Source organism: Alosa pseudoharengus, unplaced genomic scaffold (genome assembly GCF_046254945.1).
Source record: "Alosa pseudoharengus isolate Yale_2024_CS ecotype anadromous, Long Island Sound unplaced genomic scaffold, YU_APseudo_1.1 YU_APseudo_1.1_scf_10, whole genome shotgun sequence".
NCBI lineage: Eukaryota > Metazoa > Chordata > Actinopteri > Clupeiformes > Clupeidae > Alosa > Alosa pseudoharengus.
The window spans coordinates 35,194,292-35,263,629 of NW_027468565.1; the positions used below are offsets into that span (position 1 = coordinate 35,194,292).

The window sequence follows — 69,338 nt, forward strand, 5'->3', positions numbered from 1 at the left end:
TTTAAATTAACTAATTCTGCAGATCTACACATCATGCAATATAAAAAGCCTGCACAAAAAGATTATTACCATAAGGGACCGTTCGTTATTTATAAACGGGGTCACCGGAGGAAAATAGGGGAGGGTCATGTCTTTTTATTCTTTGTTGAGGGGAGGGTCACCTAACTTTTTTTGTCTAGGAGGGGGGGTCACCCATCTTTTGTATTAATGAAAACAGCAAAAAATCAAAGTGGCTTGTTTGATTGTTGATTTCTGTCGCCATATAACGTTCTCTTTCGTTCCATAGATCTGTCAATATTAAACAATGAAAATAAGGGAGATTTCCCGGGTTTCTCACGCAAAATACGGAAAATGTCAACATCCGTCCCCATTAACGTTGGAAGGGTTGGAGCAACAAAGTAGCCTACTTTATTCACGCCTAACAGCCTATATCCATTTGGTCAACTTTATCCAGCCCTAAAAAAGCTAACTTTGGTTTACTTGTAGTTTACCGTGTAGCCTAGCCTAACTTTAAACAGTGTGCATGCTTATAAAGCATATGTGCTTCATTCATCCACACATCCAGCTTTTTGACAAGCATTTCTACCAATTGACCTTGTTCCTGCCCATCTCTAGCTTTGCTGTCTCCATCCTTTCTGTTTTTGTTGTTTGCAAAACAATATATAGTAGGCCCTATTTATTGGTAACCAGCAACAAGTGCAATTTGTTAATCGCTGTCATTCTCTCTCCTGCCAACAAAAATGTGTTACGTTCCAAGTAGCAGTGCGTAATTCTGCTTCATAAAGCAGAATACAGAATACAAATACATTGGTCATATAAATAGCCAGTTTATGGTCTAGTGTAGGCTAGAGTTGGTAAGATATGGTAGGCCAACTTGGAGTGAATATACAGGGGGATTTCTTTGGCTCTTAGCCTGGCAGGTGCGCACGTAGACATAGCCTACGGCCGAACACTGCAAGCGCCAATGAATCGTGCTCTCACAACAACCACGTTGTTAACTTAAATAGGCCTACTGTAGGTTAACATCACTCTGAGTTCGCATTCAAACAAGCAAAACGATGATTTGAATACATCTGTTTCTCTGGAAGGGCAAGGGGTAACAACAGGACAACACAGAGACAGGCCAGAATGCAGGACTAATGTTATGAGAGTATTACAGTAATATGGGATATTCTACGGGAAAATATTAAAACGGCAAGACAGCGGGGAAAAGTTAAAATGATAGGCCTAAACCCGGAAAAAGTTGGCTTGTTAGGTATTTTTCGGTCCCTGTGATTATTTGTGAAATTCTGTAAACGGTCTTTTCAAGTCATTTGAGAAGGAAGGAGTGTAGCAAGCTCCCAAATTGACGCTCGTCTGAGAAATTGAGTTTTGGATAGGCTAATGTTCAGCTTCGGCAGCTTTACAATGACGAGGAAGCCTAGAGACGAGTCCATAGCAACAAGTTCATGTGTTGAATTTGTTATTACCCAGTGTGCTTTGTTGAATGGTCTCAATGTTTTATTGTTTTAGGCTATTTCTTGTGAATACTTACTAGAGGAGTAAATTATTTCAAGTAGGCTAATGCAGTTGCAGGAAGTGTGCATTTAGTTTCCATGCTTATTGTGTTTCCACAACAATGTTAGTGAGTAAATCTACAGAAATGGCCACCATCTTGGTGAAGTGTGATGTGTAAGATCAGAAAGCAGAGGGTGAGTTTATAACGATAGTTTAAGTCGATGTGTTTTCATAGCGCTCCAGAGCGCTAGGTATCGACGATTGGGAGGGGAGGGTCATGTCATTTTTGAAAAGACTGCTGGAGGGTCGTTGAAAATTTTCTTGCAGGCAGGGGAGGGTCATGCTACTTTTGATCGAAGCACTCAAAATCCCTCCGGTGACCCCGTTTATAAATAACGAACGATCCCTAAACGCGCACCAACCCCTCTACTGCCCAGGTAAATACCCCACACACTACGTGATTATGTAGCAACAGTCATGAGAACAAAGAAAACATACTGCTCTCCCAGGAAACCAGCAGTCTTCCCTGTTAAGTCAGCCCCACTGCCGGATCCACCCTTTATTAGATAACGTGAGAATTAACAACTCTCTCACAATAGTTCAGTGACAGTAACAAAAAGCACTTGTCACACTAAAACCTGGCCTACCTCAAACGCCCGCTCACAGTAACAGCAGAAACGTCGTGCTTTCCCAACCTGGCACACCTTGCCTCCGGAACTGGTAGATTAGGACCGAACGGCCTCTTCCCACTCCCTTTAAATAACAGGATGCAATCAGGTAAACCCAAAATAAGCCCCGCCCCCTTCTACAGCGTAGCGGGCACACCAAGTCACTACTGGTTGTGCAGGGACACACTACCACATCTGGATCAAAGTTCCTGGTGCCCACTTTTGTGATATCTGGCCAGCGTAATAAACTCATCATTGGTACCAACGTCTTAAAGCCCCTCCTCAATCGACTGAAGTCTGAAAAGAAGTATTGGGACATTGTCACCTCTGCTAGTTCCAGCCCTTAGTGTGAGCGGGTTCTGGAGCTCCTTACTTGTGTTTCACGCTGGGCAGGTCTAGAGTCAGTGGGTCCAATTGGCACAGTTAAGCTGAGGCGAGCCATCAATCTTACCGAAACAAGAGTATCTGGTGTGGGGCAAGCTACCAAGCCATGTCACGTGTCACCTGGCAGCACAGTGATGGTGGAGCCCACCGCAGCTGGCTCTGGTCCTAGGAACATTCTAGTGGGGAGAGTTGTCACACCGATGTGGGGGGACCACTAGATTCCCATGACAGTTCTGAACCCAACTGATGGATGCCTGTGGCCTTGGAGATGTTGACATTGATGCGTGTGAGGTTTCGGATGAGTGGAAGTCCAGGCTGGCTGAGCTGCTTTCCAGGTTTCATGACGTCTTTTCCAAGGACAAGCTTGACTGTGGAGAGGCAAGAGATTTTGTACACCGCATCCACCTCCCTGACGATCGCCCATTCCGGCTTCCTTACCGCCGTATTCCCCCTGCTCACTATCTCAAGCTGAGAGAAGTCCTGAGTGACATGGAGGAGAAGAGAATAATCAGAAAGTCCATCAGTGAATATGCCTCACCTTTAGTGATGGTCTGGAAGAAGAATGGAGATCTCAGGTTATGCACAGACTTTCGCTGGTTTAATGCAAAAACTGTGAAGGATGCACATCCCTTGCCACACCAGTCTGACTGTCTCACTGCCCTCGGTGGAAATGCATGGATTTGAAATCTGGGTTTTATAACATTCCCCTCCATGAGTCTGACAAGAAGTATACAGCCTTCACAACCCCGCTTGGACTTTACAAGTATAATAGACTCCCCCAAGCTCTGTGTAACAGTCCAGCGTCATTCATGCCCATGATGTTGAGCATTTTTGGTGACCTCAACTTTTCCACTCTTTTATGCTATTTGGATGATCTTCTAGTCTTTGCTCCATCTGAGGCTGAAGCCCTGTGGGGTCTTGTGGTTATATTCACCAGGTTGAGGGCACACAACCTGAAGCTTTCCCAGAAGAAATGCCACTTTTTGCGCAAGTCTGTTAAGTTTTTAGGGCATGTTGTGAATGTGGCTGGTGTGTCTGTCGATCAGGAGAAGGTTGATGTCATCTCAAGCTTCACCACACAGGATCTAATGATGGCGGACGGGTGCACACATCAGAAGAGAGTTCGCTCCTTCCTGGGAATGGTGATGTATTACCAACATTTTATCCCTGGCTGTTCCTCCATCGCCAAGCCACTGTTTGCGCTGACCGCTGGACAGAAGCGTATGGGTAGGCATGACAGGAAGCTCCAGAGGCCTGGCACCTACCGTGAGCTGTCTCCGGGTGATTGGACTCCAGCCTGTGTTAAAGCTTTTGAGGACCTCAAGGGGGCACTGTGTAGTTCTAGCCCATCCCAACTTCAGCAAACCATTCATCCTGTGCACGGATGCTTCCCTTGATGGCTTGGGGGCCGTTTTGTCTCAGGTTCCTGAGGGTGAAGACAAAGCCAGGCCTATAGCATTCGCCAGTAAGTCTCTCAGTCGGAGCCAGGCCAATTATCCAGCACATCGGCTTGAGTTTTTGGCTCTTAAGTGGGCCGTGTGTGATAAGTTTAGTCACTGGCTCAAAAGTCACACCTTCACCGTCTGGACAGACAACAACCCTCACACGTACATTCTGACAAAGCCAAAGTTAGATGCATGTGAGCAGCAGTGGGTCTCAAAGCTGGCGCTGTACACTTTTGACATCAAACATGTTCCTGGGACGAAAAATGTGGTGGCTGATACTCTGAGTCGTGACCCCTTTGTGAAGCCTGTCAGCCAGTGGCTCTTGTCTGAGTCCTACTTAGATCTGTTGCAACAAGCCTCTGAAGTGGACAACAGTGGTGTTCAGGACATGTTCCGCCTTACTTGTAATCCTCAGACTATGACTAACTCTTTCCTCAGTGTTGAGCGACCCCTTTCTATGTCAGGTGATGACGTGTCGGCTGCCTTGGAAACGCAGGATGTTTGGGAACATGGGGCTCAACAGCGGGCCATTTCCCTCGGTGACCACTTGACGAACTTGGGGAATTGTGGTTCAGGACACACTGCACACATGGTCGACGGATGAGCTGAAAGCCCACCAGCTACAGGATACGTCCATTTACAGAGTGATTTTCTATGTTGACCGGAAACTAAGACCATCAAGGCGTGAATGTGCTCAAGAGAATCACCTGGCCTTGAAAATGCTGCGGCAATGGCAAAGGTTCCTGCTCAGAGATGGCATTCTCTACCGAGTTTCCAAAGACCCCCTCACCAACACCAAGAGGTTTCAGTATATTGTGCCTGACTCTCTAAAAGCTGAGGCATTGGCCGGCGTGTGCATGACTTTGCTGGTCACCAAGGTCAACCTCGCACACTCTCCCTTGGCCGTCAGAAGTTTTTCTGGTACATGGAGAAAGATGTTAGGAGTCATGTCAGAGACTGTGTGAGATGTGTCCTCAGCAAAACTGTGTGAGATGTGTCCTCAGCAAAACTGTGTGAGATGTGTCCTCAGCAAAACCCCTGAGCCAGCAGCCAGAGCTCCCCTGCAGAGTATCAAAACATCTGCCCCTCTGGAGCTCGTCTGCGTTGATTTCTGGTCTGCAGAGGACAGGAACAACAAGTCCGTGGACGTTTTGGTCATCACTGACCACTTCACTAAGCTGGCCCACGCGTTCCCCTGTCAAGACCAGACGGCTAAACGGGTAGCAAAGAAGCTCTGGGACAACTTTTTCTGTGTTTATGGCTTTCCCATCTGCCTGCACTCCAGGGAGCTTTGTTTGAGAGTGAGCTGGTCGCGGAGCTTATGGAGCTGAATGGCGTAGAGAAGTCTCACACCTCCCCATACCATCCGATGGGCAATGGTGGTACAGAGAGGTTTAACCGGATGCTGGGAAACATGCTGCGGTCCTTGCCTCCACAGTCCAAACAGAAGTGGCCCCAATTAATTCAAAGCATGACATTTGTGTATAATTGCACAGTCCATGAAACTGGGTTTGCGCCATTTTATTTGATGTTTGGCAGAGTCCCGAGGTTGCCTGTCGACCTGATGTTCATGAACGTGAGCTGTGATGAGAGGATTGCAGACTATGACTCTTATGTGAGGGCCCTGGCCAGCAATCTCCAGTCCGCCATGCAAGCTGCTCATAAGAACTCCAGGCTTGAACAGAGACACCAGGCTGAGCAGTACAATAGGAGGGCCAAAGGTTTGGCACTTTCCATCGGTGACCGTGTCGTTGCCAACAAAGGTTGCAGAGGGAAGCGCAAGCTCGCTGACAAGTGGGAACCGGATGTGTACGCTGTGATAGCCTCAAAGCCCAGTCTCCACATCTACAAAGTCGAGGGCAGTGATGGTAAATGGAGAGTGCTATACAGAAACCTCCTGCTCCCGTGAACTTTCTGCCACTCGGTGCAACTGCTGAAGTCACTTCGAGCGAGGCAGCTGAATGTGTCAGTTTGAGTGTGTCCCTGTCCGAAGCTCACCTGTCAGACCTCTCCTCTGATGATGCCCTGCCCCCTACTGCCCCTGACCTGTCAAGCCAAGATGGCTCCGTTGCAGGCCTTACCTCCTCTTGGATTCCTGTGCAGGATGACGTTCATGGATCTGATGTGGATGGCCTTGGTTCCCCATTTCCAGTAATGGATTGGTAATTGGGAATCTCATAGTTATCTATCCAGTTTATGCTTTAAGCAGGACTGAGACTTTATTGTGTGTGTGTGTGTGTGTGTGTGTGTGTGTGTGTGTGAGAGAGAGAGCGAGAGAGAGAGAACTCTCTCCTGCCTGGTAGCAGGGTGGGTCCTGTCCTGGTCATGTAAAGCTACTACAAATCAGTAGGCATCATTTAAGGTCATTTTGTGTTTTGTACTGGGGTCTTTTTAGGAAGGCCTGTGAAAAGTCCATTGCAATAATCAACCCTGCTGGCTTCTTGCCAATTTAATCCGCTGTTATGAGACTGGTGGCAAGTAAGTTGTTCTGGTGTCTGGTGGTTCTGGCATACAAGGATCTGTAGAGCCTGCCAGAGGTGAAAAGGTTTGTGACCATGCAGGGTGGGATGAATCATAAGTGATTTTCAATCAGAAATGGACAGCGGAGGAAGACCTGGCTAGACTATGAAGGACTGTACATGCAAAGATTCTAGAGCGGAGCGCTCTAGAATCTTTGGTACAGGGGTGTCCATGCCTGGTTCCCTGATAGTAGCCTCGGACAGAGCAGTATGGAGAAGACAGACAGATTAGACATTCATTGCTATTACTTCATGGTTAAATTTAGAAGTTAGACGCTTTTGGCTCGACTTCCTGTTTGGGCAAGGCAGGCAACACAAAGTTTCCTTGTTCTTGGGGCACTCTAGGAGCTGTCGCATAGGGCTATCTGGCCTTGGTACTGTGCCATGGGGAGCCAGCAATGTCATATGCAAATAAGTTTGTCACCAGTAGTTCACTGGAAGTTTGCCATTATTGGTGAAGTGTGGTGGCAAATCACTGGCAAACACATTTGCCACTATCAAACTTCTCATTGTTTGCTTTTAGCGGCCAGCATTGGCAAACTTCTGGCAATATTTTCCAGTGAACTCATTTGTTTCTCACAAATCACCCACAATTTTGCTGCAAATCTGCCGCAAACATTACATTTTTGTGAGGGAGTATAAACATGTGTCATTTAATGAAATAACTATACTGTCACTGTGTTATTATTTGGCTGGAAATACTCGGTACTCAGACCAAGTGGACCAATTAATGTATTTATTTATGTTATTAAGCAAAGCATTTTTAAAAGAAAGAAAAAAGGACAACAAATATATGTAATTTCCACTATTCCCTGCTTTCAATTGTTATTATGTGCTAATTTACTCTCAGAAACAAAAACATCTTGACCTTTGGATGGGAAAGGGAATTATGGAATATAGATGATACATCCAAGGATTGTGTGTGTGTTTGTGTGTGTGTGTTTTCTGGCCTGGACTTTGGCGGCTAATCTAATCCCTCTTTTAATCGTGCACACAAGCGCAGTGCGCGCGCGTCACCAGCACCGCGTCGTTCCTCCATACAAAGAGCCGGAGCACAACTCAGAGACCCTGGTGATGTGACGTCAGTGCTCGTCTGCTGTCGGGGAGGACAGCACGGGAATAACGGAACAGATGTGTCCACTCAATTTCGTTTCGTTCAGCTGTATTTCTGCACATAAATAATTTATTGGGGAGCTGTCTGGGTAGGACACATTCTGGAGAGCTAATGTGTGTGTGGGGGCGTAGGTTTACGGTAAAACGAATTTAAGTGTGCCTGGATGGATACAGAATCTCTGCAGAGCAGCTGCAAGTGATCCTCCTCACGATCGCATGTCTATGGCGCCTGAAAGAGTGTTGCAGAACTAGCTAACTGGTCTGTCTGGCTGCCTGTCTGTCACCAAATCAAATGACGGATATCTGCCCGGATCGTGAGTAGCCTACCCGTTATATGAGGATGACGCCTCTCAGGTGCACGCGAAAGTGCCTCTGGCTGGCGATAGTGCTGGTTGTACTCGCGCTGTGCTGGTTTTGGATTCAGAACCGGAGCATTGACTTGAGGAGTCTCATGAGGGAGATCCAGCAGCAGTCTCCGTGGAGGAAAAATGCCACGAACAACGAGGCATTCAGGTATGTAGCCTAACCACTGCTTCAATACAATGTATTGCGATGCCGTGATGAGGAATAAGATACCAGTCAGATAAAACAACCCCGCGTAACGTCCGCAGCCGCGCGCTCATTAAAGCACAGCTATGCACGAGTATATATTATCCTAAAACCTTATGTTGTATAACAGCAAAAACACAAGAAACAGACCGGTCGGGCTGTGGTAGCGTAAATGTGTTCGAAATGGACTATTCATTCATTAGGACAGGCTATTGAGGCCAGCCATTGTCCTTGGGGCTTCACGGAGAACAACCCCCATTTACAACGAGAGGTCGCGCAGCGCCCCTTCAACCACGGCACGTCAAACCAGCCATGCATCCATGTGAAATAATCTCCGTGTTCAGCCAGCGTCGCTTCTCGGACGTCTTGGGTGTCTGGCAGACAGGTGTACCGTGGTGTGGAATTAAGTTAATAGCTGACATTTACTGAATAATATGGTGAACGCAAACACATAAAAATATAAATGATTAACCTCCTAACTGTAGAAAACATAGATAGATACTTCCCCAAGGGGAAATTCAAGACATGAGACATGTCAGTGTGGCCACTGATGTGTACATAATATATGAGGACTTCTGTTCATAAATGGGATGGGCCCATAAGCCAATTTGATCAGTTTGTGTTTTCAAGGTGGATGCATGCAAGGTATTTTCCTCAAAACTAGGCCTATAGAACAGGGATGGACTGGGACTAAAAAAGACCCTGGACTTTCTTCCAAATAGGCCCACTACCATACACAGTACACACGCACAACTTGTCCCTTGCTGTCTTGCATATTTTGCCATTCAAAAATAGGTGGTCACGGTTAAAAACAAAAATGCTAATTATTTGCTGATGGAGAATTTGGGCCCCATAAATATTTTTGAAAAATAACCCCTTAAATGACTTCTGGTGAATTTTGTGGAAACTAATTGATAAATTGACTTAAAGGAACCATATGTATAAATGTATTTCAATTAATCATAAAATGGCCCTGATATGTCACTAGACATTAAGAAATCATGTTCATTTCAAATACTTATATCACTGACAACAGTAGTCCAGCCAGGATATTGTCATTGAAAAAAAGTTGCAGCCCTCAACTGATGTTGTGTTTTGTCATGTCATGTTGTGTTTTGGCCTAATGTGCCACCCTCTACCTACCTACTAATCACGAAGTCAGTAGTGTTTCGGCATCCGGGTTGGCAACCTCGAGTCAAGGGGGAGGGGGGATACATACACCATTCTACAGTAATTTGAAAGTAATTGCAGTACCAGTTTTGGCCACAATCTTATATGGTTCCTTTAAAATATATTACATGCATTGAAAGCCTCATACTGCCTTTAAAAACCTACACAGGTTGTTATATTCAACTAATGATCCCTTCTGATCAACAACGTTACACAGTGTGATATCAAGCTATCTGGGCATGCATTGACAATGTCAGAGACTAGTCTCCATTTTGTACCACCTGACAAGTTCAGTTGTGACTAATTGAGTGCATCTCTGACACAGTATTTAGGCTATGAGATGTAACAGGCAGGTCAGCATAACTGATCCGTTGACTGTTTGTAAATGGCATGTTTTGTAGGCAGAGGCAGAGTCTCAGAGGCAGAGTAGGCAGTGTCAGTGTAGCCTACTGATGAAGGAATAGATTAAATAGACAGATATGGAAACTTTGCACAGTGATTTCATGCTCCCTTAAAATAGTATTTGTAGTATTTTCAAAATACTAAAATACAGTATTTTATTTTGATGCATGGCATGGCTAACCTGACTCTCGCCAGATGAATTTCGTTCCGCCTAGCTCCACTCACATGAGTGGATGAGTGGAGCTAGGCAGAACAAAATTCATCTGGCGAGAGTCAGGTTATGGCATGGCTACTGTATTTTGTAGTTTATTTTTGGTACACTTAAAATTATGGTATTTGATAACAACACATTGCATAACTAGGCATCCAAAGCACTCTGGCCTCTGGCTGTCCACCAGGGCCGTAGTCACCATAGACATTGAGGGGGACGTGTCCCCCCCAATATTCAAATATGACCAAAATGTCCCCCCCAATATTCGGACATAGAAAAATAAAGAAAGAATAAAGCGCTATACTAGGCCTACAGGAAACCAACACGTATCTAAAATGTAATCAAACGTAAATAACGCACAAATTAGTGACCTATGGTTCCAGAGTAGCCTACACCCCTGAGTGGTTTGTCCTGGTGATTTTCCGTTTTTCGTTAGTGGCGTGCGCTATCAAAAGCTTCCATTTACTGCACCCTACTGCGGTAAGGTAGGGCTGTCAACAATATCGCAAAAGCTACCGGAACAATTTTCACAAAACTTCTTGGAAAGGTGTAGCACAGGCTAAGGAAATCCCATACATGTTTGGAGCCGATCAGACTGAAAGGGAACATTTTCCATATTGTAGCCTATTCTCGCAATGATAGCGAAAGTGAAACGTTTTATTTTAAATGATGAATTTGTGCAAGCCTGTGTCATTTCTTTCATGTCTTTCAGCATAAATAATGCATTCATATGCTAGTAGTAATGCCAGAAATTACCGTGTATAGGCCTCTTAGAAATTGTTGCATCTTGCATATTATTTAGATGCGCACTCAATCGCGCATCCATGCAGGCAAAACGTGATCAAATGTGGCGACGTTTACAATACGTAATACCCTAGTTAATGTGAATCGCGGACAATAACCAAAGAAAGGAATTTGCACCTCCATTCACCAATTAAAGGCTGTAGTAGGCCTAGTGTTTCTACATGTTGGCACAAAACGTCATGTCAGAAGCCAGTCTAATGCATACAGGGGTAACATCAGGTGAGTCAGACAGAAGAGGGAGTTTTAAAGTCCGCACATCCAAATGTCTGACCTGGGAGCAGGACAAACAAACGAATAGATAGAAAAGAGAAAAAGACCGCTTCAACCAGGGTTTTCTGCTCCCACTGCTCCCAACAAGTGGGAGCAGAAAACCCTGGTTGAAGCGGTCTTTTTCTCTTTTCTATCAGACAGAAGAGGGGCCTGCTTTAGGAGCCTATTACTGAATCCTGTCCCTTCAAACTACGTTAAAATTGTGTGATTAGCCACCAGCATCATAAAATCTAAATTTATTAGGCTCCAAACCTAAGCCTTAGTTTAAAAAAATCTTCAGGTGTAAGTAATAAGTCAAAGAACCACATTCTGTGTAATATAGAAGTCATCAAAAGATACTCTAGTTTGTAATTTCTTTTAAAGTATACATTTGGGGGGGGGGGGGGGGGGGGGGCTTCTGTTTGGGGGTCCACCTCACCACAGATTTGGTCCCCCCCAATGTTGACATCATGACTACGGCCTTGCTGTCCACTATTTCTTTTTCTATGTGCCGTCCTCCTAATATTTTTCAACTTAACATGCAGAGCTAAAAAAATACAATCTGTATTCTTCAATCACGAGCTGAGCTGCCCTCGCAAGTACCTTGGCCCTATCTAGCTATGTTAATCTCCTGTGGCTGGTCAAGGTGAGTGGCAGAGCACAGTAAAAGGCCCTGACAGCACAATACTGTCAGATCAAACAAAGAGTGTGGCTAAAACCCCATACATAGCAGTATAGCATAGTGGTGGAGCGTAGCTGGGCTAGCATGCAATAGCCAGAAAAGTTGTGGGTTCAATTCCAAGCTTCCACCATTGTGCCCTTGAACAAGGCACTTAACCCCTGAGTTGCTATGGGGGCAATATAACAATGCCCATGTAATATAACTGACTGTAAGTAGCTAAATTAATAAATGTAAATGTAATATGCTTCAATTTGCACTTGCTGAAAGCAGCACACATTTGTGTTATTATTCCTTTCAGCCCACTTTTTTGGCAGCTCCTGCCCCTAGGCCTTTTGAGATACTGTTCCAACTCTAAAACGTCCGTACCTGTGTAAGTTGCTAGGCTCAAGCTCAATAAGTAGGCTCATATCTCAGCAATATATATCATGTATAGAAACCGAACTTGGTACATGGACTCGGGACCCCATCGTGAGGACGCACAATTAATTTGGTGTCTTTTGACCACTAGGTGGGCACTATAATCACAGGAAGTATGCTCACATCTCAGCAACGCTTTCACGTATAGAAACCAAACTTGGTACATGGACTCGAGACCCCATCCTGAGGACGCACAATTAATTTGGTGTATTTTGATCACTAGGAGGCGCTATAATCACAGGAAGTTAATTCATATCTAAGTGACACTCTCATTTCTCAAAAAAGAAACTTGGTACAGGGACTTGGGACTCCATTGTGAAGGCGAACATATAATTTGGTGCCCTTTGACCTATAGGGCTAACCGCAACTAGCCACTTGGATCAAGTCTAGTTCAACGCACCATATTTCACTATCTGCTCCCGCACCTGAGCAATCACACTTCCGCAGTTCCTCGGATACATTCTAGTTGAATATGTACATGTATGATGGGTGTGGACCTGATTTGTGTATTTGTATATATGGCCTCCGGGAGTGATCTGTGGGCCTAGACTGAGCTCATGACTCATTGATGTGTGTCTGTCTGCACTCGTCCTAAAGAGGTGATACATTTAGTAGCCCAGAGAGGATGGTACCTACTGAAAGTTATGTAAGGGATAATGGACTCCACGGTGGTCTGTTCACAGAAGTTAATGCACAGTCGAGGTTTTAAAACGGCGCCGACGCGAAGCGGAGTGCAATAAATTCTGTGAACAGACCACCGTGGAGTCCATTATCCCGCTTATTCCACTGTTGCCACTTGCGTTGTGTTCATTTCCTGTTACAATTTAAACCTTTTAATCCCTAAAACTGTCTTGTTTGTAGAACTAATTTCTTCCGACACATATCAACAAATTTCTCAACTTGCAGGACAAACTGCCGTTACTAGTTCTAAATGGATGGTTGCTACGGCCAAAGGCCAGTCGTTAGTTCTATCTCTCCCGTTGTCAAGCGGGCGTATCCCAAGATTCTGATGAACTTTAGCTTTGAAACATCGCTATTTTACTTAGCCTGCTGTCATCCATCTAGCTAAAAGCCACCTCCGTCATATGCTACAATGTTGCAATGTTCTGAACGTCTGCATTTTACACCTCGGATGCAACGTGACAGTTCATTTAAACTTCACAACGAGTTCGGCCAATTAATATACAAGTGTGATACGGCCAAAAAAAATGGATCTACTTCATAGGTGTGCAAATAACATACGGTTAATGGTCGTTCTAAATTACGTAGGACAATGGGAAATTCAGCCAAGCAGTGGAATAAGTTTTATTATTATATTTTTATGTTATAATATTCTTAAATATTTTTAGGAGGACCACTTTTTTTAGTATGTTGGTCTCAAGGTCAACCCATCCCATAACCACTAATTTGGCACCTAGTTAAAAATGAAAAAAAAAAAAAAAAAATAGTTGTTGTAATCGCAGGTATCTCTGGCTGACAGGGTCAAAACTGCACAACATTGGAGGTGTAGGATCATTCTGACACCCTCTGAATGCATGCCAAGTTTTGTGGAATTCCGTTCATGGGGGCCCATACAATAAATTAATTTATGTGTAAATTTAGTGACTGATTTATTTTTGTGGAGAGAATGTGCAGGACTGAGCGGCAGTCATATTTTGTAGCATATTGTAGTTATTATAATAATAATAAAGGGCTCAGCCTAGGTCCACAGATCGCTCTCCGAGGACCACTTCAGATTCCCAGCAAATGTCTGGTGAACAGTGTGTGTGTGTGTGTGTGTGGGGGGGGGGTGTTTATAAGCTCAGGGGCTCATCATGAAGTGACTTCTCATGTCTCATGATGGGTCTCATGTAGGTGGAAACAGATGCTGATGTCAATTTTCTTCAAAAAGGAAATTAGTGTGTGTTTGTGTATGTGTGTGTTGCCATTCCTATCTGCCAACCTCTCAAAAGTCCCAGACACTTGGAAGACAATCTCTCCAAGCCAAGTACAATTTGGTGACCTGGTACTCATTGAGGCACGACCTTTACTCTCTGTACTATATGACGGTATACAGTACCTCATTCATCTCAGTAGGAGAAACAGTCAACTGCTCACATGCTAAACGGATGTAACTACCACAAAGGACTATGTGGCCAGACACAACCATTTCAGTAACAAGTATTTCAGTCTTGTTATGTCTGTGTGTCTCACACACATACACACACATGCATGAGGAACTAATGGCAATGCAGTTTACCAGTGTAATAAACAGACTGTATTTTGGTGTGTGTGTGTGTGTGTGTGCGTGTGTCTAACAGGAGCGAGGTGGAGAAGTGCTGCAAAGTGCAGAACCTATTCGCAGTCACCCAGCAGAACACCCCTCTTAGCACAGTGCTGTGGTACGACGCCGAGTTCCACCACTCACATACTGTTGACCCACATACCTATTCTCTGCTCATGAAGGTAAAACTCTCTCCTTCCCTCTTTCCTGCCCCCCCCTCTCTCTCTCACACACACACACACACACTTTTGACCATTTATGGTACATTTTTAGCATTTTTGAGCATTCCAGTCTGGAGAAATCAACCTTATATCAAGTGTGCGTCTGTTATTTATTCTGCTGCTGTTGGCCGGTTGCTACCTACGCTCATCAATACGTCAACGACACGCCTCTTTATGCAGACAGGACTCGATCCACAGATAACCTTTTGCCCTCTTACTTTGCTTAATTTTCTTGTTAGCTCTATACCTATATTCTTGTTACCCGTGAAGCTACGGTCGTGAAGCTACGGTAATTTTTTGCTGTCAATTAAACCTCTTATCAGTGCAGATCTACTTATGGGTATCCGCATTTATTGTGATGTCCAAGTTCCGTGATAGTGTTTGTTTCACGCATGCAGTGTGTGGTTTGGATGAGCTGCCAGAATTAAAAACAAAAATCGGGGGAGAAACCCCTGAACCACGAATACAATTCCTAGGCTATACTCGTCATGTCGAGATGTCATTTTAGCTAACGTGGTTAGCGGTTTCTCAGACACAATTGAGCAGAGTCCACACTTCATCAACCCACAAACATGAAATCTACTTCTGTAATTTCTTTTGAGAGCGAGACACTAAATTAAGTTTTGAGTGTAGTGCAATAAGCACAGGCATAATTTAGTGGCTTTACGCACAGAGCAAGCGCATTCTAATGCCTGGTACAATCTAATGCAGGCAAGGCTTACATATGGCACCAGTTTTTACCAGAACCTGTTACTGGATCAACAGGTAAGACAGGAGGTGAGAGGTGTGGTGAGGTGTTGCGATACTGGTAATTATACTGGCAATTTTGGACAGAAACTTTAAGCTGAAGACAGGCAAGCTGCCCGTCTGGCTCATCCAAACCACACACTGCATGTGTGAAACAAACACTATCATGGAACTTGGACATCACAATAAATGAGGATACCCATAAATAATCTGCAGATTCTGCACTGAGAAGAGGTTTAATTGACAGAAATAAATTTTGTATGTGTAGGCTATATCATCTAAAAACTACAGAGTCTTTGATGATTTTATTCCTCTTTTTAGTCAACTTTTGCAGAGGTGGCAATAATTCTGGAGGGTACTGTAGCTGTTCGCTTATTTCCACTGTACACAAAGTTATCGTAACTGAAAGTAATGATAAAAGGCACAACTCCAGAAGGATTTGTTGTCGCCATGGTCAATGTATTTATTTTATTTGTGAGTGGGCACACATATATCATGCACGTTGCACATTATGTCAAAGGGGACATGCAACTCATATGAATACATGAATAAATTTAGATCTGAAAAAGGCGATAATTGCATGGTATACAGGTTGTTCACGAGTCTTGAAGCTCGAGTCCGAGTCAAGTCTGTAGTCTTTTGAGTGGAGTCGCGACTTCAAGTCTGAAGTCACTGTTTTTGCGACTTAAGTCCGACTCGAATCCGAGTCTCAGACTCGAGTCCTCATCTCTAACACACACACACACACACACACATATCTGTTACCCCAGAAATAAAAGGGAGTGTGTTTGTTGTATGGGTGGATCGTTGTAGATATACAGTAACATTAGTCAGCATATTATGTTGAATATACATGGAATAAAGCTGTTGTGTGTCCTCTGAGAAAACCAAAGCTGACTGGGTTTTGCTATGTACCAAGGGAGGGGGACCGTCTCTGTGGGGATAATGATGATGAAATAAAATCTGAAATTCTCTTGAATGGACAAGCTGTGCGCGCACTGGTCGATACTGGTAGCTCTGTGACTCATCAACAAATCCCTGCTACCCGCTGATAATTTGAACTATGAAAAGAAAATGTTTGTGCAATGTGTACATGGTGATCAGAATGTTAAACGCCTAGTTGTACCAACCACATGTCGACCCCTAGTCCTTCACCTCGCACACACACTACCCTGGGCAGGTCATTTGGCCCTACAAAAAACCTACCTTAGGTTAAGCTCACGATTCTATTGGCCCTCAATGTATGCCGATGTACGTATGTATTGTGCAACATGTTCTGTGTGCCAGAAAATAGGTGCTGTGAGGAGAGCTGACAGAGTGCCTCTGCACCCATTACCCATGATCTTCACCCCCTTCCAACGCATCGCAATGGATATCGTAGGACCACTGGAGAAGAGCAGCTCTGGGTACAGATTTATCCTGGTGATCTGTGATTACGCAACACGTTATCCAGAGGCCTTCCCACTGCGGTCCATCACCACGCCCAAGGTTGTCAGCGCCCTGGTCCAGCTGTTCTCTCGGGTTGGATTCCCGAAGGAAATCCTCACCGACCAGGGGACGAACTTCACATCACGACTGATGCGCCAACTCCACCAGCAGCTGGGAATCAAAGCCCTCCGGACCAGTCCATACCATCCGCAGACGGACTCGTGGAGAGATTCAACCACACCCTCAAGAGCATGTTGAGGAAGTTCGTCTCAGACACTGGCAAAAATTGGGACAAATGGCTCCCCTTCCTCCTGTTTGCGTACAGGGAGGTGCCTCAAGCCTCGAAAGGGTTCTCCCCATTCGAGTTGGTGTACGGCTGGCAGGTCCAGGGTCCATTGGACTTACTGAAGACGACCTGTGAAAGACCAGCGGATGCCTCATCGGAGGTAGGAATTGTGCAGTACGTGCTGCGAATGAGGGACCGCCTGGACCAGTACCGAGAGGAGGCTGCAGAGAACTTGCGGAAGGCGCAGAAGGCACCGAAGCTCTGGTATGACCAGTATGCCAGGCACAGCGAGTACCAGCCAGGTCAGAAGGTCCTATTGCTGCTCCCCACCAGCACCAGCAAGCTCCTCGCTAAATGGCAAGGCCCTTACGTCATCACTAAGAAGAAGGGTCCAGTCACATGCGAGGTACACCACCCTGACAAGGGCAAGACCACGTGTACCACGTGAATCTGCTGAAGGAGTGGAAGGAAATGAAGACTGAAGAAACAAAGGTGAAGTTGGAGGACACAGAGACGAAGATGGAGGAAGGAAAGACTGACACGGCTGATACAAAGATGGAGATGGCAGAGCTGAAGAGAAAAGGTGCCAAGGTGATGATGGTGCGGAAAGTGGAAGCAGATGTTGAAGATGGAGATGATGTGCAGACCTGGAAACCACGGAAAGAGGCAGCAGTGACCCTTGACCACTTGAAGGAGGACTTGCAGAGAGATCTTCTGGAGGTTTTTGACCTCTTCCCAGTGCTGTTCCAGCCTAGACCGGGCCGCACTGGAGTGTTGGAGCACAAGATCCACCTGAAAGACCCCACTCCAATTCGTCAGAGGCCTTACAGGGTGCCAGAGACCCTGGTGTCTGGACTGAGGGAAGAGATCCAGACCATGCAAGAGTTGGGTGTCATTGAGGAGTCAACAAGCGAGTGGAGCAGTCCAATTGTGGTTGTGCCCAAGAAGGATGGATCCCTAAGGATATGCATGGACTTTAGGAAGCTCAATGCAGTCTCGCAGTTCGATGCCTACCCAATGCCCCGAATTGACGACTTGCTAGAGAAGATTGGTCGGGCCAAGTATATCACAACGCTAGACCTCTGTAAAGGTTACTGGCAAGTGCCTCTGGAGGAAAAGTCCAGGGCGTACACAGCATTCAGAACACCTCTCGGGCTCTCCCAATTCACTGTGATGCCGTTTGGTTTACATGGTGCCCCAGCCACGTTCCAACGGCTAATGGACAGAGTCCTACTGGGGTGTGATGATTGCTGTGCTGCTTACCTGGACAATGTTGTGATCTTCAGCCAGACCTGGACAGAGCACTGCCAACACCTTCAGAAGGTTCTCCAATGCATCCAAGAGGCAGGACTTACCTTGAATGTCCAAAAGTGTGAGTGGGCCAAGGATGAGACCAAGTACCTGGGGTACCTCGTTGGCAATGGAGAGGTCCGGCCGCAAGTCGACAAGGTGGAGGCCATCAAGAACAGCTCTCGACCTCGGACCAGAAAGCAGGTCAGGTCTTTTCTCGGTCTTGTTGGGTGGTACCGCCGTTTTATCTGACCTGACCAGCAAAGCCGCTAGGAATCCGGTGCAGTGGACGGACGAGTGTGAAAGAGCGTTCAATACCCTGAAGACATGCCTGTGCTCTTCTCCAGTACTGCAAAGTGCAGACTTCACGAAGCGATTTCTGGTGCAGGTTGATGCCTCATCTGTGGGGATTGGAGCAGTCCTGGCGCAAGGGAAGCCAGGGGAAGAAAGGCCAGTACTGTATCTGAGCCGTAAATTGCTACCCAGAGAACAAAGGTACTCCACAATTGAGAAGGAATGCCTTGCAATTAAGTGGGAACTGGAGAGTCTACGTTATTACTTGTTGGGCCGAGAGTTTGATCTGGATACAGATCATCGAGCTCTCACATGGATCCAGACGATGAAGGATAACAATGCGAGAGTGACCAGATGGTATCTCGCACTACAGCCCTACAGATTCCATATACGACACAAATCCGGAAAGCAGAATCTGCTGGCTGATTACCTGTCCAGATTGCCGATGCTCTGCAATCTAGGAGAAGGGGAAGGTAATGTGACAGAGGGCTCTGTCTAGCTCCTCCGTACAGCGCCTTGTTAATTGTCCCTAGTTACTATCGCGGGGGTGCTGACTTTAGTTGGCTAGTGGCAGATACCAACTTTTTGACTAGCGCCAGTACATGCGAGGAACTGTAAAAGCACATAACATTCACACAGAACGATAAACGCAGACACGGTAACAAACATTAGTATATGCAAACAAACAGCCACACGTGACCACACACAAACATCCATTCACGCGAACACAAACACTGAAACTCGCACCTGTTTTCCCCGACCGCGGCAATATTAACCCTGTAAACTAATAAACTTACACTCACCGGGTAGAGCAGGTTAAATCCTGGTTACTGTGTGCCCATTTTTCTTTGGTTTTTGTTGTGTCATCCGTTTCGCCCCACGTTTTAAGTCCAAGCAGCATTTATTTGGGGATAGTTGAATGGCGCGCGAGCCGCCATGATAGGCTAACCCGAGCAGTGGGGCTGAGGGCTAGTTCAAGCGCCTCAGGTCTGCGCAGTGCAGCATGGGTTCAGGGCAAACTATGTTTTACGGGCTTTTTCATGAAATACTGTAGTAATAAGGGTTACAAGGGGAAAAGTGATATGAATATGATACATATGGAGTGTATTCTTGAGGAACTCTTTACTGACTGTGGGGGTGATGTTTAAAAGTGTTTATTAGTGATTTTTGTTGTTAATTGTGGAGATAGTATGACCTGTGGGAAGGGTTGAGCATCTCAGATGTTGGGCTCTGAGCATTCTGTGGAAGAGAGAGTGAGGGAGAAGCAACAAGTACCAGCTCAGGTAAACAGTTGTTTTGCAGGTTGTGGCTGTAGTTGGATTACCTTTGAATATTCGTTTGCTTGTCTTGTTGGACTTAAACAGTTATTTTGGACTCTTTAAAATTAGTTTTTTTTTATTGAATTTTTATTTTTTTTTGTCATTGGCCAGTCTTGTTTACATGCCACAATTTTTCTTGGACACTATTGGACGTCGGGTGCTTTTTACAATAAACATCCTGCACTTAAGTGCTGCTGTGGCGGAGCCAATTAATTTCTCTCTAAAGAACCCAACCTGAGCTGTGCTACTCCGTGACAGACATCACACACAACATACACTTACAACATGAAGTGTGTGTCATGGTGGTAGTGCAAATAAGTCCAACAGTGCAGGGATAACGTTTTGAGACTAGCATTATGGACAATATGAGCGAAAAAAATGTAGACACAGTAATATAAGAACTATAACAGTGCCAGGATAGGTTGAAGTAATAGGGTTACAGCCACTGGTCAAGTATTAAGTTAGGCCACAGTCCAGACTGGTTGCATGGGGGGAGGGGTTGTGCATATGGGCTAATATAGCCAGTAAAGAGTGTAGACAGTGTAAACGGTAAACAGTGGGCCTGTGGACAGTAACGTTACACAAACATTGTTATAGGATAAACAGTGGGCTGGTGCACAGTCAGTACACAAACATAGGAGGTATGGAAGTGGAGGAGAGAGTCCACTTCCCTTTAGTGAAGCATTGAAGAGTTGTGACGTCCTCAGTCTGCCAGTTGTGCATAGCAGTGAGCACAGTCTCCAGCTGATCATGCTCTTCATTGTCCAAAATGTTGATCAGTTTGTTCAGGGTCCTTTTGTCTGATATTGAAGTGCTGCACTCCACTCAAGCTCCCACAACAGAGCCAGCTTTCCTTACCGGCCTGTCCAGTCGGCCCAGCAGCATCCCTCCTCTTAGTGCTTCCTCCCCAGCATACCACAGCATAATGCACAGCATACATAGTAAGTCCCTTCACCATACTTGCAGTACACTGCCCCCCACCTCTCCCCTACATACACAGCACATTATTTCATCAGGAAGCTTCTCCAACACACATCCCCAACATACAGCACACTGCCCCCCCCCAAATACACAGCACATTGTCTCATGAGGAAGCTTCTCCAACACACATATTGCACACTGCCCTCTCCCCACATACACAGCACACTATCCCATCTCCCCTGTCATCCCCCCAACACACACACCAAGACCCCTGGCAGTTGGGTTAGCCCCTTGAGCCGTGGATCTGCCCAAGGTTTCTTCCTTTGTTTTTCCTTGCCCCTGTTGCTCTTGGGTGCTCCTTGTTGGTGCCCCAATCCCAATCCTCCCCAATCTTTCTTATGCAGCCCTTGCCACTTAATCTACTAAACCCCTCTTCTACTGCACTTTTTACCCCCCCCCCCCCATAAATGCACAAATAGGCTGACACCAGACATAATTTCACTGCATTTCTTACTTCCAGTAACTATATGCATGTGACAATAAACTTCCATGTATCCTTGTATACTTCAAATTTACAAATACTGCATTGCACAGATATTTACATTATTGAGTTATAATGGCTTACCACATTGCACCTAAACAAAATATCAAACACACATTCTAACAACTTCCCATTCACACACATACGTATAGTATAAGTAAGTATATATACTCTTTTGATCCTGTGAGGGAAATTTGGTCTCTGCATTTATCCCAATCCGTGAATTAGTGAAACGCACACAGTGTACACACAGTAGGCCACGGCTGTAGCCTAGAAATCTAGATGCGCCAGGGCTAGTCTAGCAACTCTCCGTTGGCTTGTGAGCTCCAGAAATCGAAACTTACTCAGACCAATGAAATCGTGTATAGAGTCTTTAGGTGGACTTAACATAATGATTGATGGCAGAGTTGCAACGGTTTGGCTTGAATTCCCTGCTACTTGAAAACAAATAAGATGGATGTTGCTGCTGGCGAACAGTGTGACACGAGTTAAGCTTTTATTAAGTTGGCAAACGTTTGAACTAGCCAAATAGCTCCGCTGGTTGGAAACGCATGGGACTCATAGCGCTGCCGCTGTCCTATTGCGTGCAGAGGGAATTTGATAGACAACTGATTATCCTGCCCTCTCGGACTGAGCACTGCGAACGGTGAGTGCCCAGACCCTACATTTTAATGTGGCTTGTCAGGCTACCACGGCTGCCCACTACTAACAAGATTATAGGGCAGAGCAGGAACACACGTTGCCCACACGTCTGGGCTATAAATGGCACTAGACTTAAAGGGGAACTATGCAGTTTCTTTTAGCTTAATTTACTTTTACAGCTCGGAGTCATTGGAATGGTTGACTTTTTCTGGGTTGAATGATGGCTGTCTCGCTTCCCCCTAGCGTCTGAGCAGAAAAAACTGAGCAGAAAGTCAGAAAGTCTCGTCTCGCGATGTAAGGAATTGCTTTACGGCACTACACACATACGTGCCAGGCACCGGCTAGAACCATGTAGCAATGGAGTTTCCCAGACATTCATCATGGCAGAGCCGGCAAAAAGAAGCAGATTACGCTGATAGTAGCGCGAGATGACATGTCTTGCTCAGTTTTAAAGTGCATCTGTGCAAGACTAGCCTACTAGTTCAGAGCTGTGCTTCTGGAGCTGTTTGTGATGTTCGAAAGATATTTTTCTGTGATATCTGCCAGTTCAGTTTTATACATTCCAGAGTTGTTTGGTTTAGAATATAGGCTACAAACAGTTATTTCTTTATGAAGTTTTTTTGCAATGAAATGATTCTTGTTTTGCACCAAATAGAAAGAGTGGATAGTAGGCTACATTAATTCAATACGGAGCCCTAGAGGCGTCATTGCAAGAATTTATTTTGTGTATCGTGAGAATATGTGCTCATTTGACCAAATTGTGCACTCGTTTTACTCAATTATGATCTCATTACTATATTGTGCATAGAATGTAGTATATTATGCACTCATTTTAGTAAATAGTGCACTCATTTTAGTGCGTTCATTTGACACAATTTAGTTTTTATTTACACATACGGTAAGCCAGTGTACTGAAGTGTAACCCCCCCCCCCCTCCCAGGGGAGCCTCTCTCACACACACACACACACACACAACCCCCCCCCCCCCCTTATTTTCATATCAGAAAGTTGGCAACCCTACGGCAGACTGATCGAGCAAGGAGTGTCGCTAAATATGTACTCTGAAGCTGTAGGGGAGCTCTGTAGGGAAAAACTTAAGCTTAAACTGCATAGGGACCCTTTAAAAGTGTTTGTGTTTGTTTTCTGTGTGTGTGTAGGAGTCTCCGCTTCCAAATCGTCTGAGCTCCTGTGCAGTGGTTGGAAATGGGGGCATTCTGAAGAACAGTGGCTGTGGCCACAAGATTGACCGAGCCCAGTTCATTATCAGGTATACAAGACAACATACAATAACACATTTATGCACACAAGTAGGAACAATCTCTCACTGTCTTTCACGCACACACATACAGTATACACTTTAAAAACTCTCTCACACACACACACACACACATGCACTCACAAAAAAATGGACCAGGTTTACTACTAGTAAACCTACTACTAGGATGACACGGCGTTCGGTTCACAGAGAGAAATGCACGCTCGAGTTGGTAAAATGGCCCCGACACGCCAGCGGAGCCTCGTAAATGCATTTCTTTCTGTGAACTGAACGTCGTGGAGTCCATTATCCTGCTTATACCACTGTTGCCACTTGCGTTCATTTGCTGTTATAATTTAAATGTTTTAATTGCTAAAACTGTCTTGTTTGTAGAACTATTTCTTTCCGCCACATATCAACTCATTTCTCAACCTGCAGGACAAACTGCCGTTACTAGTTCTAAATTGATTGTTGCTATGGCCAAAGACCAGCCGTTAGTTCCATCTCTGATAAATCTTTACTTTGAAAAAGTGCTATTTTACTTTACCTACTGCCATGTAACTAGCTAAAAGCCACCTCCATCATATACTACAATGTTGGTATGTTCTGAACGTCGCTATTTTACAGCTTTGACGTGACTGTTCATTTAAACTTCACAACAAGTTTGGAGGATTAAAGAAATGGAGCTACTACATAGGTGTGCAAATAACCTATGGTTATTACATGTTCTAAAGAACGTATAACAATGGGAAATCCAAGCAAGCAGTGGTATAAAGTGAAAAGGGAAAGTATATTTCCCTTTTCAGATGAGCACACACATACAATCACGCACAAAAATACACTCTCTCTCTTTTACACACACACACACACACACACACACACACACACACACACACACACCTACTTGGATCCATGCAAATGATGATACAGATGGGGCCTTAATTTGAATAATGGTACTGTATATCACCATCTGATTTAACTCTTTGGTCATTATTTAACCGAGAGCCTCCTGAGTGTGTGTGTGTGTGTGCGTACGCTTGTGGTTTAGTGGGTCAAGGAAGTCAGTGTCAGGACCTAAAAAGTAGAGATTATGAACGCATACTGGTCTGAAGTTAATAATTGTTTTATTGGTAGCGAACAACGTGTTTCTCTGTTTGGCTTCCTCAGGTTCGCTCAGTATAAGGACCTGTTTGTACAAACCTGTCATGGTTCCCACTCTAAAATTCTATGACTTTTCCCTGATTTTCCCTGACAAAAAAAAAAAAACTGTATTCCTGTATGATGAATGGTAGGCCTAGACTGAAATTACTGTACTTCACCGACCAAAGCTTTCAGAGCAGCCATATAGCGTTCTAGAATAGTTTACTTTTTTGAGCTGGAAATAATATTCCCCGACTTTGCCCCTAAAATGATAAAAATCCCTGACTTTTCATGTCTGGTATAGACTTTCCAGCCCATCGGTGGTTTTCAAAGCTGCTGTACTGGGGCGCGTTTCCCAAAACCATAGTTGCTAATTAAGTTAGCAACTTTGTTGGTTGCAAAGCAATTTCCCATAACAGGTTAGCAACTATGATTTTGGGAAACGCACCCCTGGTTATGTTTTCGGGTAAAGGTTAGTCCATACCTGTCAACATTTAGCTTTCCAAAAACGGGAGATTTTTTTTCGGGGGGGGGGGGTCAGTGTTTATACCGGATCTGTGTTTGCATATTTAATACGTTTCATACACGTGTTTCAACACTGCATTTCGGTCGTTGCTTTTACCTTACCATTACCTTATGCATGCCACTTATGAATCCACCAGCTGCCTGCCTGCAGTCTACTTCCAAAATTCCAAAGCTGCTGTCAGATTTGGTTCCGAGGGCACAAGTTCAGTGTATCAACAACACTCAATAACAGTTTATGTGATGTGTTAATCAATTAAATTCCCAACAATTTCACAACAGCTAGTTCTGGAATAGGCCATTTAACTAGCCCGCTTGCTTACAACGAGACTCAGGCTGCGCAGTCGGCTCCCGCTTCCTTATTTCGGTTTTGGGTTGCCAGGTTTTAGCCTATGACAAAATGGTTGAAATTGAAACTAAGTGATCGTGTATGTGTAGGGTGTATTTCATACACAATCTGGCAACCTGAATGGATCAATGATTTTAAAATGAAGTTTGATGGCCATGCAAATTACGGGAGTTTTCCGGGAGAAATGACAAAACGGGAGGGTGCTGGGAGATGACCTTGAAATACGGGAGAAACCCGGGAAAAACGGGAGTGTTGACAGGTATGGGTTAGTCTAGGCGAGGCCGAGGTGAATGGCACTCCCATCCCGTCCCATCTTACCTGTTGATCCAGCATAGATTTATTCACCTTTAGCTTCACCTCTGCTTGAAAAGTGTCTCATATTCATAGCCTTATAAAATTGTAAGTTATACCAGACACTAACAAACACTAATGTGCTCGCTCTATGCTTAAAGCCACTTTAAATTATGCGTGTGCTTACTGCGCCCACACTCAAAACTTTATTTAGTGTCTCTAGTCCTCTCAAAAGTTTAGACAGAAGTAGCCTTGATTTCATGTTTGTGGGTTGTTGGAAGTGTGAAGTGTCAATTGAGTTTGAGAAACCGCTAACCATGTTAGCTAAAATGACATCTCGACATGACAAGTAGTCTGGATGTCATGTAATGTTCAATGCAGAGTGTGCTATGCCAGTGCTACCTCAACCCCGCAAAAACATCTGTCGGTTACGATGCTGGCATGCTGCAAGACAGACTATGGATGACACTACAACATTAGGCTATCCTGGAGATGTGATGTGTTCATAATAAAAATGCTCAGGCCATTACTCCTCATAACTTTTGGGAAGGATTCCCAAACCTACAGTAGGCCTACCCACCACCCGTGGCAGGAATATAATTGCTTAATATGATATAAACCCCACATAATTACCTAATAGAAAATAAAAACATGGTAAAAAGCAATACAATATTAACTATACAAATTCTTATTAAAAGTGCTCTAAGCGATGCTGGGTAACGTCACTTCTGTTCATTTTTAAACAAAACAGAGAGCTAGCTCGCTACTTCCTCCCCCTCCCTCCCATGCTGCTCCCGTGCAATTGAAACTCTTCAATTGATTTGCTCTCTTCTGTGATTTGCTGTAAAAGTTTGTTATGTTTTTATGGGCTAGGTTAGCCCAGGTTGTTTTTGTTGCCGTTTTTGGAGCCTGGGCTGTCACTGCCACTGACTCATGACTCCCTGCAGAAACATGCAACGTTGCTCAACACCCCAAGACACACATGACAGACAGAACTCACGACTTGCATTGCTATGAGTGCTTCCTTCCTTCTTCTCCCTGTTCACCCAGTGTCACCGAACTACCAGGGCTCAAATTATGACATCCTTCCTGTGCTGGTACGTTCCATCTTATAGCGTTTTTGGAGCCTGGGCTGTCCACAGAGAACACGTTTTTTTACAGTGTATTCAGGACACAGACAGCTAGCGATTGGTTAGGGGACCTTTGCAGTAAGTGACATAAAATGTTTTAGCCTAAAAAACGTGTGGCATCGCTTAGAACACCTTTAATAATTAAATACAGGGTGCTTGCACAAGTCTTGAAAGTCTTAATAAGTATGGAATTTTGAAACACTGTTTTCCAGACCTTGAAAAGTCTTGAATTTTGTGTGAAAGTCTTAATTAAGTATGGAAAACATTTATGGTAGAATCATACAGTATGCTCAAAGGCATTTTGAAATGAGAAATAGGAAGGTAGGCTAGGCTATAAAACTATAATTTTACTAACTGGTCACGTACTGTATTAGCCTAATGGAATGATATCCAATCAACGCTTGCTTAGCCTAGTCTGGCACCTTTTCGTCACTGCTGAGGTCTATTGACACATAGCTAGCCTAGTGGTCAACAGAAATGGGTCGTTGCGTGTTTTTGAATTTATGGCTGGATTTGAAGTTAAATGAAATTAAAAATTAGAGTATTTGCCATACTGTGTAGTTTATTTTTTGTTCTAACCAAGTGCACTAGGTCAAATGTATGCACTTTTGTGAGTGTTGTGATACAGCTTGTTCAGAAGGTAAAATGAGATAACATAAAGATAAGTTCAGTCATGTCAAGGACAGAAAAAATGAGATGTGAGTGAGACTGAATTCTACATACATTCATCCATCCATTCATGTTTTTTTATAGATAGTTTGGTAACACTTTGCTTGACGGGTGAGTTCTTAACACATTCATAGCAGCTGTCATAAACTTCACATAAAGCATTCATGACTGTTTCATGAGACATGACTCAACATTCATACCAAACCTTTCATGAATGTGGAAGACAGAACGACGACAACTCGTCAAAATAAAAGTCCATCAATCGCAAAGCAGCATTGCCGTTTTTGTTCCAAACCTCTTACCTGACCATGTCACATCTGAGTCAATGGGCTAGTCCAATGCCAAAAAGACAGAACATGGTCAAGCAAATAATTTTTGTTTCATAAAAATGTATTTGTTTTATGATGTAACCTTTGCAGATAATTTCTCATCTTTTGCTACTGGGAATGTCCAACCATTCCAGGTTACACAAATACAAGTCGAATGTAGGCTAGTTTGCCTCCCAGTGTTAAACTCAGTGATTACAAATACTTCACAACTTGTATAGTAAAGTGACATGCAATGTAGACTTCATAAGATATTCATGAAATATTTACAAAAACGGCAATGCTGCTTTGCGATTGATGGACTTTTATTTTGACAAGTTTTCGTCGTTCTGTCTTCCACATTCATGAAAGGTTTGGTATGAATGTTGAGTCATGTCTCATGAAACAGTCATGAATGCTTTATGTGCAGTTTATGACAGCTGCTATGAATGTGTTATGAACTCACCCGTCAAGTAAAGTGTTACCGATAGTTTTTGTTCACTGTTTGATGTGAAATTCATGTACTTGTGATTTTCATGTTTTGAAACATTTTCATCAGTAAAAGCATAATTTACTGTGAATAATGCATTTGTTCATTGAATTCTAGCCTATAAAAATTAAATTTCTAATAAACACAGTTGGTACAATCTCAACCAATGAAGTAGGAAGTAGGCACACAAGTATACAAGTACATAAAGTTAAGGTCTTGAGAAAAAAAAATCCAGTTTTAAAAAAGTCTGGAAAAAGTCTGGAATTTTAATTTGGAAAAAGAGCAAGCACCCTGAAATACTAAAAATTTGGTCTCAAATGCTCAATAAAGAAAAAGAAGTCTGTGTGTAGGCCAATATAGCCAGTAAAACATCATCAAGTGATTGGTATTGTACATGTGGCAACAAAAAGCATTCGAAAAAGTGCAAAAACTAAAAACACAAGAAAGCCAGTCTCAGTACTCAATTTGCTAATAGCTCCATTTTGTAAAGAGTGTCTTGTTTGCACTTGTTTGGTGTTATTAAATATAATGCATTTCCTCCTTGTGTGTCTGTGTCTACATGTATAGATGCAATCTTCCTCCTCTGACCAGAGAATATGCTGAGCATATCGGAAAGAGGACTCACTTAGTGACAGCAAACCCAAGCATCATAGAACACAGGTACACACACACACATGCACTCACTAAAAATGGACCAGGTTTACTACTAGTCAGTAGGTTATACTGTATTATTACACGGCTCTTCATAATGCTGAAGAATGCTCCATTCACTTGAATGGGTCTTCCCAACGTTCGGTGGTCTGCTAAGTAAGGGATAACGGCCGCCGAGGTGTCCTGTTATACGGAATTAATGGACGAGGGCGAGGGGCAAAAACTCCCCGACGCCCAGCGGAGGGGAGTTGCCTCCGCCCAAGTCCATTAATTCCGTATAACTGGACACACCTCGAAGGCCGTTATCCCGCTTATCACCCGGTTGCCACTGTAAACACTGGAAACACGCGGTTCTGTTTAAAAAGAAGCTCACTAGTTCAGCTTGTTGTACAACTTGGACAGTTAGCATGTTTACAGTTGATTCCATTGTTTGGAAGCCTGCAACCAAAAGATTCTAGAGCGCTGCAACCGTCGTCCTACTATGGTTGTTATAGTTACCATTCATAAGCATTGATATGGAATGGTGTCCTGTTATTCAGAATTAAAGGCCACCCGCCAGCCAATCAGAAAAGAGTATTTCTTCTCTCCGGGTGATAATTCTCAATAACAGACCGTTGCTAAGTATAACAGACTGCTGTCAAGGAAAATGGGCTTTGTGCTTCTTAGTCAATTCTTTCATATCACTACGCAAGGATTGGAACTTCATTCAAAAGTGAAAGCAGACGGTTGATCAGCTGTGTTCTAAAGAATGTTTGATTCAAGTTCAGAGTGTGTTGTTGCGAACTATTTGTTTCTCAGCAAAAGCCATGATGAAACGGTAACAAATAGGCTATAGCCTAGGCTATGTAGGCTAAAGAGTCATATCGTGGGGAGTTTATTGTGTCGTTTTGGTAAGTAGCCGTGTAATAAGCGGGATAATGTATAGAACACCGGTCATTATCGGGAAATAGGTCCCTTCAGGGCGGAACAAGACCCCTACGCTCCGCGTCAGGGTTCGGTTCGCCCTGTCGGGACCTTTCTCCCGATAATGACCGGCGTTCTATACATTATCCCTTACTTAAAGTATATTGCTCTTTTCAGATGCTGCAATGGCATCCATGCAGTGGCGGACATTACTTGAGTACAATTACTCAATTACTGTACTTAAGTCGCTTTTTCATGTATCTGTACTTTACTTGAGTATTTCAATTTTGTTAAACTTTTTACTTTTACTCCAGTACATTTCTAGGCCAAATATCTTACTTTACTACACTACATTTTATTGTTATATTCACTATTTACTGTACCTTGACAACTTTTTACAATATTGATGTTACCATAACTAGCCTCATGACGCCATCGAACAAATGATGATAGACAATGAAAGACAATGGCACATAATAGGCCTACAATAGGCCTACAATGATAGACAATCTGACACTATCTAACTATCTCCTTCAAATAACTATCGCACTAACACAAAAGGGAACGTCATGATTTGGTCTGAAAGTGTAAAGCCTTCAACCAAGCAAAAAGTGGTTACTTTGAAGTATCTTAGATAATATCACATAGGTTTGTTTTTAGTTCTTTCTACATACAACAATTCTCAGTTGATTTTGTCCTTGAATAAAGGAGGAAGGCTCAATGAATGCCTATGTCTGTGCCAAATTATTTCAACAATAGTAAATGCAACTGTCAAAACAAAACTAAATCAAAACCACAGTCCTTTCTCACAAATTGCAAACCACACACACACACATATTTGTACAGACCCTCATATCCTATATGAGTTTTCTTAGAAGAGTTTTTTTCACACTCTTTTAAAGATTCATAAAAATCGGTCTTTGTGTGTGTATGTGTGTGCGTGTGCTCTAAGATTTGGAGGTCTGGAGTGGTCCCGGCGGCCGTTCCTGGACAGCGTGCGCGTGTACGACCGGAGCTTCATCTACATGCCGGCCTTCTCTTCAAGTATTGGCACAGAGCCGTCCTTCAGGGCTGCCCACACCCTCGCTGATGCCTCAGCCAATCAGACACTCCTGTTCGCTCACCCAGAGTTCCTGCGGCGTGTCAGTGCCTTCTGGGCCACCCGGGGCGTTGGTGCTCAGCGTCTCTCCACTGGCATCTTCATGCTGACTCTAGCCGCCTCCCTCTGCGACCACGTGGACGTCTACGGCTTCTGGCCTTTTCCGCATGGCCTGGATGGCAAGCCACTCTCCCATCATTACTATGACAACGAACCCCCCAACAGTTACCATGCAATGCCGCAGGAGTTTCTGCAGCTGTGGCAGTTGCATAAGAACGGAGTCATACGCCTGCAGCTGGGGAGTTGTGTATAGCGCTGGACACTATCGCTACTCTATAGCGCCACCTGAAAGATCAACAATGATAATGTGATTGACCCTGGACCCGGACCGTATCCTCAGTGCTCCTGACAATGTGATAGCTCTGCCTTTCCTCAGCTCCCTCCCACTGCCCGGTGCACCAACACTATTTAGGTGTCAAATGGTGAAATGCCTGATGTATTGATTTATAAATGAACTTAGAAAAAATGCAGTTGAAGCCTGTAGATCGAGGCACACCTGCTCCCTGATCTTGGCTTCTAGCTCGTCCTGCTTTCAATCAAGACGCAACCACACGCAACACTGAAAAAAATGATCCTGTGCAAGAGCTGCCTGCCTGGGAACGGCGACTATACGCTACCTGTGCTCGTTTAGCTGGGACTGTGCTTTGTGTGCAGGTGCACCCGTTTTAGCTTCCTATTTACATGGCCAGGGTATGTAAATAACTGTATGGAAATACCAGATCTTTTTTTTTTTTAAATTGAAGACACAGTATAGACAGCTAGTGTGACAATCTGTGAGGATTTTATTTGCTACATGTGACAAAAAGTGTATTGGTGGTTTATAATTGTTAAATCCCATTCTATGCTCTGACCAGCACTGGGAGTGCCATTAATGGGGAAAATACCAGTGAGTGGTGACATGGATGCCTTGACTTGTGCTTGCTCAGGAATTTCTCAGCTGCCACTGACTCATGACTGATTCCCTGCAGAAACATGCAACGTTGCTCAACACCCCAAGACACACATGACAGACAGAACTCACGACTTGCATTGCTATGAGTGCTTCCTTGCTTCTTCTCCCTGTTCACCCAGTGTCACCGAACTACCAGGGCTCAAATTATCACATCCTTCCTGTGCTGGTACGTTCCATCTTATAATGCAGTATGCTCAGCAGAATTACCCACCCCAATAGCCGCCCGGATCTTTGTAATGACCATCCTTGTAATGTCTACATTTCTTTAAAGTGTAGCCAGTTGGACAACAACAACCCGCGTAGACATTTAACAGCTAAAGTGAGTCTAATTACTGGAAATTTACCCACAGACCGGTCTGCTGAAGTGCCTCTGATGTCTGATATTTGAAAAAACAACTAACAGCATTTACTGTACACATTTAAGGAAATTAAATGACTTTTTATGTTCAGTAAAACAAGAGCAGAGAGATTAAGAAGTTGGGCGCTCATGTAGAATGTAGAATGGGATGAAGAGTATGTTAGGGAGACATGCTGTGCTGTGGCTGGACTGGTCTGCTGGAACCTGGACCTCGTCAATACTAATCTGTTGGGAAGATGGAGTTAGAAGAATGATGAAGTGTTTGTGTGTTTGTTTTGCTTTGTCCACTAAATTGAAGAGATACTGTTCCAGAAAAAGGGGAAAAAACACAGGCAAACAGATGAATAATAGACTCATGGGAAACATAAGCTGACGAGCTGACTACAATCTATCTGTGTGGATCTCCAGAGAAACAGGAAACAGCTCTGCTGATGTATTAGTCATCAAAATTGGAGTCGGGGAGGCATGAAATAATAAAGGCGTCAATCAACTCATGGCCAAATCCATCTCAGTGTGGTCTCTGTGGAGATGAGCCCTTTTACTGTAACAAGCTTGAAGCATTTATTAAATTATCAAACCAAGATGATGATCAAACAGAGATGGTCATATCCACGCTGCCATTACCACACTGGAATAAATGAATCGATCTCCAGTTTCCCTAAATAATAATAATAATAATACAACTTTAATGAATAGTATTACATAATAGCATAGATAGATAGATAGATAGATAGATAGATAGATAGATACTTTATTGATCCCCAAGGGGAAATTCAAAAAGTATAATAATATAATAATCACGGATCAATCACGGATGCTGCAGAAAAAGCCACTAGGTGGCTCTGGATAAAGAGTGTGGCTTGTTGCTACTGGGATGCAAGCTGGGACCTGATCAACCTGATCAACCCCGGCTGAGTCACCTGGGCGAGGAGGTCTGGTGTTAAAAAAAAACAAAACCTCCGTTGACCCCAGGAACATCGCTGATGATGCAAACCAGTGCATCCACAAAGATGTATCTTACAACCATTATTATTATTGGGGGCCAAGCAGCGAAGCTGCGTAGGCACCCATTGTGTTTGTTAGTTTTTGGGGGCCTAGCAGCGTAGCTGCGAAGGCACCCATTGAGTTACTAGCTTTTCCTATTATTATTATTATACATCCGACATTGGAGTCTATGGCAGCCCATAGAACGCCTGGCTAAAAAGTGCTGAAATTTGGCAGAAAGTTTCGGGACACTCCACTGACCACTCATGCTCATTTACGGATCTCTAAACCCAGCCGTCTAGCGCCACCAAGGGTCAAAATTTGGCCGAAAATTGAACCGCTGGGTCTAAAGTTATGAAATTCGGATTCAGGACCGTCCAATGATCACTCTCACCAATTTATTCATTCAATTTATCTCACCAATTTGCATTCACGCATGTGACCATTGAACGGTGCGACCCCCTCAGGCATTTTTGAGACAAAGTTGGCAACCAGTCTTATTTTGGCAATTTGGGTGTGCTGAATTCAAATCTGCAATATGACAAGCTCTATCTGACCTCTGGTGACCTCTAGAGGTCATTGAACTTTGGGGTTGTAAGTGTTCCAGCTGAACCCAGTTTCTCAGCTTTATAAGCAATCAAAACGTACTAAATGATTAATTAAGTTAACAAATTACCTTGTTTGGTCAATATTGGGGTGCTGAATTCACTTTTTCATTTGCAAAACCACATATGACCTCTGACAACCTCAAGGTCATTAAACTTTGCCTATAGGCCTATGCATTTAACTTAATTGTTTTTATTATTTTATTATTATTTATTATCTTAATTATTTTTTATTTTATTGTCCCAAAGGGAATATGAACAGACAAAAAACAAATAGACAGGACCAAACAAGACGAAACAAAACATTAACTGCCAGTCCATGTGCATTTCACTTTTTTTTCCCCCAAAATGGCCACCATGAAAATGGCTAGGCTTGTGACATTAGTGTGCTTAGTGCTTCGTTTTGGCAAACATTAGATTAGGTCAGATTAGATTAGATTAGATTTAACTTAATTGTCACTTGTGACCACTATGGGGGCGCTAGAGTTAGAGAAATGAGCTCTTATATCAATAAGGCTTTCACGTATCAAAACCAAACTATGTAAGTGTATGGGGTATGTGTGTACTGTATGTGTGTATGAGTGTGTGTTTGTGTGTGTGTGTGTGTGTGGGGGGGGGGGTTATGGGGTGGGGGGGTTATCGGTGTGTGTGTGGTGGACATGCTATCAGAAGAAAGCTATGAATCTGTGGATACATAGACTTGCTTGCTCTTAACTGTCTGTAATTCAGCATGGCATTATGACATATTTCAAGCATCAGCCATCGTTTTAACGTTTGAGACTAATACTCCCTCTGTGGATCTGAAGTTGTTAGCTTTTTTATCCCAACTCTCGGCACAGTAGTTTTCTCATGCTCTGACTACTGTAATGTCCCTCCAAACCTTAAAAGGTCAAAATGCCTTATTTAAAATTGATACATTTAAAATTAAGGTTTATTGTTCATACAGGGTTTTTGTGATTCAATCTGACCCAATACCTGAACCTCAATACCTCAAAAGGACTTCAACAGAATGAGGGTAGGAGTTAACTTTTATCATACAGAATAGGCCTACTTCAGGAAATGACTTTGCCTAACAATAACGCTCCAACTTGATATTTCACACACAAGGACTTCATGGTTTTAAGGTATGAATTGTGATGAGGCTGCCAAAGACCAGGGGCCGTATTCACAAAGAATTTTAAGGCTAAAATAGCTCCTAAGTGGCGAATTTAGGAGCAACTCCTAAAAATAATGGGCGTGTCACTCCTAACTTTAGGACTCCTCATTTTTTTCACTAAAAGTGATTCACGAAGCATTTTAGACCTAAAAGTAGCACCTAAGTCTGGGACAGCTTAAAAGAAGTCAAGAGGACTCCTAACTCACTAAGACCTACAGTATTCACAAACAGCTTTTTGCGGCATTTCACGTCGCAATGTTTTGAAATGCGTATGCGGCAACAGGAGCTTACAATCGCGAGGGAACAATTTTGCATTGTAGGCATAATAGGGATGCAATAATGCCACCAACAACAACCAAAACGACTCATTGTCAACATGTAAATTAAATGTAACGTTTCATTGTGAATCAAATTAAAATGTTCTTCTCTTTGCAAACATAGGCATATGGTGACAGATTAATTTAATAATGTTGCAAAGATACTGCATCAATCCGTAGGCCTATGTTTCATTAGGCTACTAGGCTATTTGTTATGCCTTACTCTTTATTCATTTAGGCTAGGCCTTTTTATTTAGTTATTCATCATCTTCCGTCCTTCACACTACTTGTGTAGCGCACGCATTCTCAGACCTGTCACCTGTCACTCATCATCGTAAGGGAGGTGTTTGGAATCATTCCCGCGTTACAATCATCAGCCAATCAAGGTGGTCACTTCAGTCAAGCTCGTGCATGAGTAATGACGTCATCCATAGCAACGAAGACTCACTCTTAGGGGCCGTTTATACGAGAACGATTGCGAAGGAAGACGACAAAATATTTTATCATAAGTGCCTTTCGTTTACACGGCGACCCCACCATCGGGGCTTGAAGACGCAAAAATCTGAAGACTCCTTCCAGAGTGTAGAGTTTTGAAGACGACCCGGGTTGCATCTCCGTCTAAACGGCTAAACCAAAGATCCTTGATTACCTCTCTGGCTAAACTGTCAAATTAGAATGTCTGCGCGTGACGTACCGGGGTTCTATCACACCACCACCCAGCGGTCTAGAATGCATATCCAATCGAATATCACATACTCTTGCGTCTTCATATAAACAAAGATTTTCCCCTGAGAATGCTCGTCTAAACGCGAATAAAACAATGAAGACGAGACGCCACTTCTGCGTCTTCTCTTTTCATCGTCACCGTATAAACGTAGCCTTAGTTTAGGAGTTGTCATTTTTCCTTACTAAGAGTAAGTCTGAAAGGCTTTGTGAATAACTTTTAAGAGAAAACTCCTAGCTAAAATCTTTTAGTGCGATTTAGGAGTACTCCTAGTGGTAAGATAAAAGGCTTTGTGAATACGGCCCTAGGAATGTTTATTGTGACCTGTTTTGCATCAGGCATTCAATCACAGATTGTATTATGACTGTGAACCAAACCAAACTGCCACAATGCATTTGTGGCTATTGCAGGTCAGGCATGGTTGAAACTAACAACAACACACGGTTGCTTAAAAATAACGCTCCAGCTCAATATATCTACAGAGGCTTTGGCACACACCAGGAAGTCAAACTTGGTTACTGGCCCCAGACACAGAGTGATCTTATTCCTGCTCTCTCTCTCTAATCTCCAAGCAAGGAGAACTGGTTTTGAAAAGGTGTGTTTAGAAATTATTTAAAATGTGTAATTCACACAGCACAACATATTCTACTCTTGACATTTCTCATATTCCTCTGCCAAGTAATGTCACAAGGAAAACATGGTTATATAATGGTTGCGCTCTGTGGTGTCCGGGTGGTTTACAAACGCGTTGTATTTACTGAAATATTGATCATTGCCAAAACTGCAATTAATTGTGCAGCTAGGGACTCTGGTCCAATGGTCAATAACCAGACCATTTGTTTTTTGTATGTATGTATGTTTTTTAATTGAACAATGGAGCAGGCACACTCAACTCAATAGAATAAATCCCTCTTAATGCAAGTTGGGAAGAAACTTTAAAACAAAGTAGAAACCTATCACTCGGCAACAGTTGTAGTTGAAACAGTTGGCGGGAGTCATAGTTGATGACAAATGACAGTTGGAATGGCTGAACAGTTAAATTGTTGGGTAGTTTAAATTATTCAATAGGGAATTATTGTGGGGATGACTTATTTTGAAACAGTTGTGGGCAGAGAAAACAGTTGAGCATACAATCTGTAGTCAAAGCCAGATTGTATGCTTAAAGCCTGAGACAGTGTAGATCGTTTAAAAGTTGAATGTAGATAGTGTAATGGATATTGATAGACAAAGTTTAATGGATGTTGATAGGCAGATTGTTTAACACCACTAACCACTCGGTGAGTTGCACAGTTTTGAAAACGAACGTTAAGGGTTGTTTTAGGACATGTTTGAGTAGCCTACAGTAGGCTATGCCTGTTTGCAGCCACTCAAAGGCGATTCAAAACGAGTCAGAAAAGTCGAGACAGGACCAATCGTCAAAATTTCGGTGTCCACCACTCTAGTTCATCCAAAACAAACCAGAAAAGGGACTCAAAGTGCTAAATACCGGAATTTTCCTTTAATGGATGTTGATAGTTTATTGGGTGGATGAGTGAATGGTTTGAAGAAGATGGATGGATAGAAAGTTGGATGGAATCTGCCTTATATCCTTGTAGAATGAATGATGTCAATGCCAATGCAAAGTCTAATAATCTAGTTTTTTGTTAGTATCTCAAACAGTATAAAGTTTGCCAAAACGAAAAAAAAAAAATTGTCCTTTTCCAGAACTATGTTTCGTTTCTATTAAAAGGTTGAAGCTGAATTAGATGCAGAAGTTTTGGTTAGAAGAATAATAAAAAGAAGAAGAAGAAGACTTCGAATTACAGAACAGAACATTTTCATGCACTGTAATAATGGGAACAAAAAAACAGGGTTTCCGCAGCTGCACTGCTTAGACCCTCTAATAATGTGAACAAAAACAATAAGGTTCCTGCTTGGACGCTTAATTAGAAGGAGGGGTTAGGACAGGAGGAAGGAAGGGAGGATGGACAAACAGACAAATTATCTGCACCCATGTTTCAGTCCGTTGCTTAACGTAACATGTTTCTACTCTCAAGGACTGAGGATGTATCAAACCAAAGTCGACCAACAGGACAGTAGAAGGGGGTCACTTGCGCTTCAGCCTGGTTGGTGCTCATGGAACAGGACGCAGAAGTCAAAAAGGGAGATCCAAGGTCTAACAGGAGCCAAGGAGCAGGACCGGAGCACTCAATGCTTAATGTTTTTTTATTAGTGCAAACTGAATAACGTTTCGACGCCCATGCGTCTTCTTCAGAGTCTGAAGAAGACGCATGGGCATCGAAACGTTCGACCAACAGGAATTGAGTTCAAACTGGCTCCACATGTCTCTATTGAAGTCCTATGGGGTGGCTGTGCCCATTTCTTTTACTGTTTTTTTCCCCTTTGTGCTGATGATGTCGCATTATCTTTTATATATTGTCAGGACCACTGGGCTCGTACAGCGGTAGTGACATGAAGGGAGACCACACCGATGCTACAATTTAACAATAAAGGTTTATTAAATAAATAAAGGAAAATCAGTGAATGTAATGATTAACAAACTGTGTAGTGTTCATCAGTATATGAAGGGTAGTGTAAGCAAAAGGTATGTGCGGAGCGAGACTGTAGCCAGCCGCGCAGACGGACGGCCGGAACAGGAGAGAGTGAGCAGACAGGAAGGCCTCTTTTAATAGGCCTCGTAGCCATCAATTACTCTGCACGGCCAGGTAACAGCTCCACCTGTAGGTCTGGGACAGACAGACAGACAGCAGCCATAAGACAGACAGACAAAAGGGCGGGCCGCACCACAGCACGGCAAAGCCGGGCGTGACATCACCCCCCCCCCTTAAGAACAGAGACCCATTTTAATGGGACTCTGAAAGAACCATCAAGCTCCCACAATAGCAATAACAAAATTCTAAAGAATCAAAAATGAGTAAATTATAAGACTAACATTCACACATTGGAAAGACTAATTCATTCATACCACCATCCCCAAGTGCACCTCATTCATACTAGGGCAATCAGACCAACAGTGACCATTTTCACCTTCCCCATCTTTACCACATTCTGCAACCTGCAAATCCCGGTACCATGGACAGCTATTTAAGGCAAGCAGAACAGACACAGATTGAGCAGGACAAACAGACACCATTAAACTGACTCATCCGGGGCGCGAGAGAGTGCATCAGCTAACACATTCTCTACGCCGCGAATGTGCCGAATCACTAAACGAAAGGGTTGTAAAAATAGTGCCCAACGTAAGAGGCGTTGGTTGGTGGAACTCTTAAATGATTGGAGGAAAGTCAGTGGATTATGGTCCGAATAAACCACGATCGGATGTAAACCCCCACCCACATAAACCTCGAAGTGTTGAAGTGCCCAAATTAGCGCCAAAGCCTCCTTCTCGATAACAGAGTAATTAAACTGGTGTTTGTTAAACTTGCGCGAAAAATAACAAACAGGTTTTTCAACACCACTTTCATTGCTCTGTAAAAGAACGGCCCCCGCCCCAACCTGACTCGCGTCAACCTGTAGCTGGAATGGTTGATCCAATCTGGGTGCAGCCAAGACAGGCGCCGAACTCAACAACAACTTGGCGTTCTGGAATGCCTGATGACACTCGGCCGACCAAACAAACTTAACGGTGCTCTTCAATAAATTGGTCAGCGGGGAAACGACCGTGGAAAAATTGCAACAAAAATTTCGGTAATAACCTATCATACCCAGAAAGCGCATCAACTCTTTTTGTGGACGGTGTGGGAAAGTTCTCTATGGCCACGACCTTCGCGTTTACTGGCCGCACGTTACCTTGGCCAACCACCTTACCTAAGTAAACGACAGTGGCCTGAGCGAACTCACATTTGGCAAGATTCACAGTAAGAGTTGCTGCCACCAACCTCTGGAACAATGCGCGAATGCGTGCCAGATGTTCTCCCCAGGTGTCAGCGTAGCAAACCACATCGTCTAAATAAACCGCACACCCCTCCAACCCCGCAACTACCCTGTTCATGAGACGTTGGAAGGTTGAGGGGGCGTTACGAAGGCCAAAACTCATCCTGGTATACGAGTACAAACCAGAAGATGTAATAAACGCAGACACCTCCTGCGCTCTCGGTGTTAGCGGTACCTGGTAGTACCCTTTTAACAAATCAAATTTACTGACGTACCGCGCACTACCGACCTGGTCCACACAATCCTCCATACGAGGCAACGGAAAAGAATCGGGCTTGGTCAATGCATTGACCTTTCTATAGTCCGTACAAAACCTGTATGTATGATCTGATTTTTTAACTAACAAACACGGTGACGCCCAGCTGGAATATGACGGCTTGGCTAGGCCATTGTCCAGAAGATACTGTACACTGGCCTCCATACTTTTACGCTTGTCTAGAGGAACTCGATAAAACCTCTGCTTAACTGGGCGGGCACCCTGTGTGTCAATATCATGCTCAATGAGACTTGTGCAGGTCGGAGTGTCGGAAAATAAAGACAAAAACTCAGAAATCAAAACTTTTAACTCCTCGCGTTGTTCCCCACTTAAATGCGCCAACAAACTATCCAGTTCGGCCAGCTTCTGCGTATTATTGAGACGTCCCTGTAAAACTGCATCGACAGGAACCTGCACCCCATCCTCAGCTGCCACCTGAGCGACGTTCGGCGGCCCCTCTACAACGACTAGTCCCACAGGACTCTCAGCTGGACCACTCGCCACCCCCAAAGATGCGGAGTAGTACGGCTTCAACAGATTGATATGGCAAAGCTGCGTCGATCTCCTGCGTTCAGGAGTAGACAACAAATAATTTGTCTCAGAGACCTGACGCATGATGGTAAAAGGACCTGAGTACTTTGCTGTTAACGGCGAACCTGGGATGGGCAGCAGCGCTACCACTTGATCACCAGGATTAAACACCCTAGCCTCTGCCTTGCGATCATACCGCTGTTTCATTTTGCCCTGAGCCGCACTCAAATGTTCACAAGCCAACTTCCAAGATAACATTTCATTATGGACTTTGTGGTTATTGATCTTAAGGCATACGCAGCAGGATACCGCGTCGCCTGGCACATTAATGTAAACAGATATGTACATCCAGTCTTAGATGGAGTTAGAGGACCTACACAATCAATAATGATGTGCTCAAAAGGCGTGCCTACAGACGAAATGGGCTGTAGGGGAGCCGTCTTGATGGTAGTATTCGGCTTCCCTGCCACTTGACAAACATGACAAGTTCGCACAAACCTCATTACATCCCGCTTTATGCGTGGCCAATAAAAATGCCGTAGAATATGATTATAGGTCTTCTTAACACCAAAATGTCCAGACTCTACACCGTGTGCCGTTTTCAAAACTAAATCGCGATAGTTCTCAGGAACCACGACCTGCATTACCTGATCTGCCACATCAGGATCAGCACAAAATAACCACTTTCGAAGCAATAGCCCATTCTGCACAAGATAACCCTTACTAGGATCAGCTGCAGCCAAAGCAAAAAACTTCTCCAGACTCTGATCTTTTCTCTGAGCTTCGACCAGCTCATCATAAGACAAAGGCGCAGGTAATTCAGGAATAAACAAACCAGCAACAGACATCTTAGACACATCAGATGGTGACTCTACCTGCGCGCGAGCCATTGCACGCATCACAGCGCAGGCAGTAAACACATCTGGAAAGTCCTGCAGACACTTATCAGGCTCCGCTAATGGCAAAGGTGCAACTGTAACCACCGGCGGTGGAGACACTAAATACCCACCCAGATTGTTTCCCAAAATGATATGAATACCATCTACAGGTAGAGAGGGTCTCACAGCAATTGTAACCTCACCATTCACAAAACCTGAAAATAACTGAATTTGATGTAAAGGCACCGGGAAAGGCGTAAGGCCTATCCCGCGAATTAAAACACATTTCCCCGTGTCTGATACCGTAGACAATGGCAAGACAGAAGCACAAATAAAGCTCTCTGAGGCTCCTGTGTCCCTCAAGATTTTCACTGGGACTCTGTGCGCATCTCCTACCAACGACACAAAACCGTCACTAATGAAAGGCGCATAGTCCGACACCTCAGACACTCCAGATGTTACACGCTTATCACTAGACACAGGTTCAAGATTTTCTTCTCGCCAGCGTCAGGCTGAACGACATTTAAAACCTCCACATCAAACTCAGCAGACCTATCTGGATGCGCAACAGAAGAAACGCAACCAACAGCTTTTCCATTGTCAGTTTTAGCCCTATTTCGTGTACGCAACACTGGACACCCTCGCTTCCAATGTCCTACCTCCAAACAATAATTGCATCGCTCACCAGAAACACCAGTCTCCCGTGCTTTATTCTTCGTCGGAGAATCAAATTTAACAAAAGGGCCAGCATTATCACGACCTGAGCGATATTCCTTACGGTCATTCTCATACCGTGAAGGATATTCACGCACTTTACCTTTGTGCAACACAAAGCTGTCGGCGAGGACAGCGGCCTCCGCAACAGTCCTAACTTCATGCTCATTCACATAGACAGTAATTCTCTCGGGTAAGATATTTTTAAACTGCTCCAAGATAAGCAAATCTCGCAGCGCATCAAATGTTTCCACACCCTCAGCGGCAAGCCAACGATTGAAAAAACTACTAAAATCTCTTGCCACTTCGGTATGGGTTTGCTTTTCCCCTTTTCGCCAGTTTCTGAAACACTGCCGATAAGCTTCTGGAATGAGTTCATAACATTTCAAGACTGCCTGCTTTACCGTGTTATAGACTTTTCTGTCGGCAGGTGTTAAAGCCACAAAAACCTCCTGCGCGCGGCCAACTAATACAGTTTGCAAAAGTATAGTTTTGTCCTCGTCATCCCAATCACGATCAGTAGCTATGTTTTCGAATAAAGAGAAAAATATATCTGGCTCCCGTTCGTTAAATTTTGGCAGGAATTTTATCATACCCGCTAAGTCAGACTTACCGCTAGATTTATTTCGGTCAACTTTGCCCTCTGCAAGTAGCCTCAGTCTGGTTCTTTCTACCTCTCGTTCCTGCTCTTGGTTTTTAAGTTTAAACGGTCTTTCTCTTTTTCTTGCGCTTCCAAACGTTGTTGCTCAATTTCCTGATCTAAACGCTTTGACAACATTTCTTGCTCCAACTTCTTTTGCTCCAACTCTAATTTCCTTTTCTCTACTTCCATGTCCATCTGTATTTTCAACAATTCTCTCTGTTGTTCGAAGCTTAATACGCTGGACTCAGACTCCGTTGCAGGCCCAGGCATATTGGCAATAACGTCAGTTTGAGTTTCTGAACTAGGATTGATTGGTGTTAAAACAGGCAAAATCTGCTTCTCTTTTAAGAACTCCCGAATAAAACCAACCAACTGTTGCTTCTTAGCAGATTTTAACACGGAGGGCAACTCGATCCTGTAATGCTCAGCTACCTTCCACAATTGTCCCTTAGTTAGCTCTAACAACAAACGTTCAGACGGAGCTGCTACAAACTCCTCCAACGTGACCATCGGTACACTAGCAAACAACAACAATCAATGTGCGAATATCAAAACAAAACTAACCAAAACTTGCTCTCTTTACACAACACATCCAACCAAGCTGGTTGCAAAGCCTAATACAGTTAAGGTAACTAGACAAACTAATCCTGGAGCATCCCCCTAACATTTACCCCCCCACTATTCTGCCTTATCTTCGCACGGAGTCCAGGAGCGAGGATCATTTACTCACCAAGACCAGCGGAGACGTGCCGCCTCGACCGAAGCCAATCCGGCCGTTTCTCCACGGCGGTGCCCTCAGCCCAGACTCCAGTGACTGCAGCAGCCTAAAGCCAGCGCCGAAGCACTCTAAATGGGGAAAAGCGATCGCTCCAACAGATTCTCTGTCCAGCTATACCAAAACTGCAACGGAACTTTGTTTACCAAATGGTTGAAAGAAAAAAAACGCTCCTTACCTAACTTACGATCCTACACATAACCAAAATCAGTGTGCTTCTCCCAAACAATCAGCGAACTGGTAGTAGGCCCAATTTACGTCACTCATTCATAAATCGGCAGGCCTAACTTACGCTCGTAACGTAGCACTACACACGCTACCACTAGGAATTAAAGTAGCCTACGTTACATACCAAAATTTGGATCCAAAAGCGGACGAGATCCCCATATGTCAGGACCACTGGGCTCGTACAGCGGTAGTGACATGAAGGGAGACCACACCGATGCTACAATTTAACAATAAAGGTTTATTAAATAAATAAAGGAAAATCAGTGAATGTAATGATTAACAAAATGTGTAGTGTTCATCAGTATATGAAGGGTAGTGTAAGCAAAAGGTATGTGCGGAGCGAGACTGTAGCCAGCCGCGCAGACAGACGGCCGGAACAGGAGAGAGTGAGCAGACAGGAAGGCCTCTTTTAATAGGCCTCGTAGCCATCAATTACTCTGCACGGCCAGGTAACAGCTCCACCTGTAGGTCTGGGACAGACAGACAGACAGCAGCCATAAGACAGACAGACAAAAGGGCGGGCCGCACCACAGCACGGCATAGCCGGGCGTGACAATATATAGAAACCAAACTTGGTCTATATGGACTTGGGAGCCCATCCTGAGGACGCACTATACATTTGATGTACTTTGACCACAAGGGGCACTATAATTAGTAAGACTTTCTTCTATCAATACCAGACTTGGTAGATGGACTCATGAACACATCCTGAGTACCTACAATAAATTTGGTGACGTTTGACCACTAGCGGCGCAATAATTAGTAACACGTTCACCTATTGAAACCAAACTTGCTATATGGACTTGGGATCCCATCCTAGTGCATTGACTCAAGACCCAATCCCAATCCAATTAAATCCATTCCAATCCAATCCAATCCAGTTCAATCCAATCCAGTCCATTCCGATCCAGTCCAATCCAATCTAATCCAGACCAGTTAACTCCAAACTATAATCACAGGAAGTAGGCTCATATCTCAACAATCCCAATCCTATCCAGTCCAGTCCAATCCAATCCAATCCAATCCAATTAAATTCCATACAATCAAATCCAATCCAATCCAGTCCAATCCAATCTATAATCACAGGAAGTAGCTCATATCTCAGCAATACTTTTACGTATAGAATCCAAATTTAGTATGGACTTTTCAATCTGAGGACACACCATAAATTTGGTGATCTTCGACCACTAGGGGAGCGCTAGAGTTACAGGAAATTAGCTCATATCTCAGCAACGCTTTCACATATCAAAACCAAACATTGTACATGGACTCAAGATCCAATCCAATTCAGTCCAGTCCAATCCAATCCAGTCCAATTCAATCCAATCAACTGCTTGCCCCCCTCATTGCTGCTTGCAGCTATATTTATTATTATTATTTTACTGTAGTCTGAAGAGATGACTTCTTTGACTTGACAAATCTTTAGGGTATTGTGATGAGATGCTCTTCCACCCACAGTGATGAGGTTCATATCTGGTATTTAGCTGCTGAGGAAGATCACAGTGAGCAGACAGGTGTTTAGTCCAGGAGATCAATAAGGTGAATGGAACCGGCCAGGTGTGGTCAATGAGTGTGCGCTTGCATCTCGCTACTCCATCTGGCCTGCGCCACACCACCTTAAATAGGGACACGCTCTTACAATACTGAATGCACACTACTACAATGGATAACAAATGTTTTCATGATTCGGTCATAATTGACTAAATTAAATAAATACATACTTAATTAAAATTTAAATACATACTTTTATGAGCTCTAATAACCAACATAAATGAATGGGTTGTACAATGAGGTACATGTCTGGTATTGTGAGAAATATGGCAGTGAGCAGCGCTGTAGTTCTCCAGAGGGTTAGTGAGTTGTATGAGCAGAGCTGTTATGGGCATGCAGTAGGCTAGTCAATACAGGTTGTGACATATGCATTGACTTGGGTTTCTGTACTGTAATGACTGAGGGCTGGATGTAGTCTTGCAATTGTCCATAGATGGAAAAAGACACTGCAAGAAGTTTGTTTATTTGTGTAGGTGTGAAGGAGAGCATATTCAAATCTAACCCCAAGCCAGTGGAGCAAGGAATGGTACAAAATAAAGGAGAAATGCACACTCTCAAACATTTCCTCTAATTAAGACTGTATTGGACCATGTCTTGACAAACAAGCGTGTTTCTGACCCAAGGCCATCACCAGCATCTTGGCACTGCTGTGCACTCCAAAGAGGAATTTAGAGGAGAGCGTGCCTGCTGCTGTGTTCAAGAATGGTACCGTCATCTAGTGTGTGAAAATGTTTGTGGTGGGTGAAAATGTTTGTCTTTGCAAGAGCTGATTTAAAGCTAACAACTAAGAGTGTTATATACAGTACATGCACCTGAAATCTCTGGCCATGATCCATTCAATGCTGCTATAGATCTTGTTCTTATGTCGTTTCAAGGTGGAGGAGCTGTTCAAACACAAATGGTGTTTGGAATGGGTTTAGCTGTATGTCCAGGGGAAAGGGTTCAGGACTAGCCTGAGGGAGGGCCTGCAGCTGTAAGTACAGCTATGCAGAGGAGTGTTCTGCTTGGCCAGCTGGAAATGTTGCAACAGTTTTTGGACGCATGCATCATTCCAGATCTTTTCACAATTGAGGCCTTTGCTTGAGTATCCATACTGGTCTGCGTTGTAGACCGTCTTCTCTATTAGTGGCTTTCAGGAAAGAAGGGTTTTGCAATTCACGTTTCAAATGCTTCCTATTGCATTTGTTTGTCATCAAGGAAAAAAACACTACAACAGTACACTCATGCAGTCATTTGTGCTGATTTGCAGCAATATTGTTTTTGTAAAAAGTTATTATTACATTATTGATTGAACTTTATTTCACGGAACCCGGTAATGTAAAAATGTAATTGCCCCACTAAATTTGTACTGTACTCCAATGTATACCAACTACAGTAACATCACACATCAAATTTTATTTCAAATACTCAAAATCCCCCAGTGAAGAAAATATCAATCTCTGTGCATTCAGCCCAATGCCCCCTGGTGGGCACTGACATGTCCTGCAGATTCAGCAAAACCACCTGAGAACACTGCTCCCCCGTCACTGGAACCCTTCATTATATCTGTCCCAGATAATACTTCACCCATGATCTGATCTTGAGTTAGTGTTGGGGGTATCATGAGTATGCCAAACTGCAATTTACAGATTTTTTTTTTTTAGATATTCATCCTGGATTTGATTGATAATGCAATGCTAAGCAAATGTTGGAGAGATCTGACCGTAACAAAATATAATCTCAGTTTTAATCTCATTTTCAATTTCATGTTAACCTCAACAGACCTCAATTTGTGTAATATGTATCAAGTTTTCTTTCTCACGGTTGAATGAGGTCTTTGTATCGTGAGAAAATTATGGGTAACCAATAACCTCATATCCTGAGTGAATGAGTTGTTGTTTAGCGGATTGAGAATCTTCCCTCAGCAGCACCAGGGGCTGCCTCTGTCTGCTGCTGCTGCTGAGCTTGTTCTTGCTGCACTTCAGGAGTTCAGGACTTACAGTAGGAGTCAAGCATGAGATGAGACTTACGAGTCAAGCATGAGATGAAGCAACTCACAGTGGAGGAGACTGTCAGCAAGGCTCTCGGGATACTGAATGATGACGATGCATGATATAAACCACACTGGTACACACACACACACACACTTTTAAACACTTTTTAAACAAAAAACTGTAATGTAACCTTAAAATTCTATTCGATCTGAATCTGAATATTGTGTGAAAGTGTATGTGGAAGGGGAATATTAACAGTATGGACTTATTTTTAGCAGGCTGCATGACCTGTAGTAATTTTACGCTCCTGAAAACTCGATTCACCTAAATAATGATTTTTTTTTTTTATTATTCTGGTGCAAACTTATACACAGGAGTTTGTTGAAGTTACACCACAACAAATGTTCAGGTCCCAACTGTTTGGTCTGTAGTTATCCATCAGGGATGGACAAAAATACATCAAAATGTATTTTAAAATAAAATATCAAATACCCTAATTTTAAGTATATCAAAATACATTACAAGATACAGTAGCTAGGCCATGTATCAAAATAAAATACTGTATTTTGTATTTTGTATATTAAAAATACTCTTTAAAGGGAGCATGAAATCATTTTGCAAACCTTCCATATCTGTCTATTTAATCTATTCCTTCACCAGTACACTGACTTTGTTTATTACAGTAAGTGGACAGTGTTTAAGAGCAACAGCTTTTCTCTGCCTACAAGACATGCCATAAATCCAGCAGTTCTCTAAATTTGTTGTTCTCTAAAGAGGACATGTAGGACTTTTAAATGGTATCAAATTTATGGAGATGGGATTTTGGGAACTTCCTCTTTTTCTTCCTGGAAAATAGCGTCCTTCACCACATGGATATTTTAAGAAATAAAGACGAAGTTCCCAAACCCCCACCCCCATACATTTGTTATCAATTAAAAGTCCTGAATGTCCTCTTTAGAAAACCAAATAATTTAGCTCAGTAGTATGCATGGTCTGGGAGATTCTGTAGACAAGTTTAAAAATGTCCTCTAGAGAGGACAAAATGTACCTCTGGTAGTCAGGAGGATAACCTGCAAACAGTCAGCAGACCAACTATGCTGACCTGCCTTTTACATCTAATAGCTTAAATACTGATTCAGAGATGCACTCAACAACTGAACTTGTCAAGTGGTACAAAGTGGAGACAAGTCTCTGGCATTGTCAATGCATGCTCCAGATTGCTTGATATTGCAGATTGGTGAGTGTGCCTAGTGTGTGGGAGACACAGCACTCCTGAATGAATGTGAAGCTCACAGATTCACAGTTCACAAGCTCACAGTTTTATGCTTCTTGCACGCTCACCAATCAGAAGTGGCACAGTCAGGGAGGATAAAGTATGGTAGGAGCAGGCTTCACTCAGCTTGGCCAAACTTAAATGTAAACTCAGAAAGAAAAAAGGCCGCACTTTGCATATATACGTGTTTTATTATAAACACGTATATATGCAAAGTGCGGCCTTTTTTCTTTCCCAGTCAGGGAGGATGACATGAATATGAAAGCCATAAATGTGACAAGATTAATTGTGAAAGATTATTTGTAGCTTTTGCGATTAGATAATTGCGTCGGTTGATATTGCAATTGGTGAAACCAAGTCCTATTGTTGTCTTTTGACCTTTTACAAAAACTAAAGTAGATAGCAGCTCCCGGCCCACCTGGCTATGTAGCTGATGGTCACAAAATGTGTCCAAATTCACACCCATTATTCTCTGTTGAATTGCTCACGGAGTACTTATCACACATAAGTCAGACATATATCACATGAAAGAGCAGAACCTGAGCTTTCCCATGATATTAGCGGCTAGGTGTTGTGATAAACGGTTCGTGAGAAACTTAACGTTGGATATACATGGCATTTAATCATATTTCGATTGTGCACACAGCGCTTCGTCTATCTCCACACCCATTACTCTGTGGTATATCTGGTGGTATATCTCATGGTTCATATTGCGATAATTGTGCAGCCCTAGTTGCAGGGCAACCACATAACCGCTTGCATGTTTTCCGGATGTAAAATAAGTTGGATGATAAGTTCTGATTAAGTTCTTAACAAACTTGAGGTTGGTGTGAGAGGAAGTGTATTGTGTGAGCTACCTACACGTTACTCATCTTGCACTGCTGGATCATCTTCCTGAATCTCATTCTGGTCACGGCAAGCCTGGGCAAATGACTAAATATGAAGCCATTTTTTTCTACCCAATAAAATACAAATAACAAAATATTATGTTGTATTTGAAATATGTATTTTACATGTATCATAAATACTGCCCATTCCTGTCCATCAAAAAGTTCAGGGGCATGTCTAGCCCTAATGGGCTTCTCTCAGCAGTCTAAGCAAGTACCCTTGCTGCACAGTGTCAATGTGTAACACTCCTATTTGTTTAATCTGTGTCCTAGTGCTCCACACAGTAGGCAAAATCTCATTATGAGGCCAGTGCTCTAGTGCCTATGGAAAATATTGTGCTCTGCAAGAAAGTTTTGCATTACTGCTTTTACACAAGTGATGGTGGCCCTGCAAAGCTTAGAAATCTAGATGCACCCTAGCGGCAGCATCTTGATGTGGGTCTGGCTCGTCAGGCTAGGCCCTGCACACACACACACACACACAATTTTGTCATTAGTGGTCACCAATGTTGTGGTCATCAATGTACCATCAATATATAATATTATATATATATATTAATATTATAATTTTATACAATTATAAGGTGGATCGCTGTCAGCAGTGAAAGATCAAAGAAGTTAGAATGTGTCTGAAACTGGCAGAATCAATAGATGCTACGCGGAAATATGCTGGCCTGCAACCTCCTACTCAGCGGTGCGATCCAATTTTCGGGGAAGTTGTTTGGGCTGCAGTGTATCAGTGGCAACAGTTATTTCCGCAATCAGTGCCTGTACACAATCTCTACCATTGTTCAGGCCTGCCAGAGTGAGCAGAGGGGGATCATCAGAGAGCTGGACATTAGAGGTGGACTGATGCTCTCTGGTGGTGACTGTAGGTAGTATGATCCAGCTCATAATACTGATATACAAAACAGGCCAAAACAGTATTAGCAGATCTAAGTGTCAGTATTTTATTTTCAAACACTATCTTTGATATTCATAGATTAAACTATCCTGGATACTGTGCCAAATATGGTACATACTCCGTGATTGAGGACCGAATTAACAAGGTTTTGGATCTTCAACTTGTCCAGGTATGCTAATGTCACAGACACACAAATCAGGTTTCATGTGTAATTTTACCAAATGGTTTTTACAGAGCTCAGAAGTTCCAAACAGCTCCTGGTGTGAGTTAGAGGGTCTTAAGCGCAGTATGTGGTTCCCGAAGGACCAAAACATGCAGGTGTCGGCCTTAATAATGGACAGAAATGGCCAGGTAAATATACTTGGACAGACCCTTAAACAGGGGCGCCACCAAGGGGTGGCCAGGGGTGGCCACGGCCACCTCAACATGAACTCTGGCCACCCTGTGGCCACCCCTGGCTATGTAGCTGATGGTCACAAAATGTGTCCAAATTCACACCCATTATTCTCTGTTGAATTGCTCACGGAGTACTTATCACACATAAGTCAGACATATATCACATGAAAGAGCAGAACCTGAGCTTTCCCATGATATTAGCGGCTAGGTGTTGTGATAAACGGTTCGTGAGAAACTTAACGTTGGATATACATGGCATTTAATCATATTTCGATTGTGCACACAGCGCTTCGTCTATCTCCACACCCATTACTCTGTGGTATATCTGGTGGTATATCTCATGAACATTTTGGTCAAAACATAGCAAACCATATATCAAAATAAACAGCAGACCTTACCGAACACTGGGATATGAAGCATCACTCTGTACAGTAAGCGGATCCCGAGTAATTGCAGCAAAATTCTACATCTTATCCAACTTTGAGCTGAAATTCTAATTCTAGTAGCAGCCCAAAATAATAAACTTGCTTGTTGTAATGTAATAGTTGCTAGGCGACGTCGTGGCGCTGCTCTTGTGGCGACCGGCTGTGTATACACGGGTTTCCCGTTTACCAACAAAACAAGATGCGCGCGCAGCCGTGAGGCAGAAGACGCTTGGTGGCCATCCACAACGTTATAAACTTAACCTAAATAGTCGGCTGCTGTAAGCTACAATCGGATTTTATTGTATACCCCTGTTGTCTCAATGATAATAACATCTCATTTCAGACTATATTTCAAAGTTTGCCGTTCATTTGCATTATTAATATAACATCGTATTTTGTCATTTTTGGCGAAGACATGCATTCCGTCAGGGATATTAAACATATTTAACATTCTCTAACCATCGTGATTTCGAATTGGTGCAGTTTTTAGCACAAAAACTCATTTTATTCTTTTGCTCTTTTGCATTGCTCTATGCTGTTCTATGGTGCTTTCTGCCTCTTGGTTGCGCACGCATGTTTTTGTGACGTTGCATAGAAATCCATGTATGGCATAGTGTTTTTTGTTATATTGTCTGTTTATCGGGGTTTTTAATGTTTTTATGTCCATCATCTTCCTCTTTGTTTTTACGTTATAACGATATAAGACACTGCTGCTTTTTGATCTCAGAAGGCTTAAGATACAGCAAACTTCAGATTTGGAGTTGCATAGTAACGGAACGCGAAAGGACGCCGCTTTTGTTTTTGTATGGGATATATTCAGGCGGAGTTAACTCAAGCTGACAATCATAGAAGACGACTAAGGGAACAGGGTAGGAAAGCTGGTGTCAGAACTAAACTCAAAAGAGAAAGTAAACACAGAGCGCTACCCTCGGTCATCCTTAGTAACATCCGTTCCTTATAGAACTAGATGTACCGCAGAGCGGTACAAAATATGACCGCCGCCCAGTCCAGCACATTTTTTCCACAAAAAGAAATCACGCTGAAAGGCCTATATGATTCTAACTGTCTCACTAAATTGCATTATCCACACTCAATTCTCACTGGTATCTGCTAGACAACAAGTCCCAAAACATGATTAGTTCATAGATTTCACATGTAAAATTCATTTTATACAACCCCACCTCCATCTTGCCTGTTCATAATTCTGAGAAATTCTTGATTGTTTGTGTTATGTTTATGTTATGTGTGTGGGTGTGTGTGTGTGTGAGTGTGTGTGTGTGTGTGTGTGTGTGTGTGTGTGTGTGTGCGTGCTTGTGTGTGTGCCTGCGTATGTGCCCGTACATATGTCTACTGTGTGAGTATGTGTCATACGTATGATTACTGTGAATGTATGTGTGTATGTGTGTGTGTGTGTGTATCTGTTTGTGCACATGTGTGCACATGAAATGGGTTAACATGACCCCTGGAGGCAAACATACAGAAAAAAAATGGTCATCTTAGGCCCTACAGTTCTCAAGATATTCACAGAGAACTGTGTCTGCCCTACCCTCCTTTCGGGGGGTCCAGTCCAGCGGGGGGGCTACAGATCAAAACGAAAAATGACGGTTCCATGCTATCCATGTGGGGGTACATGCCCACCAAGTTTTGTGTACCCCAGTCTTTCAGTGTCCCGGGAATCCTTGTTGGTGTACGTCACTAAATGTACACATAAATTATTTTATTGTAAGGCCCCCCATTAACGAAAGTACACAAAACTTGGCATGCATTCGGAGGGTGTCATAATGATCCTACACTTTTAATTTCGTGCAGTTTTGACCTTGTCAGCCAGAGATATTGTGATGCAAAATTTTTTGCTTTTTAATTTTTAACTAGGTGGCGCTATACATGAAATAAGTGGTAATGGGATGGGTTGACATGCCCCCTTAAGACCAACATACATAAAAAAGATGGACCTCCTAGGCCCTACGGTTCTCGAGATATTCACAGAAAACTGTCTCCGGCCACCTACAGGCCAGTTGGTGTATAGTAACATAAATGAATTTATTGTGTGGCCCCCCATGAACGGAATAGAGTCCCGAAGTGTGACGTAGCGTTTCCATGACAGCAGAATCACTGGATCTAAACAAACTTTCGAAGTGGCATAAATAGCATTGAATGTAGACATGTGGCATCATTTCTAGCTAATAAAAATAAATATATAAATTTAAACGTGTTTTACCTGCTAGGCAGCAGCTTAGCCACATAACACGGATTCCCTGGCAGGTGTAATAGAAAGAAACAAAATTCCAGTGGATATGTCACGTCTTCTCAAAGACTGGCGGCTGTTAAGAGCAACGTTTTTTGCCAAAAAAAATAAAGCCAAAACACGTCCGTGAATTTAAGGATTTTAACCGCATGCTGTGAAGTTACATGCAGGTCTCTTTTACGGAGGAAACCCATGCTAAAATAAAACTCTGTAGTCACAAATTTGATCGTGTTGGTATGAATATATGCTGTAGTATGTGATTCCTACAGTGTAAAAAAATATACTAACGTCTTAGAAACGTTGTAAAATTATTGAAATAGATTAAGAAAGCCACCGCTATGGCGATTTCAATGGTTAGATTGATTTGTTTAGATCCAGTGAAATTGCTGCCTTGGCAACGCTACGTCATGGCTTCGGGACTCTATTCCACAAAATTTGGCGTGCATACAGAGGGTGTCATAATGATCCTACACTTCCAATTTCGTGCAGTTTTGACTATGTTAGGTCACAGATACCTTCAATTACATTTTTACTTTTTTGTGTTTAACTAGGTGGCGCTATACATGAAATGAGTGGTTATGGAATGGGTTGACATGGCCCCTTGAGATCAACATACAAAAAAAAATGGTCCTCCTAAACCCTACGGTTTTCGAGATATTCACAGAAAACTGTGTCTGCCCTACCCTCCTTTCGGGGGGTCCAGTCCAGCGGGGGGGCTACAGATCAAAACGAAAAACTATGGTTCCATGCTATCCATGTGGGGTTACATACCCACCAAGTTTCGTGTAACCCGGTCTTTCAGTGTCCCGGGACTCATTGACGGAAATTTGGGCATGCGAAAAAAAAAAAAAAAAAATTCTGACTAAACCTATATGACCGCCGCTTCGCTGTGCGGCGGTCATAATAAGATAGACGAGCTTCAAGCAAATATTAACTACATGCATGAATATAGGAAAGCTTCCATCCTGGCATTCACAGAATCATGGCTTGATAGCAGCATAGATGACCATGCGCTCTTTATTGAAGGCTTCAGCACTCCGTTAAGGCTCGATAGAGACAAATGTAGCACTGGAAAAGCACACGGAGGCGGAGTTTGTCTTTATATCAACAACCTCTTGTGCTCTACAGCTATCATTCGCGAGAGTCTGTCCATGCCTGATATAGAGCTCCTGGCCGTGTCACTCCGTCCTTTTTATCTACCAAGAGAGTTTCCCCAACTATTTTTTATTCTTGTTTATATTCACCCCAAAGCCAATGCGAACACAGCCTCTGATGCCATCATGAACACTGTGAATAGACTGGAGCTGATTTCACCTGACTCACCCAAATTTATTTTGGGAGATTTTAACCACTGCCCTATAGACAAATCATTGAAAAAATTCCACCAATACATCACATGTGCCACACGTTTTGACAGAGTTCTTGATAAGTGCTATGGTTCTATATCAGGGGCTTATAAATCTCTACCCCTCCCTCCTCTAAGAAATGCTGATCATAACTCTATCCTCCTTGCACCTGAATACGCGCCAGTTGTCAAAAGAAGAGAGAAAGTGGTTAAATCTATAAAACAGTGGACTGAGCAAAGTATTGATGAACTAAGGGCATGTTTTGAGTGTACATCTTGGAACATATTTTTACAACCTGATCTCACCCTGAATGAGCAAGCTGACAGTGTTTCATCTTATATATCTTTTTGTGTAGATAATATCATCCCCACGAAAGAAATCACCATCTTTCCCAATAATAAACCCTGGGTCACTAAAGAACTTAAAGCTATCCTGAACAAAAAGAAACGACTGTTCTACACTGGATCTATGTTGGAGAAAAAACAAGTCAACAGAGAGGTGAAGCAGGCCATCAAAAAAGCTAAAGCAGCATATAAAAGCAAGATCGAAGAGAAATTCACACAAGGTAATCTCCACGAGGCCTTGCAGAGTATTTTAAGACAATGGCAGCAGTCAACACTGTGCCTGACTTCAGACCTGTGTGTGTGGCTGGCAACAGTGAGAAATCCCTCCCCAATGAGCTTAACTCTTTTTACACCAGGTTTGAGAAAGATCACCAGTCTCAGTTGGCGGATATCATTAGTAGCTTGACCCCGAGTGACCCCATCACCATCGCTGTTGAGTCTGTGGTGGAATGTCTGAAGAGGACACAGATCAAGAAAGCTCCTGGTCCAGATCACATCTGCGGTTACACACTGAAATACTGTGCTGAGCAACTTGGTGGAGTTTTCCAGCAGATATTCCAGAGGTCTCTATCTACTGCCAATGTCCCACAGTCATGGAAACACTCTACAATCATTCCCATTCCCAAGAAGAGCAGCCTTAAGGTCCTGAATCACCTAAGACCCATAGCCCTCACCTCCCTTGTTATGAAGGCCTTTGAGAGGATTGTGAAAGCTCACATTATCAGAGCCACAGCTTCAAAGATGGATCCTCTTCAGTTTGCATATCGTGCCAAAAGAGGGGTGGATGATGCCAAAATCTAGCCTGGCGGGCCATCCTATATCATTGAAATGTATAGTCTGGAATCGAATCATTCACCTGCTTAATCCAAGGGGCGGGCAGAGAATTGTCTTTCAAACTGCCTAGGCATGCAGGCCAGCGCTACGACCATATCCGTATCCGGTCGGCAAAACGGCAAATACATCCTTCTTCGAAAGGAATGACTTAAGTGCATTGTGTTGCTCTACTTTCAAAGAAAAGCACAACTCCAAAGTTGACGCCAACGCCGATTCAAACAACCGCTCTTCGCTCGCCATAGCCACCTTCCTTGTTGTTCACCGTCGCAGGATGTCGTTATCCTGTTAAGCCCGCCTTAAGACTCTCTAACGAAATAGAGCGCTGTGATTGGAGAACATCCATGGTGTTAAGCCAATAGAAATTCCTATGGTTCGATACTAGACGTACAGGCTGAGCAAATTAATTTGCCGCCGCTAGGGTGCGTCTAGATTTCTAGGCTAGCCCAAATCTACATATTGAATGCCATCCATGAACATGTAGAAAGCCCAATTCTTTTGCCCGGCTCCTATTTGCAGATTTCTCATCTGCCTTTAACACCATTCAACCTCACATGCTGGCTAAAAAACTTATGGACTATTTCAACCTGGATCATCAGCTAATTCTGTGGATTACAGACTTTCTGACCCAAAGAACACAGACAGTGCTGGTCAACAAGAGGTTCTCTGACATCAGATACACATCCACTGGCTCACCCCAAGGTTGTGTCCTCTCACCACTACTTTTCATCTTGTACACAGATGACTGTAGAAGCCGCCATGCTGATCGTCACCTAGTGAAGTTTACTCCTTTGGAGTGAACAGGAAGATTCTTAGCATTTTTTACACCTCCTTTATTGAAAGTATACTGACCTTTTCATCCATGTGCTGGTTTCACTCCCTCTCAGTCAAAAATAAGAAACACCTCCAGAGCATTGTGAACACATGTTCTAAAATCATTGGCCACCCTCTTCAGTCTCTGACATCACTGCACGACAAAGCAACATTAAGGAAAGCCAACTGCATTAGAAGACTCTACCCATGTCCTACACAGGGTTTTTGAATGGATGCCCTTCGGCAGGCGTCTGCGCTGTCCTCTGGCTAGGACTAACATGAGGAAGGCCACCTTTACTTTTGAGGCTATTCGCCTTTTGAACTTATCCAAACCCCTCCAAGCCCTCTCCTCCTCCATCTCCTGGGACTAACCCCCCCCCCCCCTTACACTCCTGTCTGTCCTATTCTTTCTATGTCTGTCCTGTCTTATATGTTGTGTTATGTCTTATATGTCACTATGCCTGCAGAGAAAATTGCCCCTCGGGGATAAATAAAGTTTTTTGAATTTAATTGAATTGCTTTCCAAATCAAAGAAACGAAAGTTGTCATGGCATGCACAGATCAACTGTGCTTTTGAATAGATATTTCTACCAGCATGCTTCAGGGGGCATGGATGCAGACACAAAGTATTTTTCCGTAATATAAAGGCTGACCTAAGATATATGCAAGCATGATCACATCATACTTTCCCAGGTATGGGTAAGCTACACTGTCTTGAAAACGATATAGCCTAGCATATGAAGAGCTCTTTTCCAAAATGCTATAAATTCATTTTTGTAAACATTAATAAGTCATGTTATTTAATTGTTTTTCAGGTAAAATAAATAAAAGTGCAGTTGTGTTGTTTTGATTAACGGCTCCCACACACAGCTGCGTGCTTCGCGTTGCTGGAGACGCATCCCATTCACTTTACATGGGCTCACGTGATCCGTTGCCGAACTGAATTGTGGGTCCGTCGCGTCGCGTTTCTCCCGCCGCTCGCGTTGAGGAGTTCAGCTGTTGCTGCACCGACAGACGGCACCGGTTAAATCAAGCGAATCTACGGACGGCACCAACCAATCACATTATGGTTTTACTTCAAGTCATTTGCATAGCTACCGTCGGGAACACCCACTGGCATGCATTGACGGAACGCAGCTGTGTGTGGGAGCCGTTAGTACATAACAATTACCCAATTACAGATCCGAAAACAAAATAATCATTTAATTTTAAAAATGATTTATGAAAATGCTTTAAAATGGAGAATATAGCGTTTTGGACCCAAACTCTTCTTATGTGGCCCTGATATATTATATAATATGATATATTACTATTAATTTAAATCCCCCCCCCGCCCCCCCGTTTTAGCGTGCCACCCTAAGATTTGCAATGGCCTCCCCTGGCCACCCCTGTCAAAATGTTCTGCTGGCGCCACTGCCCTTAAAGACAGATGAATGGATGTCATATCATAGCATCTCTATTTAAAAAAAGGAAAAACATGTAGCATTTACAGCCAGACGATCTTCACTTGCACAGTATCACATGATGTAAATACTGTCATTATAATTTATGTGTTGCATGTTTTAGGTTGCCAAGTGTGTGCGGGAGACCTTGTATACAGAAGGAACAAGTCATTTCTTTGATATCTATATTGGGAAAAGTATGTGACTATGTTAGCCATTTTGCTTAGATTGGATGATGAAATTTTGGTCAACGATACCTGGGACACCGAAACACCGGGGCACATGAAACTTGGTGGGCATGTAGCCCCACTAGACTTTTACGGAAACATTTTGTTTGGTCCTCGGGGCCACACACACACAAATATATAAACACACACACACACACACACACTTACATCGACACACGCATACGAACACATCCACACGCACAGACCCGCACACACAAATAAACACACACAGGCACTCACACACAAACACACACATAAACACACAGGCACGCACACTCACAGTCAGGCACGCACATACTCACACACACACGCACGCACACATACACACACACAGGCACACACATACAAGCATAAACAAAAGTTGTTAACGCACAATAAATCATTTTTAATTCAGTAAAGGAAAACCAAATATTGATCCTTCATTTTGGCTGCATTTCCAGTATTGCTGTTACATATTTTGTCCACCAGATGGCGCAGCATCTTCCTTCAAGACACACATGCATTAGGCCTACTTGACATTATTTGGTTTTACCAGAGTGACTTACACCGACAACATCATGGTAGGATGATTTTCAGGTGAAATGTCATTCCCATTTCTTCTTGAAGCCGAAATAAACCTGAGAATGTTTATTGGACATGCTTGGTTTTTACTGCAAGAACGTTAATCTTACACCAGCTTAATGTTATGTCCATAGGTAATGTTGGTTAAGTGATGCAATGAGTGATGGAGACTAGTTTGATTGTTGGTGTATTTGTGAAGCATTAACTGACAGGAGCTAAGTTAGTTAGCCATCACAACGAGCAGGGCATAGAGACAGTAAAAGGCATAGATAGGCTACCTGTCTATATGCATCCCAAACACCGGGCTGGGACACTTCTGCTTGCTAAATGCTGTTGACTTGCTCACAGTTCTTGGTGGCCCCGTCAGTGCAAAATGTTGCACTGACCACAAAAAGTCTACACAAAATAAATGTGAGCATCTGAGCTAACATTCATTAACGTTCAACACCCACTAGACTACTCTCTAGTTTCAGTCTTCAATTTCTTGCAATTCAACAAAGGTTTTTCAACTAAGGAAGAGCATGGGCCACAAAGGCTAAAAGTAAATAAAAATAACTGATCATACATGTAAAATGTTTAGCTTGCATAAAGAGATAGAGTCATTAAGTATAAACTGCTCACAATGTAGAACGACAGTCAGCACTGCAGATCAACACTGCTGTCGAGGAGATTTGGACGGAGATTCGTACCGTCATGGATCCATTCTCCACGTGTCGCAGTGTTTCGCGCAGTCTACTGGTACTGTAGGACTCTCGGTCTTGTGGTGGTCGGGCAGAGGAGCCTCTTGAAAGACGAGGCTCATTTCCTGGATCAGCCTGACTGTTCTGCTGGGCTTTTTGGCTCCGTTGCCCCCCCACCCCCCCGCAACAAAAAAAAATTTACGCGTGGACAATATTTGTCCGTTTCCCGGGTTTAGCCCCGTGCGTTGGTCAGCAAAAAAATAGCCTACATAGCATAACAACATCCACATGCAATAATACAACAACAACGTCTACAATGACCTATTCATTTGGACAACTTGATACAGCCCATTACAGGCTAAAGCAAAGTCCTTTTAGGCAAGTCCCTCCACTCGGCGGCCATATACCAACGTTTTATGGGCACTCATCGGGCACAGTCTTTGGGTCGAACTGCGCGTGCGCAAGGCTTCACGACACCAATCTTGCTCCAGCGGCGAGATCACAACACACACACGATGTCTTCACAACACACCATATGATTGGCTCAATGTATTCACATCACACCACATGATTGGCTCAATGTATTCACATGTCGACGTTTTGCCGAGGAAGGGGTGGGATATGTGTAGACAACGGCCATATTGGCTTGACAAACTAGCCCCATGCATTTCTATGGAGTATTTTTTGAGTGCTGTGTCTCCACATTAGAAAGTCTCTGGCTAAAGTTACCTTGTTTTGTTCTAGCGTACCGTGACGTCTGGCTTTAATGCAGTCTAACGTTCTGACAAGCACACACCTTGTACTTGCCCATCTGGAATAACTCCTCTAGCTTTGCTGCCTCCATACTTTCTGTTTTCGTTGTGATACTTAACTTGTGATATCCATGATGAGTATTGAGTTAGTGAATTAGCTCAACATTGTGTGCTGATAACCGGATAGCCGAGTAAAAGAAAACAAGTAGCCTAGTTGCGTGCCAGCATCTGTCTCCTGCTCTACTGTCAGACAACGCTATCTGCTTCGAGTAGGCCTATTAGGTAGGACTGTACAGTCCTCAGTACACAGTACAGTACAGTACACTCCTCAGTCCTACTCGAAGATAGCATTGTCTGACAGTCGAGTGGGTTAATGCACGTATTTCCAGGACAGGTCTGCAACTTTCAGGCAGTTCTGAGTTCGAATCTAGGCAGGAGCAGAGCCTATTATAATGAGCGCATACGGGGAGTAAAACGACTGTTACGAGCTGTTACAACTGAAGGCTACAATGGTCGCAATACAGAAATATGCGCCTTACGTTACCTACAGTACACCAAAGCTGAATAAAATTATGCAAGATCAAAGTAACCTAAGGTAGCCTATGGCTCTGATGGTCTGCGATTTTTGTTTTTAGATCATTTCAAACAAATCATTAGTCTAATGTGACGGCATCACCTTTGATGGACATTTATTTCCTTTCGTCTATATTTGACGATGAGGGATTAACATGAATGTCTATCTGACGGACCCCCACGTCGGAAAACAACGCCGAAGGTACACCTTTCTCGTTGGAATTTGACGCCAAGGACCCTTGACCATGCGTCAGACCTTTGACGAGTAGGGAGTGAGACTGGGTTGGTACGGACGTACACCTGCAGGCGCGCCTAACCGGTTATGTCGTTCAGATATACGGCCCCACCGTTTAACATCTGCAGAACCTCCGGTCTTACACGTATGTCTGAAAGCGCTTTATGTCATGCTGTATTAGGTGTGTGCACCCCACATCACCTTCTTTAAATGCAAAAAGTCTTTGAAATGTAGCAATAGTTGCCACAATTTTTCACCCTGTTGGGGTCAAGATGAGAACAGTTCCGTCGCCATATGCCCCGTATACTGCCGACACGGCACTTCCCTCCTCCGTTCGGGGGAGCTGGGCTGCTAATGGGTCAGAGGCCCGGCTCTTAGGGGTCTGTATAGTGTGTGCAGGCTGTGGCGCAGGTGGGGCGGCTAGGTGAGGTGAGGGGGGTAATGGGGGAGGCGGCTGGCGTGTTCCGAGCAGTGGGGGCTGTAACATGCCTCTGCTCAGCTGTGAGTGTGGGGGGGGGGGGGGCTACGGGGGTCTCGAGGGGTGGGCCTCCCGGTCCCTACAACAGGGACGCTGTTGGCTTCAGCGGTGTTTGCTGACACCAAGGGCGCAGGAGGCATGGGGGACGTGGGGGATATGTCCCCCGCAGTGCTGAAGAGACGGCACGGGGGACGTGGGGGATGTGTCCCCCGCAGTGCTGAAGAGATGGCCGTTGTCCCCCTCACTTTTGATAAGGAAAAAAAGCCTTATAGGTACGCTAAATAAATAATAACCTATAGGGTTTGCGCTAACTATGTAAAACTCCCCATTAACAGCATCACATCACTAACCACAGCCATCTACAGTGTAAGAAGGCACAATCTCATATTCACTCTGTTGGATATCTGAAGCCAGTTTGTCTACTAACAACCATCATAAAATAATCCTTAAATTATGGCTGGGGTCTTTTGCAAAGCACAGCATCTTTATTTGAGGCAAGCTGGTAGGCTATTCGAGGCAGGCTTTTTTCATTTCTAACCTGCATTTAGACATGCGTTTCGTTTGGAGCGGCATACCGGTAGGCTATCAAAAGCATACAATTTTCAGTTTGGTCTGGGATTTACTTTACTTTTGGACTGTTTGATTATATTGCTAAATGTTGAGACTGATGGACACTGAAATCTGGGAGATATTTGATGGTTCACTGTTATGTTTCATGCAGTTGAAAACAATGTCGGGATTGTGACATTGAAGTGAAACAAGTGTCGCTGTTTATTGCGAGACAAGGCAGCCGTTCATTTAATAGGGGTTGTGCTGTAGCCTATAGAAACCTTTTTGCGTAGCCAAGTAGCCTAAATTGAGTTATTGTTTAATTATGCATGATTTAGTACTTTTTATTAAATTCGTAGGCTAGAATGCCTTAAGTCGTGCAACAATTGTGTTTAAATGTAGTAGCCTAGGCTTCAGCCTGGCAATTACCTCGAAAGGGGCGGCAAGAGAGTGAGCTTGAGAACGTGTGTTGGAGACCCATGGTAGGAAAACGACTTTCCTTAGCCAACCTAGGCTATTAATCCAACCAACAATATAATAAAAATATTAAGAAGAGATGTTATTTCATTGACTTAAATCGAAACAATGTCTTCTAGTGCTGGTGGACTGATGGCAATTGTTAGTATAGGCAATTGATAACCCGTCTTGTATGGGAACCTGCCTTTATTTGTCCGGCTATAAATAGAATCAATCCCGGGCATAATTTGAGGATTTATGGTAGCCTAGTCTCCTGCTCAACATGACATTAGCTGTTATGTTTATTGATAACAAACTCAACTAGCCTACTGATCAACTCGTTTTCACTACTAGCCTAACTATAAAATACAAGTCTATAGGCTACCCAACGTTTTTGTTCTAAGACATTTATTTCAAACATAATTTCAAGACACAAATTGGATACGTCAGTTACCTTGGTGCATACATCCCAGAGAGCAGGCTACCACACCCTAGAGTGATGGGCCTACAGTATAGCGTTCTTACGCATTCAGTGTGGGGTATAAACAAGCTGAGAATTTAGCGGTGTCACGTCTGCCTGTCACAGACGTGGGGAGCTCTTTGAAGCTTGGGATAATGTGGTACAGTTACTACAGTAACAGTATTTTTTTATTTTTTTTCATTTTATAAATGCTTTGTTTAAATGCTGTTGGAACAAATAGTAGCCCTAGTTGATTATAAAGTCAACTTTCTGTTGCAATTTTCTGTGTGTTCTGGACTGGTAACTTGTTAAGCCAACATGTTCTAACGTTGCATAAATATTAACTGCAAACACATAGTGGAGAGTTGATTTGGTTTATACCAGACAATTTAAGTATAGGCCTAACTAGGCTATTTGATCATGTAGTCTATGTTTGGATCATAGGCATGATGATTCATTCATGGCTTCATAAAATATCAACATCCCATGTTGCTTTTAGAGTATTCTACCATTGGCCCAAATAGTGTGAAATAAATCTAAAATAAATAAATAAAAGTAGAATTGCACATAGCAAGAAGCTGGTCTGAGGGCAGATCTGGCGTTTTGCTCATTTCACAGTTTTGACCATTTTTATCAAAACATATTTTGAAAACAATCAATTGTATTATCTTAATATTCTGGCAAGTTTAAAATATGATGGTCGAAAGTGGGCCAGAGGTGGCGATCCGATATCTGGAAATCTGATCTCACTATGGGTTTGTGGTACAAATATACCAACCAAAGATTTCAGAGCAGCCACATAGCGTTCAAGACTCTTTGACTTTTTTAGAGCGGGAGATGACTAAATGGGCATTGAATAAACAAAGTTGGGCTAACCATGACCATAAGCAAGCAGTACACCAAAATATAATTTTGGCAAGTATATTTTAACCTGCTACAACACAATTCCCAATATTCCATTACTTTGCCCCCAAAATGATCAAATTCCCTGACTTTCCATGTCTGGAATAAACTTTCCAAAATTCCTTGATATTCCAGAAATTCCATGACCCGTGGGAGTCATACAGTGTAGCTGTGTAGGAGCTGGACATTAACTGAGCCATTGAAAGCTAATTGTTGAGGCATAGCCTACACTTCAGTTGCATGCCTGTCTTAGTAGGCTACATTTGATTATGCTGATCTTAACCATTTTTTGTTTTTGTAAGTTATCACTCTGAGTCATGATTAGGGAAGAAAATAGCCAATACTTTTATGACATTAAGACGATCGAATAGAGAAGCTTTTGTAAATTTACTTTATCTTGCTTCAATCTGTTTGCCTACAGTTCATGTGCCTGTTGTTGCAGTGGTTCCAACTTAAAAGGCCGAAACTCAAGGTCGACCGCACTGCTGTATGGCTAGGGAATTGGCTAGGAGAGAGAGAAATGACTCAAGCCAAACCTGTTCCTGATCTCATCGCCTGTAGATGGTGCCCGTTTTATGAGATTGGTGTAACATATTGCGCCTTCGCTGCAGGACATGAGTTTTCCTTCCTGACTCTTCCTACTGTACGTGTCCGCCCTCACGTGCGTGCGTGCGTGCGTGGCTACATCCGTCCCGACTTCCACCACCACTCTTGCAGGACAGACAGTCTCAGGAATCTGGCGTGGCAAGATGGGGGAAATACGGTTGGCAATGAAAGCGTTCCTTTGGTGCATGTCTACCATCTACATGTTTGCGTTTGCTTCCCTATACGTACAGATACCAGGTGACTCACCCGTTTCCCTTGATAAACTGTTCTGAGCAAATTCATGGCAAATTCTTGTTAGCATTCAATGGCTAACATGCAAGCGACATGTTTCAGTACAGTGATATTGTGCAATGAACCTAGTGTTATTTTGTCGTGAAGTTGACAGCGTAGGCTTACATCGCCAAAAGTGCACATACCATGTGCATGTGTAGCTTACCCATTGCCGCAGAGTAACTTATGAACTTTTGATATCAACGTCAGCCAGTTTGAAGTAACGTTATGGCCGATTCAGCCAAACTAACATTAGCTTCTAGGCATTGTTGGTCTTTAATCCATAACGTAAATTAAGGTTGTTTGACGAAGGTGACTTCTTGTGTCTTTTGCTCCTGGAATCTGAGTCAAAACAACGCACTCCTTGTGTTCAAATGGCACACCGATGCTAACATGATGTCAATTTATCTTCCAGTGGTTACTTCTTAGGAGCGCTTAATTAAAAATGCACTGGAGGTAACGTTACTTTGGTGGAGTTTTTGTAAACGAATTAACGAAATAAGTTACAGTAACGTTAACGCTATCGTTAACATTAGCCAGCTTGGTTGCAGCAGGTTGGATAACATGCTAATTTAAGTGTAGTTAGATACATACTAGTGCATACTAAGTTACTGTCTTCCGTTTAGTTTCATTAGTGTTTGAAATAGTCTTAATCATGATGAAGTTTATAAAACCTGATAACGGTCTTTTAGCTAGCCTAAACACGCATCGTAACACTCTAGAATTTTTGGTATGAACACGCCACTCCTTTTTCCGCCATAGGTCTCTATGGCAACGAGGGGGTGCTGCCCTCGCGCTGGATGCTGCGCTACACGGGCAAAGGATTCTGGGAGCAACTGAGAGATTCTCCCACCCTTCTGTGGTTGGGTCCCAAGCTTGGGCTGGACACACAGCAAGGCATGGAGCTTATTGCCCTGTTAGGGACCTTACTCAGCCTTTTGTCAACACTAACGCACAGGCTACGGGACTGTCGGCTCTACCTGTGCCTCTGGATACTGTACCTGTCACTTTATCAGGTAACACAGCCGCAGCCCCTCCTCAACACACACACACACACACACACACACACACACACAGACACAGACGCACACAGACACGCGTCCACCTTTCTCTGAACATCTTTTTTTCCCCTCTACATAAAACAGGTTGGACAGGTGTTTCTCTACTTCCAGTGGTGAGTGTTGTGCTTGTTATGTATATTATGACAATTCCTTAGTATGCATGAAGTCACATGTTAGTAAATGAAACAGCTGCTGAGTGGGGATGACTCCGGAACATCAGGCATCTCATAAATAGACATGAATATTTCTGGACAGCCCGATGGTCACTTGACCTTCAACGTGTAACATGTCCAGGGGCTTCCACCTTTATGTCCCTGCTGACCAAGGCAAGGCACCCTGAGTTGCTCCAGGGGTATTGTTCCTGTAGTTAGTTCTCTATTGCTCTGCTAAAGAAATAGATAAATAAAAGTATCTGTACATTTTTTTCTCTCTCTCTCTCTCTCTCTCTCTCTCTCTCTCTCTCTCTCGGTCCCTCTGCAGGGATAATCTCCTGCTGGAGATGGGTTTTCTGTGTGTCCTGGTGGCACCCCTGTACCTGCCTTGGGGGCGTTCCCGGGGCTGTTTCCATGACAACGTGACGCTGTGGGTGGTGCGCTGGCTGCTCTTCCGGCTCATGTTTGCCTCTGGAGTGGTCAAGCTCACTAGCCGCTGTCCCACATGGTGGGGACTCACAGGTGTGTTTTTATGTGCGCAGGTGTGTGTGTACTACATAGTTAGATTCAGTGCAGTCATGCCTCTGTTTCTGTATGCCTGTGTTTGTGTAATGCATGGGATAAAATTAGTCATAATTAAGTTAAGGGACAATGGACGACACGGTGGTCTGTTCACAGAAATTAATGCACGGTCGAGGTTGTAAAACGGCCCCGACGCGAACCGTTTAAACCTCGTACATTTCATCAGTAAACCTCTGTACTGTATTTGATAGAAAAGGACAGTTTTGCTAAAATTACACTGTTTTTACCGGAAATGTCCCCATAGCATAGCAAAAAGTGTGTAAAAATGTGCCATTTTGGAATACGGTTGGTAAAAAATTCAACATGCCCCAAGTTTTAATCTGTTCCAATAGGGGTTCTGACCAGGAATCCATGGAGAAAACTTTGACCAAAAAATAGGCCTAATGTTTCCAGCAGATGACCTGTCTATATTGTTTGTGTATCTATCTGTTATGAATCTGCTTTGTGTGCGTGTCCGTCCAGCGCTGACATACCACTACGAGACCCAGTGTATCCCCACTCCTCTGGCTTGGTTTGCCCACCAGCTGCCCGTGTGGTGGCAGAAGCTGAGCGTGGTGGGCGCCTTCCTCATCGAGATCCCTGTGCCCTTCCTCTTCTTCAGCCCCATACGACGACACCGCCTCACCGCCTTCTACCTGCAGGTGTGTGTGTGAGTGCGTGTGTGTGTCTCCTTCCACTGGAAAGCACAGGGTAGTTCTCACTGGTGAAGTCAGTTGTAAGATCACAAATTTACAGAGTGCCTTAATTTAACCCCTGCAGGATTTTCTGAGATAGTTAAAGGTGTTCTAAGCAATGTTATGCGGTTCCTAAGCTAAAACATTTTTGTCACATACAAACATCACCTCACCATCTGCTAGCTGCCTGTGCCCTGAATACACTGTAAATAAAACGTGGTCTCTGTGGACAGCCCAGGTTCCAAAAATGGCAACAAAAACCATAAAGACTTGCACACTGCCTTTGAACGACTCAATAAAAGCACAAAATGGCCTGTACAGATAATTAGGCCATTTTGTACAGGCCATTTTGTGCTTTTATACTGGCAGTGCTTTTCTATTCATTAAGATGCCTGAAGAAGATTGTAAGATCGAAACGTTGTGTCTTTTTTCTATTAAAAGTTGAGTCGTTCAAAGGCAGTGTGCAAGTCTTTTTCACTTGTATGCCCTTTTTGATTTGGCACCTGCTGAAACACTTTTGGATGTGCGCACTTCATAGTATGCTTTAACAAAAAACATAAAAACATAACAAACTGTTTTAGCCAATCACCGAAGAGATTAGGAGAGTTTCAAATGCACGGGAGGGAGTGGGAGGGAGTAGCGAGATAGCTCTTTGCTTTTTTCGAACGTCAACAGAAGTGACGTTACCCAACATCGCTTAGAGCACCTTTAAAGTAGTGAATTCATTGGGTAGGAAGACGTCTGCCCTCTGCTGGACTTTTCTGTTACTTTCATTTCAGTGTTGATCTACAGTTGTGTCGCTCTAATGCATAAAGTGTTTTTTCTTCTCTGCCTCTTTCACTCTCCCCTCCATCCCTCTCTCGCTCTCGCTCGCTCTCTCTCTCTCTCTCACCTGTGTGTGTGTGTGTGTGTGTGTGTGTAGTTGTTGTTGCAGGTGCTGATTATCTTCTCAGGGAATTATAACTTCTTTAACCTGCTGACGATTACACTGTGTCTCTCCCTGCTGGATGACGAGCACATCAACTTCCTCCTCCACAGACCATCTGCATCTGCAGACACACACAAACTGCAAAAGAGTATGACATGCACACACTCACACATATACACACACACACACACACACACACACAGACACACACACACACACACACACACACACACACTCAGACACAGACACACAAACACAAACAAACTGCAAAAGAGTGTGACATGCACACACTCACACATATACACACACACACACACACACGCACAGTCGCACACATACACACACACACACACACACACACACACACACTCACACACAGACACACAAACACAAACTGCAAAAGAGTGTGACCTGCACACACGCACAGACACACATTTATTTAATTTTATAGTGCATATATGAACATGTGCATTAGTAAGGGATAAGTAAGTTTGTAATGCTTTACCAAATTATTGTGATGATTGCTCACACACACACACACACACACACACACACACACTCTAAGATGGAAAAGAAGTGATGGCCAACAGTACAATATGATGTATTGCCTGCTGTAGTAGCACAGGTGACCTGGTGAGCAAGGACACATCATTGCATCCTTTGGAAAGACATAAACCCCTGTAGTCAGAGAAGAGAAGTTCCACAGAGGGGGAATATTTCTACAAACATCCAGAGATGCAGCAACAGTGTACATATTTTAGTACTTTGTTTTACCAACTCT

At 43.4% G+C, this 69,338-nt stretch overlaps 2 protein-coding genes across 3 annotated transcripts in view; both read left to right on the plus strand.

Annotated features, from left to right (window-relative positions):
- Positions 1 to 7,643: 7,643 nt before the first annotated feature.
- Positions 7,644 to 32,726, plus strand: LOC143106604 (alpha-N-acetylneuraminide alpha-2,8-sialyltransferase-like). Its single transcript, XM_076270963.1, has 5 exons — positions 7,644 to 8,139; positions 14,411 to 14,555; positions 23,220 to 23,329; positions 28,781 to 28,873; positions 30,720 to 32,726. Exons 1-5 carry the CDS (start codon positions 7,961 to 7,963, stop codon positions 31,177 to 31,179), a joined length of 987 nt encoding a protein of 328 aa, XP_076127078.1. The 5' UTR covers positions 7,644 to 7,960; the 3' UTR covers positions 31,180 to 32,726.
- Positions 32,727 to 65,015: 32,289 nt separating this feature from the next.
- The window catches only part of lmf2a (lipase maturation factor 2a), an 11,467-nt gene continuing 7,144 nt past the window's right edge, over positions 65,016 to 69,338 (plus strand). For both annotated transcript variants that reach the window (XM_076270973.1, XM_076270981.1), the window contains exons 1-6: positions 65,016 to 65,127; positions 65,923 to 66,176; positions 66,306 to 66,334; positions 66,702 to 66,895; positions 67,418 to 67,596; positions 68,552 to 68,705. In XM_076270973.1, coding sequence (XP_076127088.1) covers positions 65,034 to 65,127; positions 65,923 to 66,176; positions 66,306 to 66,334; positions 66,702 to 66,895; positions 67,418 to 67,596; positions 68,552 to 68,705 — 904 coding nt within the window. In that variant the 5' untranslated portion in view covers positions 65,016 to 65,033. The remainder of the gene's footprint in view (positions 65,128 to 65,922; positions 66,177 to 66,305; positions 66,335 to 66,701; positions 66,896 to 67,417; positions 67,597 to 68,551; positions 68,706 to 69,338) is intronic.

Bases quoted from the DNA above. Each gene is read 5' to 3' on its own strand.
- LOC143106604 (XM_076270963.1), top strand. From the start codon at position 7,961: ATGAGGATGACGCCTCTCAGGTGCACGCGAAAGTGCCTCTGGCTGGCG. The intron at 14,556-23,219 runs GTAAAACTCTCT...GTGTGTGTGTAG, and splicing joins CCTATTCTCTGCTCATGAAG to GAGTCTCCGCTTCCAAATCG. The intron at 23,330-28,780 runs GTATACAAGACA...CTACATGTATAG, and splicing joins CGAGCCCAGTTCATTATCAG to ATGCAATCTTCCTCCTCTGA.